General features: G+C 53.0%; 1 protein-coding gene across 1 annotated transcript; it reads left to right on the top strand.

The window, feature by feature from the left end:
• Window positions 1-5,703: 5,703 nt before the first annotated feature.
• LOC141245906 (centrosomal protein of 112 kDa-like) lies at window positions 5,704-47,527 on the top strand (the record flags this gene model as incomplete). Its single annotated transcript, XM_073669099.1, has 10 exons — window positions 5,704-5,859; window positions 7,158-7,265; window positions 8,484-8,666; window positions 26,409-26,639; window positions 30,632-30,694; window positions 38,562-38,711; window positions 41,141-41,230; window positions 42,710-42,811; window positions 46,245-46,309; window positions 47,394-47,527. Coding segments are annotated over 10 exons (1,155 nt in total), but the record flags the coding sequence as incomplete, so codon positions are not given.
• Between the last annotated feature and the right edge of the window lie 18,666 nt (window positions 47,528-66,193).

Raw genomic sequence — 66,193 nt, 5'->3', positions numbered from 1 at the left:
CTCCTGACATCCTCTGTGCTGCTGGATCCTGCTCCCCCCTCCATGTAACTCTCAGCCTGTGATCTCCTCCTCTCCTGACATCCTCTGTGCTGCTGGGGATCCTGCTCCTCCCTCCATGTAACTCTCAGCCTGTGATCTCCTCCTCTCCTGACATCCTCTGTGCTGCTGGGGATCCTGCTCCTCCCTCCATGTAACTCTCAGCCTGTGATCTCCTCCTCTCCTGACATCCTCTGTGCTGCTGGGGATCCTCCTCCTCCCTCCATGTAACTCTCAGCCTGTGATCTCCTCCTCTCCTGACATCCTCTGTGCTGCTGGGGATCCTGCTCCTCCCTCCATGTAACTCTCAGCCCTGTGATCTCCTCCTCTCCTGACATCCTCTGTGCTGCTGGGGATCCTGCTCCCTCCTCCATGTAACTCTCAGCCTGTGATCTCCTCCTCTCCTGACATCCTCTGTGCTGCTGGGATCCTCCTCCTCCCTCCATGTAACTCTCAGCCTGTGATCTCCTCCTCTCCTGACATCCTCTGTGCTGCTGGGGATCCTCCTCCTCCCTCCATGTAACTCTCAGCCTGTGATCTCCTCCTCTCCTGACATCCTCTGTGCTGCTGGGGATCCGTCCCCCCCTCCATGTAACTCTCAGCCTGTGATCTCCTCCTCTCCTGACATCCTCTGTGCTGCTGGGGATCCTCCTCCTCCCCTCCATGTAACTCTCAGCCTGTGATCTCCTCCTCTCCTGACATCCTCTGTGCTGCTGGGGATCCTCCTCCTCCCTCCATGTAACTCTCAGCCTGTGATCTCCTCCTCTCCTGACATCCTCTGTGCTGCTGGGATCCTCCTCCTCCCTCCATGTAACTCTCAGCCTGTTGATCTCCTCCTTTCCTGACATCCTCTGTGCTGCTGGGGATCCCGCTCCATCCTCCATGTAACTCTCAGCCTGTGATCTCCTCCTCTCCTGACATCCTCTGTGCTGCTGGAGATCCTCCTCCTCCCTCCATGTAACTCTCAGCCTGTGATCTCCTCCTCTCCTGACATCCTCTGTGCTGCTGGAGATCCCGCTCCTCCCTCCATGTAACTCTCAGCCTGTGATCTCCTCCTCTCCTGACATCCTCTGTGCTGCTGGAGATCCCGCTCCTCCCTCCATGTAACTCTCAGCCTGTGATCTCCTCCTCTCCTGACATCCTCTGTGCTGCTGGGGATCCTGCTCCTCCCTCCATGTAACTCTCAGCCTGTGATCTCCTCCTCTCCTGACATCCTCTGTGCTGCTGGAGATCCCGCTCCTCCCTCCATGTAACTCTCAGCCTGTGATCTCCTTCTCTCCTGACATCCTCTGTGCTGCTGGGGATCCTGCTCCTCTCTCCATGTAACTCTCAGCCTGTGATCTCCTCCTCTCCTGACATCCTCTGTGCTGCTGGGGATCCTGCTCCTCTCTCCATGTAACTCTCAGCCTGTGATCTCCTCCTCTCCTGACATCCTCTGTGCTGCTGGGGATCCCGCTCCTCCCTCCATGTAACTCTCAGCCTGTGATCTCCTCCTCTCCTGACATCCTCTGTGCTGCTGGAGATCCCGCTCCTCCCTCCATGTAACTCTCAGCCTGTGATCTCCTCCTCTCCTGACATCCTCTGTGCTGCTGGGGATCCTGCTCCTCCCTCCATGTAACTCTCAGCCTGTGATCTCCTCCTCTCCTGACATCCTCTGTGCTGCTGGGGATCCTGCTTCTCCCTCCATGTAACTCTCAGCCTGTGATCTCCTCCTCTCCTGACATCCTCTGTGCTGCTGGGGATCCTCCTCCTCCCTCCATGTAACTCTCAGCCTGTGATCTCCTCCTCTCCTGACATCCTCTGTGCTGCTGGGGATCCTGCTTCTCCCTCCATGTAACTCTCAGCCTGTGATCTCCTCCTCTCCTGACATCCTCTGTGCTGCTGGGGATCCTCCTCCTCCCTCCATGTAACTCTCAGCCTGTGATCTCCTCCTCTCCTGACATCCTCTGTGCTGCTGGGGATCCTGCTCCTCCCTCCATGTAACTCTCAGCCTGTGATCTCCTCCTCTCCTGACATCCTCTGTGCTGCTGGAGATCCTGCTCCTCCCTCCATGTAACTCTCAGCCTGTGATCTCCTCCTCTCCTGACATCCTCTGTGCTGCTGGAGATCCTGCTCCTCCCTCCATGTAACTCTCAGCCTGTGATCTCCTCCTCTCCTGACATCCTCTGTGCTGCTGGGGATCCTGCTCCTCCCTCCATGTAACTCTCAGCCTGTGATCTCCTCCTCTCCTGACATCCTCTGTGCTGCTGGAGATCCTGCTCCTCTCTCCATGTAACTCTCAGCCTGTGATCTCCTTCTCTCCTGACATCCTCTGTGCTGCTGGGGATCCTGCTCCTCCCTACATGTAACTCTCAGCCTGTGATCTCCTCCTCTCCTGACATCCTCTGTGCTGCTGGGGATCCTGCTCCTCCCTCCATGTAACTCTCAGCCTGTGATCTCCTTCTCTCCTGACATCCTCTGTGCTGCTGGGGATCCTGCTCCTCTCTCCATGTAACTCTCAGCCTGTGATCTCCTCCTCTCCTGACATCCTCTGTGCTGCTGGGGATCCTGCTCCCCCCTCCATGTAACTCTCAGCCTGTGATCTCCTCTTCTCCTGACATCCTCTGTGCTGCTGGGGATCCTGCTCCTCTCTCCATGTAACTCTCAGCCTGTGATCTCCTCCTCTCCTGACATCCTCTGTGCTGCTGGGGATCCTCCTCCTCCCTCCATGTAACTCTCAGCCTGTGATCTCCTCCTCTCCTGACATCCTCTGTGCTGCTGGGGATCCTGCTCCTCCCTCCATGTAACTCTCAGCCTGTGATCTCCTTCTCTCCTGACATCCTCTGTGCTGCTGGGGATCCTGCTCCTCTCTCCATGTAACTCTCAGCCTGTGATCTCCTCTAATCCTGACATCCTCTGTGCTGCTGGGGATCCTGCTCCTCTCTCCATGTAACTCTCAGCCTGTGATCTCCTCCTCTCCTGACATCCTCTGTGCTGCTGGGGATCCTGCTCCTCTCTCCATGAAACTCTCAGCCTGTGATCTCCTCCTCTCCTGACATCCTCTGTGCTGCTGGGGATCCTGCTCCTCTCTCCATGTAACTCTCAGCCTGTGATCTGCTCCTCTCCTGACATCTCTGTGCTGCTGGGGATCCTGCTCCTCCCTCCATGTAACTCTCAGCCTGTGATCTCCTCCTCTCCTGACATCCTCTGTGCTGCTGGGGATCCCGCTCCTCCCTCCATGTAACTCTCAGCCTGTGATCTCCTCCTCTCCTGACTTCCTCTGTGCTGCTGGGGATCCCGCTCCTCCCTCCATGTAACTCTCAGCCTGTGATCTCCTCCTCTCCTGACATCCTCTGTGCTGCTGGGGATCCTGCTCCTCCCTCCATGTAACTCTCAGCCTGTGATCTCCTCCTCTCCTGACATCCTCTGTGCTGCTGGAGATCCTGCTCCTCTCTCCATGTAACTCTCAGCCTGTGATCTCCTCCTCTCCTGACATCCTCTGTGCTGCTGGGGATCCTGCTCCTCCCTCCATGTAACTCTCAGCCTGTGATCTCCTCCTCTCCTGACATCCTCTGTGCTGCTGGAGATCCCGCTCCTCCCTCCATGTAACTCTCAGCCTGTGATCTCCTCCTCTCCTGACATCCTCTGTGCTGCTGGAGATCCCGCTCCTCCCTCCATGTAACTCTCAGCCTGTGATCTCCTCCTCTCCTGACATCCTCTGTGCTGCTGGAGATCCCGCTCCTCCCTCCATGTAACTCTCAGCCTGTGATCTCCTCCTCTCCTGACATCCTCTGTGCTGCTGGGGATCCTGCTCCCCCCTCCATGTAACTCTCAGCCTGTGATCTCCTCCTCTCCTGACATCCTCTGTGCTGCTGGGGATCCTGCTCCTCTCTCCATGTAACTCTCAGCCTGTGATCTCCTCCTCTCCTGACATCCTCTGTGCTGCTGGGGATCCTGCTCCTCCCTCCATGTAACTCTCAGCCTGTGATCTCCTCCTCTCCTGACATCCTCTGTGCTGCTGGGGATCCTGCTCCTCCCTCCATGTAACTCTCAGCCTGTGATCTCCTCCTCTCCTGACATCCTCTGTGCTGCTGGGGATCCTCCTCCTCCCTCCATGTAACTCTCAGCCTGTGATCTCCTTCTCTCCTGACATCCTCTGTGCTGCTGGGGATCCTGCTCCTCCCTCCATGTAACTCTCAGCCTGTGATCTCCTCCTCTCCTGACATCCTCTGTGCTGCTGGGATCCCGCTCCTCCCTCCATGTAACTCTCAGCCTGTGATCTCCTCCTCTCCTGACATCCTCTGTGCTGCTGGGGATCCTGCTCCTCCCTCCATGTAACTCTCAGCCTGTGATCTCCTCCTCTCCTGACATCCTCTGTGCTGCTGGGGATCCTGCTCCTCTCTCCATGTAACTCTCAGCCTGTGATCTCCTCCTCTCCTGACATCCTCTGTGCTGCTGGGGATCCTGCTCCTCTCTCCATGTAACTCTCAGCCTGTGATCTCCTCCTCTCCTGACATCCTCTGTGCTGCTGGGGATCCTGCTCCTCCCTCCATGTAACTCTCAGCCTGTGATCTCCTCCTCTCCTGACATCCTCTGTGCTGCTGGGGATCCTGCTCCTCCCTCCATGTAACTCTCAGCCTGTGATCTCCTTCTCTCCTGACATCCTCTGTGCTGCTGGGGATCCCGCTCCTCCCTCCATGTAACTCTCAGCCTGTGATCTCCTCCTCTCCTGACATCCTCTGTGCTGCTGGGGATCCTGCTCCTCTCTCCATGTAACTCTCAGCCGGTGATCTCCTCCTCTCCTGACATCCTCTGTGCTGCTGGGGATCCTGCTCCCCCTCCATGTAACTCTCAGCCTGTGATCTCCTCCTCTCCTGACATCCTCTGTGCTGCTGGGGATCCTGCTCCTCTCTCCATGTAACTCTCAGCCGGTGATCTCCTCCTTCCTGACATCCTCTGTGCTGCTGGAGATCCTGCTCCTCTCTCCATGTAACTCTCAGCCGGTGATCTCCTCCTCTCCTGACATCCTCTGTGCTGCTGGGGATCCTGCTCCCCCCTCCATGTAACTCTCAGCCTGTGATCTCCTCCTCTCCTGACATCCTCTGTGCTGCTGGGGATCCTGCTCCTCTCTCCATGTAACTCTCAGCCTGTGATCTCCTCCTCTCCTGACATCCTCTGTGCTGCTGGGGATCCTGCTCCTCTCTCCATGTAACTCTCATCCTGTGATCTCCTCCTCTCCTGACATCCTCTGTGCTGCTGGGGATCCTGCTCCCCCCTCCATGTAACTCTCAGCCTGTGATCTCCTCCTCTCCTTACATCCTCTGTGCTGCTGGGGATCCTGCTCCCCCCTCCATGTAACTCTCAGCCTGTGATCTCCTCCTCTCCTGACATCCTCTGTGCTGCTGGGGATCCTGCTCCTCCCTCCATGTAACTCTCAGCCTGTGATCTCCTCCTCTCCTGACATCCTCTGTGCTGCTGGGGATCCTGCTCCTCTCTCCATGTAACTCTCACCCTGTGATCTCCTTCTCTCCTGACATCCTCTGTGCTGCTGGGGATCCTGCTCCTCCCTCCATGTAACTCTCAGCCTGTGATCTCCTCCTCTCCTGACATCCTCTGTGCTGCTGGTGTTAGTGTGACCTGTGAGATGGTACTCTGCCCGGGCAGCCTGAGCACGTTCTGTGAGTGCAGCTCCGGAGTATAGTGCAGCCTGTGTCTTGCAGGGAGCGGGAGGAGCAGCTGAGTCGGGTGACGGAGGTGCAGCGGCTGCAGGCGGAGGCCACAGACGAGTTCAAGCGTCAGGTGGAGCGCAACACGGAGAAGGCGTACGGCGAGATGAAGGAGCAGGTAAAGCATGGCGGCTGTGGGGCGGGGCTTAGAGTGTGATCTCATTATCATTGTCCTGGATTCCGCTGATGACATCACTGAGGAGAGGTTCCGGCTCTGCGGAGATCAGTGGCAGGGATCAGCAGCAGCATGCAGCAGACGGCCCCTGTGCCAGAGTCACGCTGGCCCTGCACATGAGATACTCTGCAGACCACCAAGCGATCCGGCCACAACTGGTGAGATCTGGAGATTGTGCAGAACATGCTGCAGACGATCAGCATCTCGTGTCAGCCCCCCAACTAGTCGTGTAGTCCTGTCCCCGTATCAGAAGCCCTGATCGCCGCCCTAGTGGACACAACATGGAATGGTAGTCATCTAATGCATGACTGTCATCTCTCCCGGCCCCCCGTACACGTGCACACTCAGCTCTGCTGTCATCTCTCCCGGCCCCCCGTACACGTGCATGCTCAGCTCTGCTGTCATCTCTCCCGGCCCCCCGTACTCGTGCACGCTCAGCTCTGCTGTTATCTCTCCCGGCCCCCCCGTACTCGTGCAAGCTCAGCTCTGCTGTCATCTCTCCCGGCCCCCCCGTACTCGTGCACGCTCAGCTCTGCTGTCATCTCTCCCGGCCCCCCCCGTACTCGTGCACGCTCAGCTCTGCTGTCATCTCTCCCGGCCCCCCCCGTACTCGTGCACGCTCAGCTCTGCTGTCATCTCTCCCGGCCCCCCCGTACTCGTGCACGCTCAGCTCTGCTGTCATCTCTCCCGGCCCCCCTCGTACACTTGCACGCTCAGCTCTGCTGTCATCTCTCCCGGCCCCCCATACACGTGCACGCTCAGCTCTGCTGTCATCTCTCCCGTCCCCCCGTACACGTGCACGCTCAGCTCTGCTGTCATCTCTCCCGTCCCCCCGTACACGTGCACGCTCAGCTCTGCTGTCATCTCTCCCGGCCCCCCCCGTACAGGTGCACGCTCAGCTCTGCTGTCATCTCTCCTGTCCCCCCGTACACGTGCACGCTCAGCTCTGCTGTCATCTCTCCCGTCCCCCCGTACACGTGCACGCTCAGCTCTGCTGTCATCTCTCCTGGCCCCCCATACTCGTGCACGCTCAGCTCTGCTGTCATCTCCTCCCGTCCCCCCGTACACGTGCACGCTCAGCTCTGCTGTCATCTCTCCTGGCCCCCCTTACTCGTGCACGCTCAGCTCTGCTGTCATCTCTCCTGTCCCCCCGTACACGTGCACTCTCAGCTCTGCTGTCATGAGCAGCCTCCGCCCGCGCTCTGATGACGAGCCTCCGCTGCTCTCTGCTTCCCCTACAGATGGGGAAGGTGGAGGCCGACCTGAACCGCTCCCGGAGCCTCCGCGAGAAGCAGAGCGAGGAGTTCAGCCGCCAGCTGCAGGAGGTGAAGGAGCGCTGCGCGCAGCAGGTAAGTGACTGCGAGGCTCCGCACCCAGCGCCTGTGTGCATCACATCCAGAGCTGCGCTCGCACTTCTGCACTCTGCTAATATCTGGCAGGTCTGGTTGGTATTTTTGGGGTTTCGCTGTAGTCCGGTGATGTCAGGCGGAGCCCCCCGTCCTGAGAGACACAGATGGCTCTTCGTTCCTCGGCCCCCGCTGTGGATCCTGGACGCCGTCCGCCTGTGTAGCCTGTGCAGTCCTATGTAAATGTGCAGTAGCGGAGGTCTGGATCATTCCCACAGCTGTACAGCGCTGATGCCGCCTCGCTCCCTCCGTCCGGTCGTGGCAGCTGCGCCCTCAGGTTTGGCTCCTTTTCTGCATAGACGGAAGGTTGGAGCTGATGTGGCCCCCCGATGCTGCCGCCCCCTGATGCTGCCGCCCCTCGTCCTGAGCATTTGTCCCAAATCCACCGACACTGAAGAGAAGCTCAAGTGACTGGAGGCAGCGGCCGCAGCGCGGAGAGCGACGTCCTGCAGCTCCGCATCAAAGGCGGCCGGGAAGCCTGCGAGCTCCGGCCAGGTAGGGGGCCGCTCCACCCGTCTGCCAGAATTAGCATCAAAGAGGGGGACGACAAGCCGGAGCACCGACCCTGCCCCGCCACTGACAGCCTGCTGGGGGGAGGCCGGCGCTGGGGGGAGGCTGCCACTGATGAGAAAAGGCGCAGCGGACCCCCACAATCAGGCGCATACCATTATGTGGTGACCACGACATAGAGACCCTTTATAACTGCTGGTTACCAGTGACAAGTGGAAAAAGTTCGCCCAGAGCGCCCCCCCCCCCCGCAGCCTAGAGCGCCCCCCGCAGCCCAGTGCATCAGCCCAGAGAGCTCCCTCCCCGCAGCCTAGAGCGCCCCCGCAGCTTAGAGTGCCCCCTGCAGCCCAGTGCATCAGCCCAGAGAGCTCCCTCCCCGCAGCCTAGAGCGCCCCCCGCAGCCCAGTGCATCTGCCCAGAGAGCGCCCCCCGCAGCTTAGAGCGCCCCCTGCAGCCCAGTGCATCCGCCCAGAGAGCGCCCCCCGCAGACGGCCTCCACCTCCAGCCTGTTATTCTTTCTCGCAGCTTTCCCCCCATTACCATACAGCAATGTTTTGGGGTTCATGCCGGCGGTGCAGAGGGAACTTGGCGGTGGCATGTATTGGGGTCAGCCGGGATCAGTTGTCATGGTGACGGGGTCTCTTGACCAATCAGGTGGTGGAGCTGAAGCTGGAGCAGGAGCAGGAGAAGAGCCGCCTCCACCAGCAGCACCGCGCCGAGCAGGAGCGCCACCTGCAGGAGCACCAGCAGGAGATCCAGCGGCTGGAGCGGCAGCTGCAGGGCGCCATGGCGGAGCACGAGCAGAAGGCACAAGGCTGGAGGGAGCGGGACGCACAGGTGAGCCCGCCGTCTTCTGCGGATTAGGATAGTATTGGATGAACCATCTGTGCCGCCCTGCGGGAAGCCGCTGCTCACTGTCGCCCCACGCTGGGGTCTTGTTTGATGCGCGCTGTCAGCCAGGACAATGCCCCTCGCACCCTCCATATGGCTCCTGGCTGTGGAGACGGCGGAGTGGCGTGTACTGCTGCTGTGATCTGTGCTGCATCCGGGGTGTAAGACCCCCGGCACCTCCTCGCTCTTGCACAGAGGGCAGCGTGACGAGGGGCAGGAGCAGGAGATGATAGAACGGACATGGTGCGGGCAGCGTCCTCCATGGGTCATCCCTGCACATTGTACTGTGGAGATCACACCAGTGCGGTGATGGCGCGGTAACCTGGATCCTTTCCGCACCTCACTGTCCTCCTCCTCCTGGATCCTGTCCTCGTCTCACCTCTCCTCCTCCTACAGTGCTGCTCACCATTATTGGCACCCCTTCATTTTTTCATAGACTGGTACATCTCCATTTATCTCTGAAGATATTGTACAAAGTTATGTAGATCTCCAATGGCATCAAGCCATCGCGAGCACACGAACCCAACTGCTCACTAAGAAGCTATCGGCAAGCGACCAGTGAGCGTATGGCGTCACACCTCCGTATTCCAGCGCATGGAATATGTGTATACGCCTCCGTACAGTCACTGTCGGCTTCGATTATTACTATTCGCTGCCACCACCGTCCAGATTTGAACTATGATACTGGCCTGATCGGACACCTGCGTTTTGGTAGCGTATATGGCTTCGGGCGAGGGAACGATTACAGGACAAAAGAAACCGAAATATTAAATTTTATATTTAATCCAAAAGGGAGGCAATGTTTAGGAAAAATATATAAAAGGATGTTACAAAGGGGACATTAAAATACATAGGCAGTTACATAAAATAAGGATTAAAGAAAAAGCTTACTATAAGATCGCAGAGACGACTCAGTATAGCTGGGGGGGGGGGGAGTCAGTATAGCTGGGGGGGGGGGGGCTCCCCAATGATTTGACCGTTATCCAACATGAGCCTTTGCTTATAGACTCTATACCCCCCCCCCCCCCCCCCCCCCCGGCAATGAACGCTGTCCCCCACCCCTGTGTCTTTTATGCTGAAGGGAGAGACCTGCCCCCACCCACTGTAATGACCTCACGTGGGCTCCAGCCTTCATATTTTTATTAGAATCTCTAACTTTTGGGATAACTTATCGCTGGTGTGATCGGGGGTCGGATGGACTGGGATGGGTCTGATCAAGGGCAGAATGTTCAGCGATAGGTCTGATCAAGGGCAGGATGGTCAGCGATAGGTGTGAGCAAGGGCAGGATGGACTGGGATGGGTCTGATCAAGGGCAGGATGGACTGGGATGGGTCTGATCAAGAGCAGGATGGTCAGCGATAGGTCTGAGCAAGGGCAGGATGGACTGGGATGGGTCTGATCAAGGGCAGGATGGTCAGCGATAGGTATGAGCAAGGGCAGGATGGTCAGCGATAGGTGTGAGCAAGGGCAGGATGGACTGGGATGGGTCTGATAAAGGGCAGGATGGTCAGCGATAGGTATGAGCAAGGGCAGGATGGTCAGCGATAGGTGTGAGCAAGGGCAGGATGGACTGGGATGGGTCTGATAAAGGGCAGGATGGTCAGCGATAGGTATGAGCAAGGGCAGGATGGACTGGGATGGGTCTGATAAAGGGCAGGATGGTCAGCGATAGGTATGAGCAAGGGCAGGATGGACTGGGATGGGTCTGATAAAGGGCAGGATGGTCAGCGATAGGTATGAGCAAGGGCAGGATGGTCAGCGATAGGTGTGAGCAAGGGCAGGATGGACTGGGATGGGTCTGATCAAGGGCAGGATGGACCGGGATGGGTCTGATCAAGGGCAGGATGGTCAGCGATAGGTATGAGCAAGGGCAGGATGGTCAGCGATAGGTGTGAGCAAGGGCAGGATGGACTGGGATGGGTCTGATAAAGGGCAGGATGGTCAGCGATAGGTATGAGCAAGGGCAGGATGGTCAGCGATAGGTGTGAGCAAGGGCAGGATGGACTGGGATGGGTCTGATAAAGGGCAGGATGGTCAGCGATAGGTATGAGCAAGGGCAGGATGGACTGGGATGGGTCTGATAAAGGGCAGGATGGTCAGCGATAGGTATGAGCAAGGGCAGGATGGACTGGGATGGGTCTGATAAAGGGCAGGATGGTCAGCGATAGGTATGAGCAAGGGCAGGATGGTCAGCGATAGGTGTGAGCAAGGGCAGGATGGACTGGGATGGGTCTGATCAAGGGCAGGATGGACCGGGATGGGTCTGATCAAGGGCAGGATGGTCAGCGATAGGTAGGAGCAAGGGCAGGATGGACTGGGATGGGTCTGATCAAGGGCAGGATGGACTGGGATGGGTCTGATCAAGAGCAGGATGGTCAGCGATAGGTCTGAGCAAGGGCAGGATGGACTGGGATGGGTCTGATCAAGGGCAGGATGGTCAGCGATAGGTATGAGCAAGGGCAGGATGGTCAGCGATAGGTGTGAGCAAGGGCAGGATGGACTGGGATGGGTCTGATGGGGACAGGATGGACTGGGATGGGTCTGATTGGGGGCAGGATGGACTGGGATGGGTCTGATTGGGGGCAGGATGGACTGGGATGGGTCTGATTGGGGCAGGATGGACTGGGATGGGTCTGATCGGGGCAGGATGGACTGGGATGGGTCTGATCGGGGGCAGGATGGACTGGGATGGGTCTGATCGGGGGCAGGATGGACTGGGATGGGTCTGATCGGGGGCAGGATGGACTGGGATGGGTCTGATCGGGGGCAGGATGGACTGGGATGGGTCTGATTGGGGGCAGGATGGACTGGGATGGGTCTGATGGGGGCAGGATGGACTGGGATGGGTCTGATGGGGGCAGGATGGACTGGGATGGGTCTGATTGGGGGCAGGATGGACTGGGATGGGTCTGATTGGGGGCAGGATGGACTGGGATGGGTCTGATCAAGGGCAGGATGGACTGGGATGGTCTGATCGGGGCAGAATGGACTGGGATGGGTCTGATGGGGACAGGATGGACTGGGATGGGTCTGATTGGGGGCAGGATGGACTGGGATGGGTCTGATTGGGGGCAGGATGGACTGGGATGGGTCTGATTGGGGGCAGGATGGACTGGGATGGGTCTGATCGGGGGCAGGATGGACTGGGATGGCTCTGATTGGGGGCAGGATGGACTGGGATGGCTCTGATTGGGGGCAGGATGGACTGGGATGGCTCTGATTGGGGGCAGGATGGACTGGGATGGCTCTGATTGGGGGCAGGATGGACTGGGATGGGTCTGATCGGGGGTAGGATGGACTGGGATGGGTCTGATCGGGGGTAGGATGGACTGGGATGGGTCTGATCGGGGGTAGGATGGACTGGGGTGGGTCTGATTGGGGGCAGGATGGACTGGGATGGGTCTGATTGGGGGCAGGATGGACTGGGATGGGTCTGATTGGGGGTAGGATGGACTGGGATGGGTCTGATCGGGGGTAGGATGGACTGGGATGGGTCTGATTGGGGGACAGGGTGGACCGGGATGGGTCTGATCGGGGGGCAGGGTGGACCGGGACGGCTCTGATCGGGGGGCAGGGTGGACCGGGACGGCTCTGATCGGGGGGCAGGGTGGACCGGGACGGCTCTGATCGGGGGGCAGGGTGGACCGGGACGGCTCTGATGGGGGCAGGGTGGACTGGGATGGGTCTGATCGGGGGCAGGGTGGTCAGCGATAGGTCTGATGGGGGCAGGATGGACTGGGATGGGTCTGATCGGGGGCAGGGTGGACCGGGACGGCTCTGATCGGGGGCAGGGTGGTCAGCGATAGGTCTGATGGGGGCAGGGTGGACCGGGACGGCTCTGATCGGGGGGCAGGGTGGACCGGGACGGCTCTGATCGGGGGCAGGGTGGTCAGCGATAGGTCTGATGGGGGCAGGATGGACTGGGATGGGTCTGATGGGGGGGCAGGGTGGACCGGGACGGCTCTGATCGGGGGGCAGGGTGGACCGGGACGGCTCTGATCGGGGGGCAGGGTGGACCGGGACGGCTCTGATCGGGGGGCAGGGTGGACCGGGACGGCTCTGATCGGGGGCAGGGTGGACCGGGACGGCTCTGATCGGGGGGCAGGGTGGACCGGGACGGCTCTGATCGGGGGGCAGGGTGGACCGGGACGGCTCTGATGGGGGCAGGGTGGACTGGGATGGGTCTGATCGGGGGCAGGGTGGTCAGCGATAGGTCTGATGGGGGCAGGATGGACTGGGATGGGTTCTGTTCGGGGGCAGGGTGGACCGGGACGGCTCTGATCGGGGGCAGGGTGGTCAGCGATAGGTCTGATGGGGGCAGGGTGGACCGGGACGGCTCTGATCGGGGGGCAGGGTGGACCGGGACGGCTCTGATCGGGGGCAGGGTGGTCAGCGATAGGTCTGATGGGGGCAGGATGGACTGGATGGGTCTGATGGGGGGCAGGGTGGACCGGGCGGCTCTGATCGGGGGGCAGGGTGGACCGGGACGGCTCTGATCGGGGACAGGGTGGACCGGGACGGGTCTGATCGGGGGCAGGGTGGTCAGCGATAGGTCTGATGGGGGGGGCAGGGTGGACCGGGATGGCTCTGATCGGGGGGCAGGGTGGACCGGGACGGCTCTGATCGGGGGGCAGGGTGGACCGGGACGGCTCTGATCGGGGGGCAGGGTGGACCGGGACGGCTCTGATCGGGGGGGGCAGGGTGGACCGGGACGGCTCTGATCGGGGGGCAGGGTGGACCGGGACGGCTCTGATGGGGGCAGGATGGACTGGGATGGGTCTGATCGGGGGCAGGGTGGTCAGCGATAGGTCTGATGGGGGCAGGATGGACTGGGATGGGTCTGATCGGGGGCAGGGTGGACCGGGACGGCTCTGATCGGGGGCAGGGTGGTCAGCGATAGGTCTGATGGGGGCAGGGTGGACCGGGACGGCTCTGATCGGGGGGCAGGGTGGACCGGGACGGCTCTGATCGGGGGCAGGGTGGACCGGGACGGCTCTGATCGGGGACAGGGTGGACCGGGACGGGTCTGATCGGGGGCAGGGTGATCAGCGATAGGTCTGATGGGGGGGGCAGGGTGGACCGGGATGGCTCTGATCGGGGGGCAGGGTGGACCGGGACGGGTCTGATCGGGGGGCAGGGTGGACCGGGACGGGTCTGATCGGGGGCAGGGTGGACGGGGACGGCTCTGATCGGGGGGCAGGGTGGACCGGGACGGCTCTGATCCCGGCAGCTCGTACACATGGACCCCCCACACTCAGCCCTGATATCTCCCCTGCAATGTGTTTCCGCACTTCCATTCCTCGTGTTGTATCCGGGGATCCTGTCACCGCCCGAATCTGTGGTTACCATGGAAACTGCAACTTCACAGAATGGCCGGAACCTTCAAGATTAAAACTTGTCTTTGTCAAAGCGGCTGCGACTCATCATGTGACCAGGAGATTACACCATTAGATTGTCAGCTCTGTGGTGGAGAGAGAGGAGATTACACCATTAGATTGTCAGCTCTGTGGTGGAGAGAGGAGATTCCACCATTAGATTGTCAGCTCTGTGGAGAGAGGAGATTACACCATTAGATTGTCAGCTCTGTGGTGGAGAGAGAGGAGATTACACCATTAGATTGTCAGCTCTGTGGTGGAGAGAGGAGATTACACCATTAGATTGTCAGCTCTGTGGTGGAGAGAGGAGATTACACCATTAGATTGTCAGCTCTGTGGTGGAGGAGAGAGGAGATTACACCATTAGATTGTCAGCTCTGTGGTGGAGGAGAGAGGAGATTACACCATTAGATTGTCAGCTCTGTGGTGGAGAGAGGAGATTACACCATTAGATTCTCAGCTCTGTGGTGGAGGAGAGAGGAGATTCCACCATTAGATTGTCAGCTGTGTGGAGAGAGGAGATTACACCATTAGATTGTCAGCTCTGTGGAGAGAGGAGATTACACCATTAGATTGTCAGCTCTGTGGTGGTGGAGAGAGGAGATTACACCATTAGATTGTCAGCTCTGTGGAGAGAGAGGAGATTACACCATTAGATTGTCAGCTCTGTGGAGGAGAGGAGATTACACCATTAGATTGTCAGCTCTGTGGAGAGAGGAGATTCCACCATTAGATTGTCAGCTCTGTGGAGGAGAGAGGAGATTACACCATTAGATTGTCAGCTCTGTGGTGGAGAGAGGAGATAACACCATTAGATTGTCAGCTCTGTGGTGGTGGAGAGAGGAGATTACACCATTAGATTGTCAGCTCTGTGGAGAGAGGAGATTACACCATTAGATTGTCAGCTCTGTGGTGGTGGAGAGAGGAGATTACACCATTAGATTGTCAGCTCTGTGGTGGAGAGAGGAGATTCCACCATTAGATTGTCAGCTCTGTGGTGGAGAGAGGAGATTCCACCATTAGATTGTCAGCTCTGTGGAGAGAGGAGATTACACCATTAGATTGTCAGCTCTGTGGTGGAGGAGAGAGGAGATTACACCATTAGATTGTCAGCTCTGTGGTGGAGAGAGAGGAGATTCCACCATTAGATTGTCAGCTCTGTGGTGGAGAGAGGAGATTCCACCATTAGATTGTCAGCTCTGTGGTGGTGGGAGAGGAGATTACACCATTAGATTGTCAGCTCTGTGGTGGTGGAGAGAGGAGATTACACCATTAGATTGTCAGCTCTGTGGTGGAGAGAGAGGAGATTCCACCATTAGATTGTCAGCTCTGTGGTGGAGAGAGGAGATTCCACCATTAGATTGTCAGCTCTGTGGTGGTGGAGAGAGGAGATTCCACCATTAGATTGTCAGCTCTGTGGTGGAGAGAGGAGATTACACCATTAGATTGTCAGCTCTGTGGTGGAGAGAGGAGATTACACCATTAGATTGTCAGCTCTGTGGTGGAGAGAGAGGAGATTCCACCATTAGATTGTCAGCTCTGTGGTGGAGGAGAGAGGAGATTACACCATTAGATTGTCAGCTCTGTGGTGGTGGAGAGAGGAGATTCCACCATTAGATTGTCAGCTCTGTGGTGGAGAGAGGAGATTACACCATTAGATTGTCAGCTCTGTGGTGGTGGAGAGAGGAGATTCCACCATTAGATTGTCAGCTCGGTGGAGAGAGGAGATTCCACCATTAGATTGTCAGCTCTGTGGAGGAGAGAGGAGATTACACCATTAGATTGTCAGCTCTGTGGTGGAGAGAGGAGATTCCACCATTAGATTGTCAGCTCTGTGGAGAGAGGAGATTACACCATTAGATTGTCAGCTCTGTGGTGGAGAGAGAGGAGATTACACCATTAGATTGTCAGCTCTGTGGTGGAGAGAGGAGATTACACCATTAGATTGTCAGCTCTGTGGTGGAGAGAGGAGATTCCACCATTAGATTGTCAGCTCTGTGGAGAGAGGAGATTACACCATTAGATTGTCAGCTCTGTGGTGGTGGAGAGAGGAGATTACACCATTAGATTGTCAGCTCTGTGGAGAGAGAGGAGATTACACCATTAGATTGTCAGCTCTGTGGTGGAGAGAGGAGATTACACCATTAGATTGTCAGCTCTGTGGAGAGAGGAGATTCCACCATTAGATTGTCAGCTCTGTGGAGAGAGGAGATTACACCATTAGATTGTGAGCTCTGTGGAGAGAGGAGATTACACCATTAGATTGTCAGCTCTGTGGTGGAGAGAGAGGAGATTACACCATTAGATTGTCAGCTCTGTGGTGGAGAGAGGAGATTCCACCATTAGATTGTCAGCTCTGTGGTGGAGGAGAGAGGAGATTACACCATTAGATTGTCAGCTCTGTGGTGGAGAGAGAGGAGATTACACCATTAGATTGTCAGCTCTGTGGAGAGAGGAGATTACACCATTAGATTGTCAGCTCTGTGGTGGAGAGAGGAGATTACACCATTAGATTGTCAGCTCTGTGGTGGAGAGAGGAGATTACACCATTAGATTGTCAGCTCTGTGGTGGAGAGAGGAGATTACACCATTAGATTGTCAGCTCTGTGGTGGAGAGAGGAGATTACACCATTAGATTGTCAGCTCTGTGGTGGAGAGAGGAGATTCCACCATTAGATTGTCAGCTCTGTGGTGGAGAGAGGAGATTCCACCATTAGATTGTCAGCTCTGTGGTGGAGAGAGGAGATTCCACCATTAGATTGTCAGCTCTGTGGTGGAGAGAGGAGATTCCACCATTAGATTGTCAGCTCTGTGGTGGAGAGGAGATTACACCATTAGATTGTCAGCTCTGTGGTGGAGGAGAGAGGAGATTACACCATTAGATTGTCAGCTCTGTGGTGGTGGAGAGAGGAGATTACACCATTAGATTGTCAGCTCTGTGGTGGTGGAGAGAGGAGATTACACCATTAGATTGTCAGCTCTGTGGTGGAGGAGAGAGGAGATTACACCATTAGATTGTCAGCTCTGTGGTGGAGGAGAGAGGAGATTCCACCATTAGATTGTCAGCTCTGTGGTGGAGAGAGGAGATTCCACCATTAGATTGTCAGCTCTGTGGTGGAGGAGAGAGGAGATTACACCATTAGATTGTCAGCTCTGTGGAGAGAGGAGATTACACCATTAGATTGTCAGCTCTGTGGTGGAGAGAGAGGAGATTCCACCATTAGATTGTCAGCTCTGTGGTGGAGAGAGGAGATTCCACCATTAGATTGTCAGCTCTGTGGTGGAGGAGAGAGGAGATTACACCATTAGATTGTCAGCTCTGTGGTGGAGAGAGAGGAGATTCCACCATTAGATTGTCAGCTCTGTGGTGGAGAGAGGAGATTCCACCATTAGATTGTCAGCTGTGTGGTGGAGGAGAGAGGAGATTACACCATTAGATTGTCAGCTCTGTGGTGGTGGAGAGAGGAGATTACACCATTAGATTGTCAGCTCTGTGGAGAGAGGAGATTACACCATTAGATTGTCAGCTCTGTGGTGGAGGAGAGAGGAGATTCCACCATTAGATTGTCAGCTCTGTGGAGGAGAGAGGAGATTACACCATTAGATTGTCAGCTCTGTGGTGGAGAGAGGAGATTCCACCATTAGATTGTCAGCTCTGTGGTGGAGAGAGGAGATTCCACCATTAGATTGTCAGCTCTGTGGAGAGAGGAGATTACACCATTAGATTGTGAGCTCTGTGGAGAGAGGAGATTACACCATTAGATTGTCAGCTCTGTGGTGGAGAGAGAGGAGATTACACCATTAGATTGTCAGCTCTGTGGTGGAGAGAGAGGAGATTACACCATTAGATTGTCAGCTCTGTGGTGGAGGAGAGAGGAGATTACACCATTAGATTGTCAGCTCTGTGGAGAGAGGAGATTACACCATTAGATTGTCAGCTCTGTGGTGGTGGAGAGAGGAGATTACACCATTAGTTTGTCAGCTCTGTGGTGGAGAGAGGACATTACACCATTAGATTGTCAGCTCTGTGGAGAGAGGACATTACACCATTAGATTGTCAGCTCTGTGGAGAGAGGAGATTCCACCATTAGATTGTCAGCTCTGTGGAGAGAGGAGATTACACCATTAGATTGTCAGCTCTGTGGAGAGAGGAGATTACACCATTAGATTGTCAGCTCTGTGGTGGAGAGAGAGGAGATTACACCATTAGATTGTCAGCTCTGTGGAGAGAGGAGATTACACCATTAGATTGTCAGCTCTGTGGTGGAGAGAGAGGAGATTACACCATTAGATTGTCAGCTCTGTGGTGGAGAGAGGAGATTACACCATTAGATTGTCAGCTCTGTGGTGGAGGAGAGAGGAGATTACACCATTAGATTGTCAGCTCTGTGGTGGAGAGAGGAGATTACACCATTAGATTGTCAGCTCTGTGGAGAGAGGAGATTACACCATTAGATTGTCAGCTCTGTGGTGGAGAGAGAGGAGATTACACCATTAGATTGTCAGCTCTGTGGAGAGAGGAGATTACACCATTAGATTGTCAGCTCTGTGGTGGAGAGAGAGGAGATTACACCATTAGATTGTCAGCTCTGTGGTGGAGAGAGAGGAGATTACACCATTAGATTGTCAGCTCTGTGGAGAGAGGAGATTACACCATTAGATTGTCAGCTCTGTGGTGGAGAGAGAGGAGATTACACCATTAGATTGTCAGCTCTGTGGTGGAGAGAGGAGATTACACCATTAGATTGTCAGCTCTGTGGTGGAGGAGAGAGGAGATTACACCATTAGATTGTCAGCTCTGTGGTGGAGAGAGGAGATTACACCATTAGATTGTCAGCTCTGTGGAGAGAGGAGATTACACCATTAGATTGTCAGCTCTGTGGTGGAGAGAGAGGAGATTACACCATTAGATTGTCAGCTCTGTGGAGAGAGGAGATTACACCATTAGATTGTCAGCTCTGTGGTGGAGAGAGAGGAGATTACACCATTAGATTGTCAGCTCTGTGGTGGAGAGAGGAGATTACACCATTAGATTGTCAGCTCTGTGGTGGAGGAGAGAGGAGATTACACCATTAGATTGTCAGCTCTGTGGTGGAGAGAGGAGATTACACCATTAGATTGTCAGCTCTGTGGAGAGAGGAGATTCCACCATTAGATTGTCAGCTCTGTGGTGGAGAGAGGAGATTACACCATTAGATTGTCAGCTCTGTGGAGAGAGGAGATTACACCATTAGATTGTCAGCTCTGTGGTGGAGAGAGGAGATTCCACCATTAGATTGTCAGCTCTGTGGTGGAGAGAGGAGATTACACCATTAGATTGTCAGCTCTGTGGTGGAGGAGAGAGGAGATTACACCATTAGATTGTCAGCTCTGTGGTGGAGAGAGGAGATTACACCATTAGATTGTCAGCTCTGTGGTGGAGAGAGGAGATTCCACCATTAGATTGTCAGCTCTGTGGTGGTGGAGAGAGGAGATTACACCATTAGATTGTCAGCTCTGTGGTGGAGGAGAGAGGAGATTACACCATTAGATTGTCAGCTCTGTGGTGGAGAGAGGAGATTACACCATTAGATTGTCAGCTCTGTGGAGAGAGAAGATTCCACCATTAGATTGTCAGCTCTGTGGTAGAGGAGATTACACCATTAGATTGTCAGCTCTGTGGAGAGAGGAGATTACACCATTAGATTGTCAGCTCTGTGGTGGAGAGAGAGGAGATTACACCATTAGATTGTCAGCTCTGTGGTGGAGAGAGGAGATTACACCATTAGATTGTCAGCTCTGTGGTGGAGGAGAGAGGAGATTACACCATTAGATTGTCAGCTCTGTGGTGGAGAGAGGAGATTACACCATTAGATTGTCAGCTCTGTGGAGAGAGAGGAGATTCCACCATTAGATTGTCAGCTCTGTGGTGGAGAGAGGAGATTACACCATTAGATTGTCAGCTCTGTGGTGGAGGAGAGAGGAGATTACACCATTAGATTGTCAGCTCTGTGGAGAGAGGAGATTACACCATTAGATTGTCAGCTCTGTGGTGGAGAGAGGAGATTACACCATTAGATTGTCAGCTCTGTGGTGGAGAGAGGAGATTCCACCATTAGATTGTCAGCTCTGTGGTGGAGAGAGGAGATTACACCATTAGATTGTCAGCTCTGTGGTGGAGGAGATTCCACCATTAGATTGTCAGCTCTGTGGTGGAGAGAGGAGATTACACCATTAGATTGTCAGCTCTGTGGTGGAGAGAGGAGATTCCACCATTAGATTGTCAGCTCTGTGGTGGAGAGAGGAGATTCCACCATTAGATTGTCAGCTCTGTGGTGGAGAGGAGATTCCACCATTAGATTGTCAGCTCTGTGGTGGAGAGAGGAGATTACACCATTAGATTGTCAGCTCTGTGGTGGTGGAGAGAGGAGATTACACCATTAGATTGTCAGCTCTGTGGTGGAGGAGAGAGGAGATTACACCATTAGATTGTCAGCTCTGTGGTGGAGAGAGGAGATTACACCATTAGATTGTCAGCTCTGTGGAGAGAGGAGATTCCACCATTAGATTGTCAGCTCTGTGGAGAGAGGAGATTCCACCATTAGATTGTCAGCTCTGTGGTGGAGGAGAGAGGAGATTACACCATTAGATTGTCAGCTCTGTGGTGGAGGAGAGAGGAGATTACACCATTAGATTGTCAGCTCTGTGGTGGAGAGAGGAGATTCCACCATTAGATTGTCAGCTCTGTGGTGGAGGAGAGAGGAGATTACACCATTAGATTGTCAGCTCTGTGGTGGAGGAGAGAGGAGATTACACCATTAGATTGTCAGCTCTGTGGTGGAGGAGAGAGGAGATTACACCATTAGATTGTCAGCTCTGTGGTGGAGGAGAGAGGAGATTACACCATTAGATTGTCAGCTCTGTGGAGAGAGGAGATTACACCATTAGATTGTCAGCTCTGTGGTGGAGAGAGAGGAGATTCCACCATTAGATTGTCAGCTCTGTGGTGGTGGAGAGAGGAGATTACACCATTAGATTGTCAGCTCTGTGGTGGTGGAGAGAGGAGATTACACCATTAGATTGTCAGCTCTGTGGTGGAGAGAGGAGATTACACCATTAGATTGTCAGCTCTGTGGAGAGAGGAGATTCCACCATTAGATTGTCAGCTCGGTGGAGAGAGGAGATTCCACCATTAGATTGTCAGCTCTGTGGAGAGAGGAGATTCCACCATTAGATTGTCAGCTCTGTGGTGGAGAGAGGAGATTACACCATTAGATTGTCAGCTCTGTGGTGGAGAGAGAGGAGATTACACCATTAGATTGTCAGCTCTGTGGTGGAGAGAGGAGATTACACCATTAGATTGTCAGCTCTGTGGTGGTGGAGAGAGGAGATTACACCATTAGATTGTCAGCTCTGTGGTGGAGGAGAGAGGAGATTACACCATTAGATTGTCAGCTCTGTGGTGGTGGAGAGAGGAGATTACACCATTAGATTGTCAGCTCTGTGGAGAGAGGAGATTCCACCATTAGATTGTCAGCTCTGTGGTGGAGAGAGAGGAGATTACACCATTAGATTGTCAGCTCTGTGGTGGTGGAGAGAGGAGATTCCACCATTAGATTGTCAGCTCTGTGGTGGTGGAGAGAGGAGATTACACCATTAGATTGTCAGCTCTGTGGTGGTGGAGAGAGGAGATTACACCATTAGATTGTCAGCTCTGTGGTGGAGGAGAGAGGAGATTCCACCATTAGATTGTCAGCTCTGTGGTGGTGGAGAGAGGAGATTACACCATTAGATTGTCAGCTCTGTGGTGGTGGAGAGAGGAGATTCCACCATTAGATTGTCAGCTCTGTGGTGGAGGAGAGAGGAGATTCCACCATTAGATTGTCAGCTCTGTGGTGGAGGAGAGAGGAGATTCCACCATTAGATTGTCAGCTCTGTGGTGGAGGAGAGAGGAGATTACACCATTAGATTGTCAGCTCTGTGGTGGTGGAGAGAGGAGATTCCACCATTAGATTGTCAGCTCTGTGGTGGAGGAGAGAGGAGATTCCACCATTAGATTGTCAGCTCTGTGGTGGAGGAGAGAGGAGATTACACCATTAGATTGTCAGCTCTGTGGTGGAGGAGAGAGGAGATTCCACCATTAGATTGTCAGCTCTGTGGTGGAGGAGAGAGGAGATTACACCATTAGATTGTCAGCTCTGTGGTGGAGGAGAGAGGAGATTACACCATTAGATTGTCAGCTCTGTGGTGGAGGAGAGAGGAGATTCCACCATTAGATTGTCAGCTCTGTGGTGGAGGAGAGAGGAGATTACACCATTAGATTGTCAGCTCTGTGGTGGAGGAGAGAGGAGATTACACCATTAGATTGTCAGCTCTGTGGTGGAGGAGAGAGGAGATTACACCATTAGATTGTCAGCTCTGTGGTGGAGGAGAGAGGAGATTACACCATTAGATTGTCAGCTCTGTGGTGGAGGAGAGAGGAGATTCCACCATTAGATTGTCAGCTCTGTGGTGGAGGAGAGAGGAGATTCCACCATTAGATTGTCAGCTCTGTGGTGGAGGAGAGAGGAGATTCCACCATTAGATTGTCAGCTCTGTGGTGGAGGAGAGAGGAGATTACACCATTAGATTGTCAGCTCTGTGGTGGAGGAGAGAGGAGATTACACCATTAGATTGTCAGCTCTGTGGAGAGAGAGGAGATTACACCATTAGATTGTCAGCTCTGTGGAGAGAGGAGATTCCACCATTAGATTGTCAGCTCTGTGGTGGAGGAGAGAGGAGATTACACCATTAGATTGTCAGCTCTGTGGTGGAGGAGAGAGGAGATTACACCATTAGATTGTCAGCTCTGTGGTGGTGGAGAGAGGAGATTCCACCATTAGATTGTCAGCTCTGTGGTGGAGAGAGGAGATTACACCATTAGATTGTCAGCTCTGTGGTGGAGAGAGGAGATTACACCATTAGATTGTCAGCTCTGTGGTGGAGGAGAGAGGAGATTACACCATTAGATTGTCAGCTCTGTGGTGGTGGAGAGAGGAGATTACACCATTAGATTGTCAGCTCTGTGGTGGAGGAGAGAGGAGATTACACCATTAGATTGTCAGCTCTGTGGTGGTGGAGAGAGGAGATTACACCATTAGATTGTCAGCTCTGTGGTGGTGGAGAGAGGAGATTACACCATTAGATTGTCAGCTCTGTGGAGAGAGGAGATTACACCATTAGATTGTCAGCTCTGCGGAGAGAGGAGATTCCACCATTAGATTGTCAGCTCTGTGGAGAGAGGAGATTACACCATTAGATTGTCAGCTCTGTGGTGGTGGAGAGAGGAGATTCCACCATTAGATTGTCAGCTCTGTGGTGGTGGAGAGAGGAGATTACACCATTAGATTGTCAGCTCTGTGGTGGAGAGAGGAGATTACACCATTAGATTGTCAGCTCTGTGGTGGAGGAGATTACACCATTAGATTGTCAGCTCTGTGGTGGAGAGAGAGGAGATTACACCATTAGATTGTCAGCTCTGTGGTGGAGGAGAGAGGAGATTACACCATTAGATTGTCAGCTCTGTGGTGGAGGAGAGAGGAGATTACACCATTAGATTGTCAGCTCGGTGGAGAGAGGAGATTCCACCATTAGATTGTCAGCTCTGTGGTGGAGAGAGAGGAGATTACACCATTAGATTGTCAGCTCTGTGGTGGAGGAGAGAGGAGATTACACCATTAGATTGTCAGCTCTGTGGAGAGAGGAGATTACACCATTAGATTGTCAGCTCTGTGGTGGAGGAGAGAGGAGATTACACCATTAGATTGTCAGCTCTGTGGTGGTGGAGAGAGGAGATTACACCATTAGATTGTCAGCTCTGTGGTGGTGGAGAGAGGAGATTACACCATTAGATTGTCAGCTCTGTGGAGAGAGGAGATTACACCATTAGATTGTCAGCTCTGTGGTGGAGGAGAGAGGAGATTACACCATTAGATTGTCAGCTCTGTGGTGGAGGAGAGAGGAGATTACACCATTAGATTGTCAGCTCTGTGGTGGTGGAGAGAGGAGATTACACCATTAGATTGTCAGCTCTGTGGTGGAGAGAGGAGATTACACCATTAGATTGTCAGCTCTGTGGAGAGAGGAGATTACACCATTAGATTGTCAGCTCTGTGGTGGAGGAGAGAGGAGATTACACCATTAGATTGTCAGCTCTGTGGTGGAGGAGAGAGGAGATTACACCATTAGATTGTCAGCTCTGTGGAGAGAGGAGATTACACCATTAGATTGTCAGCTCTGTGGAGGAGAGAGGAGATTCCACCATTAGATTGTCAGCTCTGTGGTGGAGAGAGAGGAGATTACACCATTAGATTGTCAGCTCTGTGGAGAGAGGAGATTACACCATTAGATTGTCAGCTCTGTGGTGGAGAGAGGAGATTACACCATTAGATTGTCAGCTCTGTGGTGGAGGAGAGAGGAGATTACACCATTAGATTGTCAGCTCTGTGGTGGTGGAGAGAGGAGATTACACCATTAGATTGTCAGCTCTGTGGAGAGAGGAGATTACACCATTAGATTGTCAGCTCTGTGGTGGTGGAGAGAGGAGATTACACCATTAGATTGTCAGCTCTGTGGTGGAGGAGAGAGGAGATTCCACCATTAGATTGTCAGCTCTGTGGTGGAGAGGAGATTACACAATTAGATTGTCAGCTCTGTGGTGGAGGAGAGAGGAGATTCCACCATTAGATTGTCAGCTCTGTGGTGGAGAGAGGAGATTACACCATTAGATTGTCAGCTCTGTGGTGGAGAGAGGAGATTCCACCATTAGATTGTCAGCTCTGTGGTGGAGAGAGGAGATTACACCATTAGATTGTCAGCTCTGTGGTGGTGGAGAGAGGAGATTACACCATTAGATTGTCAGCTCTGTGGTGGAGAGAGAGGAGATTCCACCATTAGATTGTCAGCTCTGTGGTGGTGGAGAGAGGAGATTCCACCATTAGATTGTCAGCTCTGTGGTGGAGGAGAGAGGAGATTACACCATTAGATTGTCAGCTCTGTGGAGAGAGGAGATTCCACCATTAGATTGTCAGCTCTGTGGAGAGAGGAGATTCCACCATTAGATTGTCAGCTCTGTGGTGGAGGAGAGAGGAGATTACACCATTAGATTGTCAGCTCTGTGGAGAGAGGAGATTACACCATTAGATTGTCAGCTCTGTGGTGGAGAGAGGAGATTACACCATTAGATTGTCAGCTCTGTGGTGGAGAGAGGAGATTCCACCATTAGATTGTCAGCTCTGTGGTGGAGAGAGGAGATTACACCATTAGATTGTCAGCTCTGTGGAGAGAGGAGATTACACCATTAGATTGTCAGCTCTGTGGAGAGAGGAGATTACACCATTAGATTGTCAGCTCTGTGGAGAGAGGAGATTACACCATTAGATTGTCAGCTCTGTGGTGGTGGAGAGAGGAGATTACACCATTAGATTGTCAGCTCTGTGGTGGAGGATAGAGGAGATTACACCATTAGATTGTCAGCTCTGTGGTGGAGGAGAGGAGATTACACCATTAGATTGTCAGCTCTGTGGTGGAGAGAGGAGATTACACCATTAGATTGTCAGCTCTGTGGTGGAGAGAGGAGATTACACCATTAGATTGTCAGCTCTGTGGAGAGAGAGGAGATTACACCATTAGATTGTCAGCTCTGTGGTGGAGGAGAGAGGAGATTACACCATTAGATTGTCAGCTCTGTGGTGGAGGAGAGAGGAGATTACACCATTAGATTGTCAGCTCTGTGGTGGAGAGAGGAGATTCCACCATTAGATTGTCAGCTCTGTGGTGGAGGAGAGAGGAGATTCCACCATTAGATTGTCAGCTCTGTGGTGGAGGAGAGAGGAGATTACACCATTAGATTGTCAGCTCTGTGGTGGAGAGAGGAGATTACACCATTAGATTGTCAGCTCTGTGGTGGAGAGAGGAGATTCCACCTTTAGATTGTCAGCTCTGTGGTGGAGAGAGAGGAGATTACACCATTAGATTGTCAGCTCTGTGGTGGAGAGAGGAGATTACACCATTAGATTGTCAGCTCTGTGGTGGAGAGAGGAGATTACACCATTAGATTGTCAGCTCTGTGGTGGAGAGAGGAGATTACACCATTAGATTGTCAGCTCTGTGGTGGAGAGAGGAGATTCCACCTTTAGATTGTCAGCTCTGTGGTGGAGAGAGAGGAGATTACACCATTAGATTGTCAGCTCTGTGGTGGAGAGAGGAGATTACACCATTAGATTGTCAGCTCTGTGGTGGTTGCCTTTGCCTTTGTCTATCACTGACCGGTCCGTCTTGTCCTCGTCTCCACAGACCATCTCAGATCTGGAGAACCAGTTGTACAAGGTGAAGGAAGAACTCATCCAAGTCAACGCTCAGCGCAAGCAGCAGATCCTGGAGCTCGGACACCTGCGGGAGGAGGAGAAGCACAAGACTGCTCAGGAGCACCAGAAGACCATGAGCAAAGTGCGGGCCGAGATGGAGAGCATGAGGCTGGGCCTGCAGAAGAGTCATGCTGCCCAGAGCCAAGAAGCCCTGGAGAAGGTGAGCTGTCCTCCTATGTAGCATGATGACTCCAGTCAGATGTTGGCTGCTGGCCTCGCTTCCTGTGCACATTGCGGACCTTCACCCTCGGCTTAGTCTTTATTTTGCCGCTGTTAGGTTTTTTTTCCATAGTTTCCTCCTTCACTATTTAGGTCTTCCATAGCCACCTCCCTTGTAGTCTCTCTTCTCCGACACCTTCTAACTGCTCTCCATCCTTAGTGTCTTCTCTTGGACGTCTTCTAACTGGTCTCCAACATTGGTCATGTTCCTTGTATCTCCTCCTCTTAGACATCTGACTGGTCTCCAGACAGAAGATATACAAGAGTAGAAGGCACTGACAACCTGATCAGCGATGGTCTCCATCACTTGTCAGGTTTCCAGTGCTTCTTGTTTTGGATGTCTTCTGGTTGGTCCCATCACTGGTCAAGTTGTTAATGTCTTCTCCTTTTGAACATCTGACTGGTCTTTGTCACTGGTCAGGTTCTCAGTGTCTTCTCATCTTGGACATCTGGCTGGTCTTCATCACTGGTCATGTAGTTCTCAGTGTCTTTTCGTCTTGGACGTCTTCTAGCCAGTCTCCATCACTGGTCAATTTCTCAGTATCTTCTTCTTTTGGACATTATCTGGCTGGTATCCTTCACTGGTCATGTTCTCAATGTCTCCTCCTCTTGGATATCTGGCTGGTATCAGTCACTGGTCATGTTCAGTGTGTCCTCCTCTTGGACATCTGACTGGTTTCTATCACTGGTCAGGTTCTCGGTATCCTCTTCTCACAGACATCTTCTGGCTGGTCTCCTTCACTGGTCAGATTTCCAGTGTCTTCTCTTGGACATCTGTTTGTTCTCCATCACTGGTCAGGTTTTCAGTGTCTTCTTCTCTTGGACATCTTCTGGCTTGTCTCTGTCACTTGTCATGTTCCCAGTGTCTTCTCTTGGACATCTGTTTGTTCTCCATCACTGGTCAGGTTCTCAGTGTCTTCTTCTCTTGGACATCTTCTAGCTGGTCTCTGTCACTTGTCATGTTCCCAGTGTCTTCTCCTCTTGTATGTCTTGCTGGTCTCCATCACTAGTCAAGTTGTCAATGTATTTTAGTCTTGGATGTCTTCTGGCTGGTCTCCTTCACTGGTCAGATTTCCAGTGTCTTCTCCTTTTGGACATCTGTTTGGTCTCTGTCACTGGTCAGATTTCCAGTGTCTTCTCCTCTTGGACATCTGTTTGGTCTCCATCACTGGTCAGGTTCTCAGTGTCTTCTCTTGGACATCTTCTGGCTGGTCTCCATCACTGGTCAGGTGTCCAGCGTCTTCTCCTCGTGGACATCTGATTGGTCTCTGTCACTGGTCAGGTTCTCAGTGTCTTCTCTTGGACATGTTCTCTCTGGTCTCCATCACTGGTCAGGTTCTCAGTGTCTTCTCTTGGACATGTTCTCTCTGGTCTCCTTCACTGGTCAGGTTCTCAGTGTCTTCTCCTCTTGGACATCTTCTGACTGGCCTCCATCACTGGTCAGGTTCTCAGTGTCTTCTCCTCTTGGACATGTTCTCTCTGGTCTCCATCACTGGTCAGGTTCTCAGTGTCTTCTCTTGGACATCTTCTGGCTGGTCTCCATCACTGGTCAGGTGTCCAGCGTCTTCTCCTCGTGGACATCTGATTGGTCTCTGTCACTGGTCAGGTTCTCAGTGTCTTCTCTTGGACATGTTCTCTCTGGTCTCCATCACTGGTCAGGTTCTCAGTGTCTTCTCTTGGACATCTCTCTGGTCTCCTTCACTGGTCAGGTTCTCAGTGTCTTCTCCTCTTGGACATCTTCTGACTGGCCTCCATCACTGGTCAGGTTCTCAGTGTCTTCTCCTCTTGGACATGTTCTCTCTGGTCTCCATCACTGGTCAGGTTCTCAGTGTCTTCTCTTGGACATCTTCTGACTGGCCTCCATCACTTTTCAGGTGTCCAGCGTCTTCTCCTCGTGGACATCTGATTGGTCTCTGTCACTGGTCAGGTTCTCAGTGTCTTCTCTTGGACATGTTCTCTCTGGTCTCCATCACTGGTCAGGTTCTCAGTGTCTTCTCTTGGACATCTCTCTGGTCTCCTTCACTGGTCAGGTTCTCAGTGTCTTCTCCTCTTGGACATCTTCTGACTGGCCTCCATCACTGGTCAGGTTCTCAGTGTCTTCTCCTCTTGGACATGTTCTCTCTGGTCTCAATCACTGGTCAGGTTCCCAGTGTCTTCTCTTGGACATCTTCTGGCTGGTCTCCTTCACTGGTCTGATTTCCAGTGTCTTCTCCTTTTGGACATCTGTTTGGTCTCTGTCACTGGTCAGATTTCCAGTGTCTTCTCCTCTTGGACATCTGTTTGGTCTCCATCACTGGTCAGGTTCTCAGTGTCTTCTCTTGGACATCTTCTGGCTGGTCTCCATCACTGGTCAGGTGTCCAGCGTCTTCTCCTCGTGGACATCTGATTGGTCTCTGTCACTGGTCAGGTTCTCAGTGTCTTCTCTTGGACATGTTCTCTCTGGTCTCCATCACTGGTCAGGTTCTCAGTGTCTTCTCTTGGACATGTTCTCTCTGGTCTCCTTCACTGGTCAGGTTCTCAGTGTCTTCTCCTCTTGGACATCTTCTGACTGGCCTCCATCACTGCTCAGGTTCTCAGTGTCTTCTCCTCTTGGACATGTTCTCTCTGGTCTCCATCACTGGTCAGGTTCTCAGTGTCTTCTCTTGGACATCTTCTGACTGGCCTCCATCACTTTTCAGGTGTCCAGCGTCTTCTCCTCGTGGACATCTGATTGGTCTCTGTCACTGGTCAGGTTCTCAGTGTCTTCTCTTGGACATCTCTCTGGTCTCCATCACTGGTCAGGTTCTCAGTGTCTTCTCTTGGACATGTTCTCTCTGGTCTCCATCACTGATCAGGTGTCCAGCGTCTTCTCCTCTTGGACATCGGATTGGTCTCTGTCACTGGTCAGGTTCTCAGTGTCTTCTCTTGGACATCTCTCTGGTCTCCATCACTGGTCAGGTTCTCAGTGTCTTCTCTTGGACATGTTCTCTCTGGTGTCCATCACTGGTCAGGTTCTCAGTGTCTACTCCTCTTGAAAATCTGATTGGTCTCCATCACTGGTCAGGTTCTCAGTGTCTTATCTTGGACATGTTCTCTCTGGTCTCCATCACTGGTCAGGTTCTCAGTGTCTTCTCGTCTTGGACATGTTCTCTCTGGTCTCCATCACTGGTCAGGTTCTCAGTGTCTTCTCATCTTGGACATGTTCTCTCTGGTCTCCATCACTGGTCAGGTTCTCAGTATCTTCTCGTCTTGGACATGTTCTCTCTGGTCTCCATCACTGGTCAGGTTCTCAGTGTCTTCTCGTCTTGGACATGTTCTCTCTGGTCTCCATCACTGGTCAGGTTCTCAGTGTCTTCTCGTCTTGGACATGTTCTCTCTGGTCTCCATCACTGGTCAGGTTCTCAGTGTCTTCTCGTCTTGGACATGTTCTCTCTGGTCTCCATCACTGGTCAGGTTCTCAGTGTCTTCTCGTCTTGGACATGTTCTCTCTGGTCTCCATCACTGGTCAGGTTCTCAGTGTCTTCTCGTCTTGGACATGTTCTCTCTGGTCTCCATCACTGGTCAGGTTCTCAGTGTCTTCTCGTCTTGGACATGTTCTCTCTGGTCTCCATCACTGGTCAGGTTCTCAGTGTCTTCTCGTCTTGGACATGTTCTCTCTGGTCTCCATCACTGGTCAGGTTCTCAGTGTCTTCTCGTCTTGGACATGTTCTCTCTGGTCTCCATCACTGGTCAGGTTCTCACTGTCTTCTTCTCGTCTTGGACATGTTCTCTCTGGTCTCCATCACTGGTCAGGTTCTCACTGTCTTCTTCTCGTCTTGGACATCTTCTGACTGGCCTCCATCACTGGTCAGGTTCTCTGTAACCTCCGCTCCTGGGCAGGTTTTCCGTAGCCTCTGTTCCTTGGTCACCCCTCGCTTGTTGTCCGATTTCTGATCTCTGCACTTTCTCTTTCAGGCCGGAAGCCGATTACTCCAAATCGAGAAGGAATACAGCGAGAAGCTGAAGAAAAGCGCACAGGTACGGCCCCGCGAGTCACTGCCGCAGACGCGGCCATCAGCGCACAGGTACGGCCCCGCGAGTCACTGCCGCAGACGCGGCCATCAGCGCACAGGTACGGCCCCGCGAGTCACTGCCGCAGACGCGGCCATCAGCGCACAGGTACGGCCCCGCGAGTCACTGCCGCAGACGCGGCCATCAGCGCACAGGTACGGCCCCGCGAGTCACTGCCGCAGACGCGGCCATCAGCGCACAGGTACGGCCCCGCGAGTCACTGCCGCAGACGCGGCCATCAGCGCACAGGTACGGCCCCGCGAGTCACTGCCGCAGACGCGGCCATCAGCGCACAGGTACGGCCCCGCGAGTCACTGCCGCAGACGCGGCCATCAGCGCACAGGTACGGCCCCGCGAGTCACTGCCGCAGACGCGGCCATCAGCGCACAGGTACGGCCCCGCGAGTCACTGCCGCAGACGCGGCCATCAGCGCACAGGTACGGCCCCGCGAGTCACTGCCGCAGACGCGGCCATCAGCGCACAGGTACGGCCCCGCGAGTCACTGCCGCAGACGCGGCCATCAGCGCACAGGTACGGCCCCGCGAGTCACTGCCGCAGACGCGGCCATCAGCGCACAGGTACGGCCCCGCGAGTCTCTGCTGTCTGTCAGTGAATGGAAACCTTCCTGTGTACATCAACCAGCAGGAATACCTGTCCTCACCAGATACAGCTCACAGCTGAAGACTTGTTACAGTGTGTCAGTGAGATAATCCTCTATGAGGGAAGCTCAGCACAAACCTCCATCCTGTGCTGATGGGTTGTTACAGTGTATCGGGTTATCAGTGTGAGGGTCCTGTACATTGTGCTGCCCGCCGTCCAGCGACCATACTGCCTGCGTACCATCTGTAACGGGGACCCCCTGCCTCCGTATCAACTGTTACAGACCCCCGCACACCCTCTGGTTGTGGAGGATGAGACGATGTAACGGCAGAATAGTGACTGCAGCTCTGGAGGTGACTGGAGGATAAGATACGATGTAACAGCAGAATAGTGACTGCAGCTCTGGGGGTGGCTGGAGGATTAGACATGATGTAACAGCAGACTAGTGACTGCAGCTCTGGAGGTGACTGGAGGATAAGACACAATGTAACAGCAGAATAGTGACTGCAGCTCTGGAGGTGACTGGAGGATAAGACACAATGTAACAGCAGAATAGTGACTGCAGCTCTGGAGGTGACTGGAGGATAAGACACAATGTAACAGCAGAATAGTGACTGCAGCTCTGGAGGATAAGACACGATGTAACAGCAGAATAGTGACTGCAGCTCTGGAGGTGACTGGAGGATAAGACACTATGTAGCAGCAGAATAGTGACTGCAGCTCTGGAGGTGGCTGGAGGATAAGACACGATGTAACAGCAGAATAGTGACTGCAGCTTTGGAGGTGAATGGAGGGTAAGACACGATGTAACAGCAGAATAGTGACTGCAGCTCTGGAGGTGACTGGAGGATAAGACACAATGTAACAGCAGAATAGTGAGTGCAGCTTTGGAGGTGAATGGAGGGTAAGACACGATGTAACAGCAGAATAGTGACTGCAGCTCTGGAGGTGACTGGAGGATAAGACACAATGTAACAGCAGAATAGTAACTGCAGCTCTGGAGGTGACTGGAGGATAAGACACAATGTAACAGCAGAATAGTGACTGCAGCTCTGGAGGTGACTGGAGGATAAGACACAATGTAACAGCAGAATAGTGACTGCAGCTCTGGAGGTGGCTGGAGGATAAGACACGATGTAACAGCAGAATAGTGACTGCAGCTCTGGAGGTGACTGGAGGATAAGACACAATGTAACAGCAGAATAGTGACTGCAGCTCTGGAGGTGGCTGGAGGATAAGACACGATGTAGCAGCAGAATAGTGACTGCAGCTCTGGAGGAGACAGGAGGATAAGACACAATGTAACAGCAGAATAGTGAGTGCAGCTCTGGAGGTGAATGGAAGATAAGACACAATGTAACAGCAGAATAGTGAGTGCAGCTCTGGAGGTGACTGGAGGGTAAGACACGATGTAACAGCAGAATACTGACTGCAGCTCTGGAGGTGACTGGAGGATAAGACACAATGTAACAGCAGAATAGTGACTGCAGCTCTGGAGGTGACTGGAGGATAAGACACAATGTAACAGCAGAATAGTGACTGCAGCTCTGGAGGTGACTGGAGCATAAGACATGATGCAACAGAAGAATAGTGACTGCAGCTCTGGAGGTGACTGGAGCATAAGACATGATGTAACAGAAGAATAGTGACTGCAGCTCTGGAGGTGAATGGAAGATAAGACACAATGTAACAGCAGAATAGTGAGTGCAGCTCTGGAGGTGACTGGAGGGTAAGACACGATGTAACAGCAGAATAGTGACTGCAGCTCTGGAGGTGACTGGAGGATAAGACACAATGTAACAGCAGAATAGTGACTGCAGCTCTGGAGGTGACTGGAAGATAAGACACAATGTAACAGCAGAATAGTGACTGCAGCTCTGGAGGTTACTGGAGGATAAGACACAATGTAACAGCAGAATAGTGACTGCAGCTCTGGAGGATAAGACACGATGTAACAGCAGAATAGTGACTGCAGCTCTGGAGGTGACTGGAGGATAAGACACAATGTAACAGCAGAATAGTGACTGCAGCTCTGGAGGTGGCTGGAGGATAAGACACGATGTAGCAGCAGAATAGTGACTGCAGCTCTGGAGGTGGCTGGAGGATAAGACACGATGTAACAGCAGAATAGTGACTGCAGCTTTGGAGGTGAATGGAGGGTAAGACACGATGTAACAGCAGAATAGTGACTGCAGCTCTGGAGGTGACTGGAGGATAAGACACAATGTAACAGCAGAATAGTGAGTGCAGCTTTGGAGGTGAATGGAGGGTAAGACACGATGTAACAGCAGAATAGTGACTGCAGCTCTGGAGGTGACTGGAGGATAAGACACAATGTAACAGCAGAATAGTGACTGCAGCTCTGGAGGTGACTGGAGCATAAGACATGATGTAACAGCAGAATAGTGACTGGAGCATAAGACATGATGTAACAGCAGAATAGTGAGTGCAGCTTTGGAGGTGAATGGAAGATAAGACACAATGTAACAGCAGAATAGTGAGTGCAGCTCTGGAGGTGACTGGAGGGTAAGACACGATGTAACAGCAGAATAGTGACTGCAGCTCTGGAGGTGACTGGAGGATAAGACACAATGTAACAGCAGAATAGTGACTGCAGCTCTGGAGGTGACTGGAGGATAAGACACAATGTAACAGCAGAATAGTGACTGCAGCTCTGGAGGTGACTGGAGGATAAGACACAATGTAACAGCAGAATAGTGACTGCAGCTCTGGAGGCTAAGACACGATGTAACAGCAGAATAGTGACTGCAGCTCTGGAGGTGACTGGAGGATAAGACACAATGTAACAGCAGAATAGTGACTGCAGCTCTGGAGGTGGCTGGAGGATAAGACACGATGTAGCAGCAGAATAGTGACTGCAGCTCTGGAGGTGGCTGGAGGATAAGACACGATGTAACAGCAGAATAGTGACTGCAGCTTTGGAGGTGAATGGAGGGTAAGACACGATGTAACAGCAGAATAGTAACTGCAGCTCTGGAGGTGACTGGAGGATAAGACACAATGTAACAGCAGAATAGTGACTGCAGCTCTGGAGGTGACTGGAGGATAAGACACAATGTAACAGCAGAATAGTGACTGCAGCTCTGGAGGTGACTGGAGGATAAGACACAATGTAACAGCAGAATAGTGACTGCAGCTCTGGAGGTGGCTGGAGGATAAGACACGATGTAACAGCAGAATAGTGACTGCAGCTCTGGAGGTGACTGGAGGATAAGACACAATGTAACAGCAGAATAGTGACTGCAGCTCTGGAGGTGGCTGGAGGATAAGACACGATGTAACAGCAGAATAGTGACTGCAGCTCTGGAGGTGACTGGAGGATAAGACACAATGTAACAGCAGAATAGTGACTGCAGCTCTGGAGGTGACTGGAGGATAAGACACAATGTAACAGCAGAATAGTAACTGCAGCTCTGGAGGTGACTGGAGGATAAGACCTGATGTAACAGCAGAATAGTGAGTGCAGCTCTGGAGGATAAGACACGATGTAACAGCAGAATAGTGACTGCAGCTCTGGAGGTGACTGGAGGATAAGACACAATGTAACAGCAGAATAGTGACTGCAGCTCTGGAGGTGGCTGGAGGATAAGACACGATGTAGCAGCAGAATAGTGACTGCAGCTCTGGAGGTGGCTGGAGGATAAGACACGATGTAACAGCAGAATAGTGACTGCAGCTTTGGAGGTGAATGGAGGGTAAGACACGATGTAACAGCAGAATAGTGACTGCAGCTCTGGAGGTGACTGGAGGATAAGACACAATGTAACAGCAGAATAGTGAGTGCAGCTTTGGAGGTGAATGGAGGGTAAGACACGATGTAACAGCAGAATAGTGTCTGCAGCTCTGGAGGTGACTGGAAGATAAGACAATGTAACAGCAGAATAGTGACTGCAGCTCTGGAGGTGACTGGAGGATAAGACACAATGTAACAGCAGAATAGTAACTGCAGCTCTGGAGGTGACTGGAGGATAAGACCTGATGTAACAGCAGAATAGTGACTGCAGCTCTGGAGGTGACTGGAGGATAAGACACAATGTAACAGCAGAATAGTGACTGCAGCTCTGGAGGTGACTGGAGGATAAGACACAATGTAACAGCAGAATAGTGACTGCAGCTCTGGAGGTGGCTGGAGGATAAGACACGATGTAACAGCAGAATAGTGACTGCAGCTCTGGAGGTGACTGGAGGATAAGACACAATGTAACAGCAGAATAGTGAGTGCAGCTCTGGAGGTGACTGGAGGATAAGACACGATGTAACAGCAGAATAGTAAGTGCAGTTCTGGAAGTGACTGGAGGATAAGACGTGATGTAACAGCAGAATAGTGACTGCAGCTCTGGAGGTGACTGGAGGATAAGACACGATGTAACAGCAGAATAGTGACTGCAGCTCTGGAGGTGACTGGAGGATAAGACACGATGTAACAGCAGAATAGTGACTGCAGCTCTGGAGGTGACTGGAGGATAAGACGTGATGTAACAGCAGAATAGTGAGTGCAGCTCTGGAGGTGACTGGAGGATAAGACACGATGTAACGGCAGAATAGTGAGTGCAGCTCTGGAGGTGACTGGAGGATAAGACACGATGTAACGGCAGAATAGTGACTGCAGCTCTGGAGGTGACTGGACGATAAGACATGATGTAACGGCATTACTGTGACTGCAGCTCTGGAGGTGACTGGAGGATAAGACACGATGTAACGGCAGAATAGTGACTGCAGCTCTGGAGGTGACTGGAGGATAAGACATGATGTAACGACATTACTGTGACTGCAGCTCTGGAGGTGACTGGAGAAGTTTGTGTGTTTCACATTAGACTCTTTACATTTAATTGATAATGAACTGTTGTGTGTCCATTGTCCTACCTCGTTCAGTACTCCCACAATGCCCTGCTCCTCTCCTGTGACTGGGCGGGCCTTGTCGCCCTGTTCATCCTGAGCCTTCTGGTTCATGAACCTGATGCCAGATCAGCAGGGAGGACTGATACTGCTGGGGCAGGCGGTTCTGTAGCTTAGTTCATGGTTGATCTGAGGTGTCGCCTTCACTTCTGGACATGGGGCAAAGATCTCAGCCCGGGAAGGTCACACAGAACGACCCGCAGCTCTCTGCTGCCCCCTATCATCCGGACTATTACACGATTGGCCGATGATTAACTGTGGAGGCCGCGGCTGCTTCCATTACTAGGCCAGTTATCGAGAAACTAACAGTGAACGTATAGTATATACACCTCCGATTCCAGCACATAAAATATATATATATACCCCGGTACGGTCACTGCGAATTCCACGATAACCCAAGAAAGGTTATTAGCTGCCACCACCGGCCGGCTGGGTGGACGCCTGGTTCTTGTTCTGGTAGCGGATGACTTTGGGGTGCGGGGAACAGAACTATAAATGTTATATTTAATCCAGAACGATGGGCAGCGTTTATAACAAATATACAAAAGATTTTACAATGGGGACAAAACAATACAGAATATACAGTTACATAAAATAAAAGGGATAAAACAATACAGAATATACAGTTACATAAAATAAAAGGGATAAAACAATACAGAATATACAGTTACATAAAATAAAAGGGATAAAACAATACAGAATATACAGTTACATAAAATTAAAAGGGATAAAACAGAAGAAACTTCCTACACAGATCGCAGAGACGAGTCAGCAGCGGATGGAAGCACTCCGATGGAAAACCTCCAGTTATCGGGATCTGCACCTCAAAAACATCTCCAGAATCCCACCTTTTCTTACCTTTGACTCTGTAATAACTGTTTACTGATTCCTTCTCATCTGGACTATTACAACTCTCTACTAATCGGTCTCCCTCTTACTAAACTTTCCTCTCTAAAGTCCATCTTGAATGCGGCAGCCAGGATCATATTCCTCTCCAGCCGCTACACCGGCGCCTCCACCCTGTGCCAGTCATTACACTGGTTACCCATCCACTACAGAGTCCAATATAAACTTATCACTCACACCCACATAGCGTTCCATGCTTCACTACCGCCCTACATCTCCTCCTTCGTCAGTCTACCACCCTACCCGTGCTAATAGCCTAAGAGTAACATCCTCAATAATCCGAACCTCCCACTCCCGTCTCCAAGACTTCTCACGTGCTGCACCAATTCTTTGGAATGCACTACCCAGGAGACTTCGATTAATCCCCAATACCCACAGTGTTAGCTTGCCCTAAAAGCGCATTTCTTTCGACTGGCCTATCGCCTCACCTCTAACTATCCATTTTTTTCCCCCATACAACACTTCCTTCCAAATCCAGTCCCTCGTATCGTCTGGTCACACACCCCCATGTCTGTCCTGTACACATACTGGTTGACGATTGCTGCATTAGGTGATTACCCTATTTATTACATTGATGGCTAACCGTACAACGCAAGCAATTGCTACCATCCACCTTTCTTGTCTCCCCATTTCCTCATAGATTGTAGCTTGCAGGCAGGGTCCTCACTCCTCCTGGTATCTGTAGATTTATGTGATTATAGAATAACAATAATGTCTTTTATTGTCTGTACAAATCCCCTCTAAAATGTAAAGTGCTGCGGAATATGTTGGCGCTATAGAAATAGAATAATTATTATTACCCACATGACCTGGCTGTTGTCAGTTATCTGGTCACTGTTGATTTGTGGCTTATTGACTAGGGGTTACAGTTATGAGAAAATATGCATCTTCGTCCCTGATTCGCCCTGCAGCTGAAAATGTATGTCCCATCAGTATCGGATTTATACAAACTTTGATATTCAACATTTTCTTTCAGAGTCCTTAAGTCTAGGCTGGCTATTGTAAATATAACCACAGTGTCACTTGAATCCAACATGCATCTCCTGTGGACAAAAGGGTTTTCACTGCTGTGTTTATGTGTAAACACCTGTACCCTATTGTTGTCCAACCTTTTGAAAAGGCTTCCCCTTGTCTCAATACCTGTTCGAACTATAACTCTTTGTGTTTGCACAATAGACATCCTCGTTAGTACTGCTGGGGTCTTTTGTCCTAAAAGGAGCTCTTGCATGTTAATTAAGATGGTTCACATCCAATTTGCTACTTGTATTAGTCTATTCCAAGAGTGTCACACAGATTAGCAGTAGGAGAAGAGCTTGCAATCTGAGCTGACAGAGGAGGGAGGGGGGTGAATATGGCTACAGAGATTTTAATATTTCCTATGACAACGTGGCTCACATTCCTCGCCTTCCAGGTGGTCAGTGACCTCCAGACGACCATCGCCTCCCTGCGAGAGGAGAGCGGCCACCAGCAGCTCAACGCCGAGAGGAGACTGCAGGAGGCCGCACAGAACTACGAGGACGACAAGAAGCAAATGACCAGAGAGTACGAGAAGGCGATAAAGGTGCGGGTCACATTGCACTGATGAGATGGTGCGTGTCACATTGCACTGATGACGTGGTGCTGGTCACATTGCACTGATGAGATGGTGCAGGTCACATTGCACTGGTGACGTGGTGCAGGTCACATTGCACTGATGACGTGGTGCAGGTCACATTGCACTGATGAGATGGTGCAGGTCACATTGCACTGATGACGTGGTGCAGGTCACATTGCACTGATGAGATGGTGCAGGTCACGTTGCACTGATCACACGGTGCGGGTCACATTGCACTGATGAGATGGTGCGTGTCACATTGCACTGATGACGTGGTGCGTGTCACATTGCACTGATGACGTGGTGCGTGTCACATTGCGCTGATGACGTGGTGCGTGTCACATTGCGCTGATGACGTGGTGCGTGTCACATTGCGCTGATGACGTGGTGCAGGTCACATTGCGCTGATGACGTGGTGCAGGTCACATTGCGCTGATGACGTGGTGCAGGTCACGTTGCACTGATCACACGGTGCGGGTCACATTGCCCTGATGAGATGGTGCGGGTTCACGTTGCGCTGGTGACGCGGTGCGGGTCACGTTGCGCTGGTGACGCGGTGCGGGGTCCCGTTGCGCTGGTGACGCGGTGCGGGGTCCCGTTGCGCTGGTGACGCGGTGCGGGGTCCCGTTGCGCTGATGACGCGGTGCGGGGTCCCGTTGCGCTGATGACGCGGTGCGGAGTCCCGTTGCGCTGATGACGCGGTGCGGGGTCCCGTTGCGCTGATGACGCGGTGCGGGGTCCCGTTGCGCTGATGACGCGGTGCGGGGTCCCGTTGCGCTGATGACGCGGTGCGGGGTCCCGTTGCGCTGATGACGCGGTGCGGGGTGCCGTTGCGCTGATGACGCGGTGCGGGGTGCCGTTGCGCTGATGACGCGGTGCGGGGTGCCGTTGCGCTGATGACGCGGTGCGGGGTGCCGTTGCGCTGATGACGCGGTGCGGGGTGCCGTTGCGCTGATGACGCGGTGCGGGGTGCCGTTGCGCTGATGACGCGGTGCGGGGTGCCGTTGCGCTGATGACGCGGTGCGGGGTGCCGTTGCGCTGATGACGCGGTGCGGGGTGCCGTTGCGCTGATGACGCGGTGCGGGGTGCCGTTGCGCTGATGACGCGGTGCGGGGTGCCGTTGCGCTGATGACGCGGTGCGGGGTGCCGTTGCGCTGATGACGCGGTGCGGGGTGCCGTTGCGCTGATGACGCGGTGCGGGTCAGATTGCACAGACTAGATTGTACAGATCAGAAGGTCCGCCGGCTGCTAAGTACAATCTTACCCGTCCTCTGCTGATTGTTTTGTGCTCGGGTGCCGAGCCCGTGTCATATCCGCAGCTGTAATCTTTAGAGCGATGACATCACAGTTCAGTCCTTGGGATAAGTTTGTGCCCCCCTCAGCGCTTCCTGACCTGGCGGGCAGCCGTCCTCCTCCTGTCAGGGCTCAGAATGGCTGTCCATAACGCCGGACCCCTGAGGGCGGTGGGAAGCTGCCTGGCAGAGCTTGTGGAAGAGATTGGGGGCAGCAGGGTCTGCGGTGTCTGCTCCGCACTCCACACACTGATGATGATCACAGGTTTTATGTCACCATGGGAGGGACCCTGCGCTCCACTCATCCTGAGCCTCCTGCTTCATGTATACACACCACGAAAGGAAAGATTCCCGGCAGCAGGAATGTGGCCGCCGCGTGCGAGGGGCCGCCGCATGGATCAGCTTATACCAGGCGGTGCAGGACGCTCTCACACTGTGGGGTCCTCTGCATGAACCCCCAGGAGGGGCCCGCGGACTCCTAGAGTCTTATATGGTGACATTAGGGGTGTACTTTTATGTGACCGCACGGATTTGTGCAAGTCCTAGGGCTGAGAACCCAGCACGTGGTGATTGCTGGCCAGCCGAGACCCCGGACCGCAGAGTCGCTTGTTGGGCGTCTGGCCGCCCGCTTGTTGGGCGTCTGGCCGCCCGCTTGTTGGGCGTCTGGCCGCCCGCTTGTTGGGCGTCTGGCCGCCCGCTTGTTGGGCGTCTGGCCGCCCGCTTGTTGGGCGTCTGGCCGCCCGCTTGTTGGGCGTCTCGTGTGTTGTGTTGCAGCTCCTGCGAGATGTGGTTACCGGTTCCCGTCCCCCTAGGGTCAACCAGCAGAGTTGGTTGTTAGTGCGTGTCTCGCCGTCTGTTGTTGCCTGTCTCGCGATCACTTGTTGCACATCTCGCAGTCGATTGTTACATGTCTCGTGTGTTGTGTTGCGCTTCTCACAGTTGGTTGTTACAGGGCTCACGGTCCGTTGTTGCGCGTCTCGCCGTCAGTTGTTGCGTTTCTCGTAGGCCGTTTATTCTGCATCTCGCAGTTGGTTGTTGCGCATGTCACGGATGGTTGGTGCATGTCTCACAGTCGGTTGTTATGTCTCATGTGCTGTGTTGCAGCTCCTGCAGGACGAGGGCAGCGGTTACTGCACGCGGCTGCGGTTCTTGGAGAAGAATCTTCAGGACAAGGAGCTGGAGCTGCAGGAGCAGGTGAGACCCCCGCCGCCATCTCCCACCCGCAGGAGGACCACAGCCACTGACGCATCCTATCATCCCTGGCTGCGGCCACCGTGCGCCAATCATCACCGGGGTGTAGTCAGGAACATTCCCAGGGTTGTCAGCTTAGGGCCGCCCCCGCCTAGTCAGCGCGCACCGCCCCCGCCTAGTCAGCGTCCTTCTCCCCCCCCGCCAAATCAGCGCCCGCCGCTGTTCTCTCCAATCGTCTTTGATTGGAGACATTCAGTGATGGGATTCCTGCTTACACCTGATGTGCATCTCACTACAGTAACCAAGATCATAATTCGGATTGATGTTTTAATCAGGATTTTACCTTTCCCCAGAGACCAAACATGACATGTCTGGTGTCAGTTATCTGGGCACTATGGATTTGGGGCTTATAGGCATCTGTTACATTTTCATCTTCAGGATGAATCAGGGAAGAAGATGCATGCTTTCACATAATTGTATGTCTATCGGATCTATACAAACTCCTATAATCATAATTTTCTTTGACCCCAGACGTATGTCTACCAATGTATCCTGTGACTGAAGGGGCTTTTCCACGTCTGTCTCTATGTGTAACCACATGTCTCTCTTGTTGTCCAACCCTCTGAAAAGGCTTTTCCTGTTTCAATTACCAGTCCAATCTATAACTCTTTGTCTACACGCAAGCCTCGTTGACAGCCTCGTTGATACTGCGGGGGTCTTTCACTTCCAAAAGGAGCTGCTTGCATTTTAAGTAGGGTTGCCACTTCCCAATTTCCTACTGCTTTACGTCCGTTATACCAGGCAGCTCAGATTGCAAGCTCTTGTCCTGCTGCACCAGAGCGAAGAGGGGGGTGAATGCCTCCGTCACTGGGGGCTTCAGAGATCAGTCACATCCAGGTCTCAGGCCGCGAATATCCGATATTACAGCACAGACCGCGAGCGCTGGAAACTACACATCTGTACCAGGGAGCTCTGCATCTCTGCTCATCCTCCAGAGCTGTACTCACTATTCTGCTGTTACATCACGGTTCATCCTCCAGAGCTGTACTCTCTATTCTGCTTTTACATCACGGTTCATCCTCCAGAGCTGCACTCACTATTCTGCTGTTACATCAAGGCTCACCCTCCAGTCACCTCCAGAGCTGCATGGCACATGGATATGATGGTAGCCGCAGCGATTCCTTTCCCTGCGCTCTGTGGGTGTGTATCCCCGTCTGTCTTCGGATCATCCCCCCCATCATTTGCCGTGGGGTGAGAGGATCTTCGTGCTCCGCTCGCTCCTGGCCGCTCTCATCCTCTGGACATCTGCCGACCAGATGACCCCCCCACATTCTGCTCCGTTGTAGTCCTATATGAAGGGGTCTTCATTTTCCTACCTTGGTCTCGGAGTGGTCCATGACCGGGGGAGGGGCTGATACGACAATGACTGCCATGCTGACTGTTTCCTCGCAGTGAACTCACCCTCCACCATTTCTCTCACAGATCACTCACATCCGTCAGGAGTACGAGCTGAAGATCTGTGGCCTGATGCCGGCCGCCCTGCGCCACGAGCTGGAGGACACCATCAGCTCTCTGAAGTCCCAGGTAACGGGTCATAGATCCCTGCGATCCGCGAGGCCGACGCCTGCGCTCCCTCCGAGAGGGAAGACAGGGGCCGACGCCTGCGCTCCCTCCGAGAAGGAAGGGGCCGACGCCTGCGCTCCCTCCGAGAGGGAAGGAAGGGGCCGACGCCTGCGCTCCCTCCGAGAGGGAAGGAAGGGGCCGACGCCGGCGCTCCCTCCGAGAGGGAAGAAAGGGGCCGACGCCGGCGCTCCCTCCGAGAGGGAAGAAAGGGGCCGACGCCGGCGCTCCCTCCGAGAGGGAAGGAAGGGGCCGACGCCTGCGCTCCCTCCGAGAGGGAAGGAAGGGGCCGACGCCTGCGCTCCCTCCGAGAAAGAAGGGGCCGACGCCTGCGCTCCCTCCGAGAGGGAAGACAGGGGCCGACGCCGGCGCTCCCTCCGAGAAAGAAGGGGCCGACGCCTGCGCTCCCTTCGAGAGGGAAGGAAGGGGCCGACGCCTGCGCTCCCTCCGAGAGGGAAGGAAGGGGCCGACGCCTGCGCTCCCTCCGAGAAAGAAGGGGCCGACGCCTGCGCTCCCTCCGAGAGGGAAGGAAGGGGCCGACGCCTGCGCTCCCTCCGAGAGGGAAGGAAGGGGCCGGCGCTACCTCCGAGAGGGAAGAAAGGGGCCGACGCCTGCGCTACCTCCGAGAGGGAAGAAAGGGGCCGACGCCTGCGCTACCTCCGAGAGGGAAGAAAGGGGCCGACGCCTGCGCTCCCTCCGAGAGGGAAGGAAGGGGCCGACGCCTGCGCTCCCTCCGAGAGGGAAGAAAGGGGCCGACGCCGGCGCTCCCTCCGAGAGGGAAGGAAGGGGCCGACGCCTGCGCTCCCTCCGAGAGGGAAGGAAGGGGCCGACGCCTGCGCTCCCTCCGAGAGGGAAGGAAGGGGCCGACGCCTGCGCTCCCTCCGAGTGGGAAGAAAGGGGCCGGCGCTCCCTCCGAGAAAGAAGGGGCCGACGCCTGCGCTCCCTCCGAGAGGGAAGACAGGGGCCGACGCCGGCGCTCCCTCCGAGAAAGAAGGGGCCGACGCCTGCGCTCCCTTCGAGAGGGAAGGAAGGGGCCGACGCCTGCGCTCCCTCCGAGAGGGAAGGAAGGGGCCGACGCCTGCGCTCCCTCCGAGAGGGAAGGAAGGGGCCGACGCCTGCGCTCCCTCCGAGAGGGAAGGAAGGGGCCGACGCCTGCGCTCCCTCCGAGAGGGAAGGAAGGGGCCGACGCCGGCGCTACCTCCGAGAGGGAAGGAAGGGGCCGACGCCTGCGCTACCTCCGAGAGGGAAGAAAGGGGCCGACGCCTGCGCTCCCTCCGAGAGGGAAGGAAGGGGCCGACGCCTGCGCTCCCTCCGAGAGGGAAGGAAGGGGCCGACGCCCGCGCTCCCTCCGAGAGGGAAGAAAGGGGCCGACGCCGGCGCTCCCTCCGAGAGGGAAGGAAGGGGCCGACGCCGGCGCTCCCTCCGAGAGGGAAGGAAGGGGCCGACGCCTGCGCTCCCTCCGAGAGGGAAGGAAGGGGCCGACGCCTGCGCTCCCTCCGAGAGGGAAGGAAGGGGCCGGCGCTCCCTCCGAGAAAGAAGGGGCCGACGCCTGCGCACCCTCCGAGAGGGAAGGAAGGGGCCGACGCCTGCGCTCCCTCCGAGAGGGAAGGAAGGGGCCGACGCCCGCGCTCCCTCCGAGAGGGAAGGAAGGGGCCGACGCCCGCGCTCCCTCCGAGAGGGAAGGAAGGGGCCGACGCCCGCGCTCCCTCCGAGAGGGAAGGAAGGGGCCGACGCCCGCGCTCCCTCCGAGAGGGAAGGAAGGGGCCGACGCCCGCGCTCCCTCCGAGAGGGAAGGAAGGGGCCGACGCCCGCGCTCCCTCCGAGAGGGAAGGAAGGGGCCGACGCCCGCGCTCCCTCCGAGAGGGAAGGAAGGGGCCGACGCCCGCGCTCCCTCCGAGAGGGAAGGAAGGGGCCGACGCCCGCGCTCCCTCCGAGAGGGAAGGAAGGGGCCGACGCCCGCGCTCCCTCCGAGAGGGAAGGAAGGGGCCGACGCCCGCGCTCCCTCCGAGAGGGAAGGAAGGGGCCGACGCCCGCGCTCCCTCCGAGAGGGAAGGAAGGGGCCGACGCCCGCGCTCCCTCCGAGAGGGAAGGAAGGGGCCGACGCCCGCGCTCCCTCCGAGAGGGAAGGAAGGGGCCGACGCCCGCGCTCCCTCCGAGAGGGAAGGAAGGGGCCGACGCCCGCGCTCCCTCCGAGAGGGAAGGAAGGGGCCGACGCCCGCGCTCCCTCCGAGAGGGAAGGAAGGGGCCGACGCCCGCGCTCCCTCCGAGAGGGAAGGAAGGGGCCGACGCCCGCGCACCCTCCGAGAGGGAAGGAAGGGGCCGACGCCCGCGCACCCTCCGAGAGGGAAGGAAGGGGCCGACGCCCGCGCTCCCTCCGAGAGGGAAGGAAGGGGCCGACGCCGGCGCTCCCTCCGAGAAAGAAGGGGCCGACGCCTGCGCTCCCTCCGAGAGGGAAGGAAGGGGCCGACGCCTGCGCTCCCTCCGAGAGGGAAGGAAGGGGCCGACGCCTGCGCTCCCTCCGAGAGGGAAGGAAGGGGCCGACGCCTGCGCTCCCTCCGAGAGGGAAGGAAGGGGCCGACGCCTGCGCTCCCTCCGAGAGGGAAGGAAGGGGCCGACGCCTGCGCTCCCTCCGAGAGGGAAGGAAGGGGCCGACGCCTGCGCTCCCTCCGAGAGGGAAGGAAGGGGCCGACGCCTGCGCTCCCTCCGAGAGGGAAGGAAGGGGCCGACGCCTGCGCTCCCTCCGAGAGGGAAGGAAGGGGCCGACGCCTGCGCTCCCTCCGAGAGGGAAGGAAGGGGCCGACGCCTGCGCTCCCTCCGAGAGGGAAGGAAGGGGCCGACGCCTGCGCTCCCTCCGAGAGGGAAGGAAGGGGCCGACGCCTGCGCTCCCTCCGAGAGGGAAGGAAGGGGCCGACGCCTGCGCTCCCTCCGAGAGGGAAGGAAGGGGCCGACGCCTGCGCTCCCTCCGAGAGGGAAGGAAGGGGCCGACGCCTGCGCTCCCTCCGAGAGGGAAGGAAGGGGCCGACGCCCGCGCTCCCTCCGAGAGGGAAGGAAGGGGCCGACGCCTGCGCTCCCTCCGTGGAGTACCCCATAAGAAATTTCCCCTCCAACCACTAGATTTACAGGCTGCTTACCATTTGTGCTGCTGCTGGAAACGGTCAACGAGCTGATGCGCGGACCCCACAGCTCAGCGGAGCCCCTGTAATGTAGGTCTGCAGAATGAGCACTGTACAGACACTGGACAAGCAGGGGCGGCTGGGGGACATACGATGTGAACGGACCCCTCCTGAATCTGATCAGAGATCGGCATTGTGTGGCACCTCCTCCCTGCTGGCCCTCGTGCGGACCCCCTCCTCCTCCCTGCTGGCCCCTCCGATCATTAATATGGTTTTCCGCACAGGTGATCTTCCTCCAGAAGAGGGCGCAGGTGCTGCAGGGCGACCTCTCCTTCCATCAGGGTAGACGGTGAGCAGAGGAGCTGGGTGGCATCGGGCTCCGCCGGGGTGGGGGGTGGCGCCGGCACACATTGCGCTCCGCCGGGGTGGGGGGGTGGCGCCGGCACACATCGGGCTCCGCCGGGGTGGGGGGGTGGCGCCGGCACACATCGGGCTCCGCCGGGGGGGGCGTGGCGCCGGCACATATCGGGCTCCGCCGGGGTGGGGGGTGGCGCCGGTACACATCGGGCTCCGCCGGGGGGGCGTGGTGCCGGCACATATCGGGCTCCGCCGGGGTGGGGGGTGGCGCCGGCACACATCGGGCTCCGCCGGGGTGGGGGGGTGGCGCCGGCACACATCGGGCTCCGCCGGGGTGGGGGGTGGCGCCGGCACACATCGGGCTCCGCCGGGGTGGGGGGTGGCGCCGGCACACATCGGGCTCCGCCGGGGGGGCGTGGCGCCGGCACATATCGGGCTCCGCCGGGGTGGGGGGTGGCGCCGGCACACATCGGGCTCCGCCGGGGTGGGGGGGTGGCGCCGGCACACATCGGGCTCCGCCGGGGTGGGGGGTGGCGCCGGCACACATCGGGCTCCGCCGGGGTGGGGGGTGGCGCCGGCACACATCGGGCTCCGCCGGGGGGGCGTGGCGCCGGCACATATCGGGCTCCGCCGGGGTGGGGGGTGGCGCCGGTACACCCTCTGGCCAGTCGTCCCCTCTCTTATGGGCTTTGATCCTCTCCGCGCTCAGGATCTGTTTGCTGTCAGTGAATGGAAATGTTCAGAGGTCTGTGCACTGACACATTGTGACGGACCCTCAGCTCCGTGAGCAGGACAAGGACAGTCACAAAATGTGACGCATATGTCTAGTCACTGACAGCATTCAGAAGACCATGGGGGTCCTGGCTCCAACAGACCCCCAAGAGATGGAAGCCATAACAGAGGTAGCAAAGGGCCCCAAGACCCCTGTAAGCATGACCACGTCTAATGGAAGGTGTCAGCGCCCCCCTGGTAGTCCGCGCCCCTCCCCTACACTCCCAGTAAGCCGTCTTCGGGGCCCAGTCCTCTGGGGGAGGGGAAGATGATGGCTGTGCTAACAGTCCTCTCACTCTTTGCAGGTTGTGATTCCCGCGGCCTGGAGGAGGCGGCGGCACCCGAAGTGGACTCCGCCCACACGCAGTGAGCGCCACCCAGCTGTAATAAAGTGTACCGCCATCAGGAGTTGTGTTTATTGGTGACATCAGTGTGTGCCCCCCGCCCCGGCCAGCGACCCCCTCCTCCGCCCCCGGGCTGTGCCCCTCCCCCATATTTTCTATATTTATATGTTTAATCTGAGATATAAAAAAAAAAAAAACAAAACTTTTTTTATTTTATACATTTTTTGTTTCTCAATTCTTCATTCTAGAATTTCAGATCACGTGATTGCACCCCTCCCTGGGGGGGGTACGGGCCCTCCCCTGCAGTAGTCGCCCCTCCCCGGCAGTAGTCGCCCCTCCCCAGCAGTAGTCGCCCCTCCCCAGCAGTAGTCGCCCCTCTCCGGCAGTAGTCGCCCCTCTCCGGGGCAGCAGTTGCCCCGCCCTGGGGGGGTACCGCCCCTCCCTGGCAGTAGTCGCCCCTCTCCGGCAGTAGTCGCCCCTCCCTGGCAGTAGTCGCCCCTCCCTGGCAGTAGTCGCCCCTCTCCGGCAGTAGTCGCCCCTCTCCGGGGCAGCAGTTGCCCCGCCCTGGGGGGGTACCGCCCCTCCCTGGCAGTAGTCGCCCCTCCCTGGCAGTAGTCGCCCCTCCGGGGCAGCAGTCGCCCCGCCCTGAGGGGGTACGGACCCTCCCTGGCAGTAGTCGCCCCTCCCCAGCAGTAGTCGCCCCTCCCTGGGGGGGGTACGGGCCCTCCCCAGCAGTAGTCGCCCCTCCCTGGGGGGGGTACAGGCCCTCCCCGGCAGTAGTCGCCCCTCCCTGGGGGGGTACGGGCCCTCCCCGGCAGTAGTCGCCCCTCCCTGGGGGGGTACGGGCCCTCTCCGGCAGTAGTCGCCCCTCTCCGGCAGTAGTCGCCCCTCTCCGGCAGTAGTCGCCCCTCTCCGGCAGTAGTCGCCCCTCTCCGGGGCAGCAGTCGCCCCTCCCTGGGGGGGTACCGCCCCTCCCTGGCAGTAGTCGCCCCTCCCTGGCAGTAGTCGCCCCTCCGGGGCAGCAGTCGCCCCGCCCTGAGGTGGTACGGGCCCTCCCCGGCAGTAGTCGCCCCTCCCTGGGGGGGGTACGGGCCCTCCCCGGCAGTAGTCGCCCCTCCCTGGGGGGGGTACGGGCCCTCCCCGGCAGTAGTCGCCCCTCCCTGGGGGGGTACGGGCCCTCCCCGGCAGTAGTCGCCCCTCCCTGGGGGGGTACGGGCCCTCCCCGGCAGTAGTCGCCCCTCCCTGGGGGGGTACGGGCCCTCCCCGGCAGTAGTCGCCTCTCCCTGGGGGGGTACCGGCCCACCCCCGGCAGTAGTCTCACTCACCGGCTCTGCATTTTCTCATTACCGTCTCATGATTTCCAGGCATCGGCTTCACTTTTGCCGACGGCAGCAGAACCTGCGCTAATTCAGACGTGGAGGAAGCAGCACATATTACGGGGGGAGGCGGCGGTGCTGCTGCTGCGGGGTCACCCATCTAAAAAGACCACTCTTCTCCACTTTGATATCTCCCACAGCAGGTCAGCTATTTCCCGTCATTAGGCGGCACCGGATCCCTAACGCTTCGAATCAAAGGATTTCTGAGATTTCTTTTTTTTTTTTTTATGAAATTGCAAGGTGTTGAAATTGTGGGAACGGAGGAGTGGACGGCGTGGGGAAGACAAGAGGCGTGAAGAGCCACGGGAAGCGTGGATAAGAGTGGAGGAGTGGACGGTGCGGGGGAGGAGTGGACGGCGTGGGGAAGACAAGAGGCGTGAAGAGCCACGGGAAGCGTGGATATGAGTGGAGGAGTGGACGGTGCGGGGGAGGAGTGGACGGCGTGGGGAAGACAAGAGGCGTGAAGAGCCACGGGAAGCGTGGATATGAGTGGAGGAGTGGACGGTGCGGGGGAGGAGTGGACGGCGTGGGGAAGACAAGAGGCGTGAAGAGCCACGGGAAGCGTGGATAAGAGTGGAGGAGTGGACGGCGCTGGGGAGGAGTGGACGGCGTGGGGAAGACGAGAGGCGTGAAGAGCCACGGGAAGCGTGGATATGAGTGGAGGAGTGGACGGTGCGGGGGAGGAGTGGACGGCGTGGGGAAGACGAGAGGCGTGAAGAGCCACGGGAAGCGTGGATAAGAGTGGAGGAGTGGACGGCGTGGGGAAGACAAGAGGCGTGAAGCGACACGGGAAGCGTGGATAAGAGTGGAGGAGTGGACGGCGCGGGGGAGGAGTGGACGGCGTGGGGAAGACGAGAGGCGTGAAGAGCCACGGGAAGCGTGGATAAGAGTGGAGGAGTGGACGGCGTGGGGAAGACGAGAGGCGTGAAGAGCCACGGGAAGCGTGGATAAGAGTGGAGGAGTGGACGGTGCGGGGGAGGAGTGGACGGCGTGGGGAAGACGAGAGGCGTGAAGAGCCACGGGAAGCGTGGATAAGAGTGGAGGAGTGGACGGCGCGGGGGAGGAGTGGACGGCGTGGGGAAGACGAGAGGCGTGAAGAGCCACGGGAAGCGTGGATAAGAGTGGAGGAGTGGACGGTGCGGGGGAGGAGTGGACGGCGTGGGGAAGACGAGAGGCGTGAAGAGCCACGGGAAGCGTGGATAAGAGTGGAGGAGTGGACGGCGCGGGGTTGGAGTGGACGGCGTGGGGAAGACAAGAGGCGTGAAGAGCCACGGAAAGCGTGGATAAGAGTGGAGGAGTGGACGGGGTGGGGAAGACAAGAGGCGTGAACAGCCACGGGAAGCGTGGATAATAGTGGAGGAGTGGCCCCATGGAAGACTGGAGGAGTGGACGGCGTGGGGGAGGAGTGGACGGCGTGGGGAAGACAAGAGGCGTGAAGCGCCACGGGAAGCGTGGATAAGAGTGGAGGAGTGGACGGCGTGGGGAAGACGAGAGGCGTGAAGAGCCACGGGAAGCGTGGATAAGAGTGGAGGAGTGGACGGTGCGGGGGAGGAGTGGACGGCGTGGGGAAGACGAGAGGCGTGAAGAGCCACGGGAAGCGTGGATAAGAGTGGAGGAGTGGACGGCGCGGGGGAGGAGTGGACGGCGTGGGGAAGACGAGAGGCGTGAAGAGCCACGGGAAGCGTGGATAAGACTGGAGGAGTGGCCCCATGGAAGACTGGAGGAGTGGACGGCGTGGGGGAGGAGTGGACGGCGTGGGGAAGACGAGAGGCGTGAAGAGCCACGGGAAGCGTGGATAAGAGTGGAGGAGTGGCCCCATGGAAGACTGGAGGAGTGGACGGCGTGGGGGAGGAGTGGACGGCGTGGGGAAGACAAGAGGCGTGAAGCGCCACGGGAAGCGTGGATAAGAGTGGAGGAGTGGACGGCGCGGGGGAGGAGTGGACGGCGTGGGGAAGACGAGAGGCGTGAAGAGCCACGGGAAGCGTGGATAAGAGTGGAGGAGTGGACGGTGCGGGGGAGGAGTGGACGGCGTGGGGAAGACGAGAGGCGTGAAGAGCCACGGGAAGCGTGGATAAGAGTGGAGGAGTGGACGGCGCGGGGGAGGAGTGGACGGCGTGGGGAAGACGAGAGGCGTGAAGAGCCACGGGAAGCGTGGATAAGAGTGGAGGAGTGGCCCCACGGAAGACTGGAGGAGTGGATAAGAGTGGAGGAGTGGACGGCGCGGGGTTGGAGTGGACGGCGTGGGGAAGACAAGAGGCGTGAAGAGCCACGGGAAGCGTGGATAAGAGTGGAGGAGTGGCCCCACGGAAGACTGGAGGAGTGGATAAGAGTGGAGGAGTAGACGGCGTGGGGAAGACGAGAGGCGTGAACAGCCACGGGAAGCGTGGATAAGAGTGGAGGAGTGGCCCCACGGAAGACTGGAGGAGTGGATAAGAGTGGAGGAGTAGACGGCGTGGGGAAGACGAGAGGCGTGAACAGCCACGGGAAGCGTGGATAAGAGTGGAGGAGTGGACGGCGTGGGGGAGGAGTGGACGCCACTGGATAGATGGGAGGAGTGGACGGCATGGGGGAGGAGTGGAGGGCACGGGGAGGAGTGGATAAGAGTGGAGGAGTGGACGCCACTGGGAAGACTGGAGGAGTGGACGGGTCGGGGAGGAGTGGATAAGAGTGGAGGAGTGGATGCCACAGGGAAGACAGGAGGAGTGGATGGCATGGGAGAGGAGTGGACGGCGTGGGGGAGGAGTGGATAAGAGTGGAGGAGTGGACGCCACAGGGAAGACAGGAGGAGTGGAGGGCACAGGGAGGAGTGGATAGGAGTGGATGCCACAGGGAAGACAGGAGGAGTGGATGGCATGGGAGAGGAGTGGACGGCGTGGGGGAGGAGTGGATAAGAGTGGAGGAGTGGATGCCACAGGGAAGACAGGAGGAGTGGACGGCGTGGGGGAGGAGTGGATAAGAGTGGAGGAGTGGACGGCATGGAGGAGGAGTGGAGGGCACGGGGAGGAGTGGATGCCACAGGGAAGACGAGAGGAATGGACGGCGCGGGGAGGAGTGGATAAGAGTGGAGGAGTGGACGCCACAGGGAAGACAGGAGGAGTGGACAGCGTGGGGAAGACTAGGCGTGAACAGCCACGGGAAGCGTGGACGGCGCGGGGAGGAGTGGACAGCGTGGGGGAGGAGTGGATAAGGGTGGTGGAGTGGACGCCACAGGGAAGACAGGAGGAGTGGAGGGCTCGGGGAGGAGTGGATAAGAGTGGAGGAGTGGATGCCACGGCGAAGACACGAGTAATAGATGGCGCGGGGAGGAGTGGACAGCGACGGGAAGTGTGGATAAAAGTGGAGGAGTGGACGCCACAGGGAAGACAGGAGGAGTGGACGGCGCAGGGAGGAGTGGATAAGAGTGGAAGAGTGGACGCCACGGTGAGGAGTGGGGGAGGAGGACACAGCGCGGAGAGGAGTGGATGGTGCGGGGAAGTGTGGATAAGAGTAGAGGAGTGGACGGCGTGGGGGGGGGGGGGGGGGAAGTATCAGGAATTCCAACACACACAGACGGACGACACCAGGGAGATAATGCAATATCTCGCCATTGCGGTCACGCCGTCCGCCTTTCGTCCGGAGTCACGAGCACGCGATCCAGACTACTCTCTACGTAGGTATCGGTGAGCGTATGGCGTCACACCTCGGCGATTCCAAAGCCTGGAATCCGTGTTTAACGCCCTCCGTACGGTCACTGTCAGCTTCACGATAGCACAATTATTAATACTCTCTGCCACCACCGGCCAAGTTTAAAATATAATACAGGCCTGGCTGGACGCCTATGGCTTCGGGAAAGGGAACGATTACAGAACAAAAGAAACAGAACTATTAAACTTTATATTTAATCCAAAAGGGAGGCAGTGTCTAGGAAAAATATATACAAGGATGTTACAAAGGGGACATTAAAATACATAGGCAGTTACACAAATAAAACAGGATAAAAGAAGACAACTTGCACTATACGATCGCGGAGACTATTCAATATAGTTGGAGGAGGGGCTCCCCAGATTATGCTGTTATTGAACAGGACCTGTTGCTTATAATCCTTATACCCCCCTGGCAATGAGTGAGTCTGTACTGTCCATGGGTGAGATCTGGCCACACGCCCCTTGTGGTGACATCATGTGGGCTGGTCTCCAGCCTGTACATTTTTATTAAAACCGCTAACTTCTGTCATTGCTCGTTGATCGCAGAAGCTTGCTAACTACGCCATTATTTCCCTTATGATTTTATCTTTATTTAGATATCACACATCACATAGCTGCAGTCTGCCATAATGGTGTTTTTGCGCTACAGCTCCCTGATTTTGGTTCCAGCCCTGGAAAACTACCTATACGTTCCTGGGCTGATTTGGTCACTACACATATGGCTCCCGTTACTGTCGGACGTATGGAACTCACAATATTTCATAGTTCACATTGGAGTCAGCGCGTCTGCAAATTTCCCTTTGAGGCTCGGGAAGCAGCCTCACGGTTACACGCAAATTAGTGCAAGCCTGCGTTTTAATTACCTCCTCTGTCTTTCAGAGACAAGATGCTTGCTTCCTAACGAAGTTATAACACTCCTTGGCTGGCATTGTTTGCATAAGCTATTTCTCAGGCGTGTGCTAATTGGGGCTTTTGTGCTGAGCAGAGTGGGACAGCTCGGTGGTGATAATTTGCATTAAGACACTGTATAATTGTCATCTCTGGACAAACACTACAGCAGAGGGCATGGGAGAGGGGGCTAATATTCTGTTAATATGTCCCTGACATTAATATGTTCCTGACAGGGAGGAGTGGCCGTCCCTCCAGTCACATCCAGAGCTGCAGTCAGACTTTGTGTCTGGCACCTCTGACTGCAGTGCATTGTGGGAGATGTTGTGATTTCCCCAGTATACAGCATCTCCATCCCCCACAATGCACTGCTTCTTAAGTCTCCTCACACACTGCGGACACCTGACATCTCCACACTTAATGTAATGTTATGAAAGGCGGCTGTGGGGAGGGGGCGCTACCTGCTGCTCGGGGCCTGGGAATCGGTGGTCTCCGGCAGTCCCAGCACCAGTGGGGGGCACGAAATCCCCCTCATTGCTGCCGCCCTGGAATGTCTGCGGAGGCTTCATGGAGCGTCGAGCCGCAGCGATCTCAGGCTTTATGTGGCTGCCGAAAGCAGCGGGGTCTTCTGTCCCCCATAATCCCTCAGACAATGGCTGCCAGGATATCACTGGTTAATAAGCTACGAACACCGAAAGATGTGTACAACCTGGGGTCCTACAGCGGGGGGCCACAGGGCCGACACAAGCTGCAACGCAGGACTACATCCCCAATAGTCAGAAATAAGGGACGCGGAGGGGATGATGGGTGTTATGTACTTGGTGTAAGTCTGATCTACTGTATGTGTGTGGATATGGGTGTATATCCTGTATTATACTCCAGAGCTGCACTCACTATTCTGCTGGTGCAGTCACTGTGTACATACATTACATTACTGATCCTGAGTTACCTCCTGTATTATACTCCAGAGCTGCACTCACTATTCTGCTGGTGCAGTCACTGTGTACATACATTACATTACTGATCCTGAGTTACCTCCTGTATTATACTCCAGAGCTGCACTCACTATTCTGCTGGTGCAGTCACTGTGTACATACATTACATTACTGATCCTGAATTACATCCTGTATTATACTCCAGAGCTGCACTCACTATTCTGCTGGTGCAGTCACTGTGTACATACATTACATTACTGATCCTGAGTTACATCCTGTATTATACTCCAGAGCTGCACTCACTATTCTGCTGGTGTAGTCACTGTGTACATACATTACATTACTGATCCTGAGTTACATCCTGTATTATACTCCAGAGCTGCACTCACTATTCTGCTGGTGCAGTCACTGTGTACATACATTACATTACTGATCCTGAGTTACATCCTGTATTATACTCCAGAGCTGCACTCACTATTCTGCTGGTGCAGTCACTGTGTACATACATTACATTACTGATCCTGAGTTACCTCCTGTATTATACCCCAGAGCTGCACTCACTATTCTGCTGGTGCAGTCACTGGGTACATACATTACATTACTGATCCTGAGTTATATCCTGTATTATACCCCAGAGCTGCACTCACTATTCTGCTGGTGCAGTCACTGTGTACATACATTACATTACTGATCCTGAGTTACATCCTGTATTATACCCCAGAGCTGCACTCACTATTCTACTTGTGCAGTCACTGGGTACATACATTACATTACTGATCCTGAGTTACCTCCTGTATTATACTCCAGAGCTGCACTCACTATTCTGCTGGAGCAGTCACTGTATACATACATTACATTACTGATCCTGAGTTACATCCTGTATTATACTCCAGAGCTGCACTCACTATTCTGCTGGTTCAGTCATTATGTACATACATTACATTACTGATCCTGAGTTACATCCTGTATTATACTCCAGAGCTGAACTCACTATTCTGCTGGTGCAGTCATTATGTACATACATTACATTACTGATCCTGAGTTACATCCTGTATTATACTCCAGAGTTGCACTCACTATTCTGCTGGTGCAGTCACTGTGTACATACATTACATTACTGATCCTGAGTTACATCCTGTATTATACTCCAGAGCTGCACTCACTATTCTGCTGGTGCAGTCACTGTGTACATACATTACATTACTGATCCTGAGTTACATCCTGTATTATACTCCAGAGCTGCACTCACTATTCTGCTGGTGCAGTCACTGTGTACATACATTACATTACTGATCCTGAGTTACATCCTGTATTATACTCCAGAGCTGCACTCACTATTCTACTTGTGCAGTCACTGGGTACATACATTACATTACTGATCCTGAGTTACCTCCTGTATTATACTCCAGAGCTGCACTCACTATTCTGCTGGTGAGTCACTGTGTACATACATTACATTACTGATCCTGAGTTACATCCTGTATTATACTCCAGAGCTGCACTCACTATTCTGCTGGTGCAGTCACTGTGTACATACATTACATTACTGATCCTGAGTTACATCCTGTATTATACTCCAGAGCTGCACTCACTATTCTGCTGGTGCAGTCACTGTGTACATACATTACATTACTGATCCTGAGTTACATCCTGTATTATACTCCAGAGCTGCACTCACTATTCTGCTGGTGCAGTCACTGTGTACATACATTACATTACTGATCCTGAGTTACATCCTGTATTATACCCCAGAGCTGCACTCACTATTCTGCTGGTGCAGTCACTGGGTACATACATTACATTACTGATCCTGAGTTACATCCTGTATTATACTCCAGAGCTGCACTCACTATTCTTCTGGTGCAGTCACTGTGTACATACATTACATTACTGATCCTGAGTTACATCCTGTATTATACTCCAGAGCTGCACTCACTATTCTGCTGGTGAGTCACTGTGTACATACATTACATTACTGATCCTGAGTTACATCCTGTATTATACTCCAGAGCTGCATTCACTATTCTGCTGGTGCAGTCACTGTGTACATACATTACTGATCCTGAGTTACATCCTGTATTATACTCCAGAGCTGCACTCGCTATTCTGCTGGTGCAGTCACTGTGTACATACATTACATTACTGATCCTGAGTTACATCCTGTATTATACCCCAGAGCTGCACTCGCTATTCTGCTGGTGCAGTCACTGTGTACATACATTACATTACTGATCCTGAGTTACATCCTGTATTATACTCCAGAGCTGCACTCACTATTCTGCTGGTGCAGTCACTGTGTACATACATTACTGATCCTGAGTTACATCCTGTATTATACTCCAGAGCTGGACTCACTATTCTGCTGGTGCAGTCACTGTGTACATACATTACATTACTGATCCTGAGTTACATCCTGTATTATACTCCAGAGCTGCACTCACTATTCTGCTGGTGCAGTCACTGTGTACATACATTACATTACTGATCCTGAGTTACATCCTGTATTATACTCCAGAGCTGGACTCACTATTCTGCTGGTGCAGTCACTGTGTACATACATTACATTACTGATCCTGAGTTATATCCTGTATTATACTCCAGAGCTTCACTCACTATTCTGCTGGTGCAGTCACTGTGTACATACATTACATTACTGATCCTGAGTTACATCCTGTATTATACTCCAGAGCTGCACTCACTATTCTGCTGGTGCAGTCACTGTGTACATACATTACATTACTGATCCTGAGTTACCTCCTGTATTATACTCCAGAGCTGCACTCACTATTCTGCTGGTGAGTCACTGTGTACATACATTACATTACTGATCCTGAGTTACCTCCTGTATTATACTCCAGAGCTGCACTCACTATTCTGCTGGTGCAGTCACTGTGTACATACATTACATTACTGATCCTGAGTTACCTCCTGTATTATACTCCAGAGCTGCACTCACTATTCTGCTGGTGAGTCACTGTGTACATACATTACATTACTGATCCTGAGTTACCTCCTGTATTATACTCCAGAGCTGCACTCACTATTCTGCTGGTGCAGTCACTGTGTACATACATTACATTACTGATCCTGAGTTACCTCCTGTATTATACTCCAGAGCTGCACTCACTATTCTGCTAGTGAGTCACTGTGTACATACATTACATTACTGATCCTGAGTTACATCCTGTATTATACTCCAGAGCTGCACTCACTATTCTGCTGGTGAGTCACTGTGTACATACATTACATTACTGATCCTGAGTTACCTCCTGTATTATACTCCAGAGCTGCACTCACTATTCTGCTGGTGAGTCACTGTGTACATACATTACATTACTGATCCTGAGTTACATCCTGTATTATACTCCAGAGCTGCACTCACTATTCTGCTGGTGAGTCACTGTGTACATACATTACATTACTGATCCTGAGTTACATCCTGTATTATACTCCAGAGCTGCACTCACTATTCTGCTGGTGGAGTCACTGTGTACATACATTACATTACTGATCCTGAGTTACATCCTGTATTATACCCCAGAGCTGCACTCACTATTCTGCTGGTGCAGTCACTGGGTACATACATTACATTACTGATCCTGAGTTGCCTCCTGTATTATACCCCAGAGCTGTACTCACTATTCTGCTGGTGCAGTCACTGTGTACATACATTACATTACTGATCCTGAGTTATATCCTGTATTATACCCCAGAGCTGCACTCACTATTCTGCTGGTGCAGTCACTGTGTACATACATTACATTACTGATCCTGAGTTACATCCTGTATTATACCCCAGAGCTGCACTCACTATTCTGCTGGTGAGTCACTGTGTACATACATTACATCCTGTATTATACTCCAGAGCTGCACTCACTATTCTGCTGGAGCAGTCATTATGTACATAAATTACATTACTGATCCTGAGTTACATCCTGTATTATACTCCAGAGCTGGACTCACTATTCTGCTGGTTCAGTCATTATGTACATAAATTACATTACTGATCCTGAGTTACATCCTGTATTATACTCCAGAGCTGAACTCACTATTCTGCTGGTGCAGTCATTATGTACATACATTACATTACTGATCCTGAGTTACATCCTGTATTATACTCCAGAGCTGGACTCACTATTCTGCTGGTGCAGTCACTGTGTACATACATTACATTACTGATCCTGAGTTACATCCTGTATTATACTCCAGAGCTGCACTCACTATTCTGCTGGTGCAGACACTGTGTACATACATTACATTACTGATCCTGAGTTACCTCCTGTATTATACTCCAGAGCTGGACTCACTATTCTGCTGGTGTAGTCACTGTGTACATACATTACATTACTGATCCTGAGTTACCTCCTGTATTATACCCCAGAGCTGCACTCACTATTCTGCTGGTGCAGTCATTATGTACATACATTACATTACTGATCCTGAGTTACATCCTGTATTATACCCCAGAGCTGCACTCACTATTCTACTTGTGCAGTCACTGGGTACATACATTACATTACTGATCCTGAGTTACCTCCTGTATTATACTCCAGAGCTGCACTCACTATTCTGCTGGTGCAGTCACTGTGTACATACATTACATTGCTGATCCTGAGTTACATCCTATATTATACTCCAGAGCTGAACTCACTATTCTGCTGGTGCAGTCACTGTGTACATACATTACATTACTGATCCTGAGTTACCTCCAGTATTATACCCCAGAGCTGCACTCACTATTCTGCTGGAGCAGTCACTGTGTATATACATTACATTACTGATCCTGAGTTACATCCTGTATTATACTCCAGAGCTGCACTCACTATTCTGCTGGTGAGTCACTGTGTACATACATTACATTACTGATCCTGAGTTACATCCTGTATTATACTCCAGAGCTGCACTCACTATTGTGCTGGTGCAGTCACTGTGTACATACATTACATTACTGATCCTGAGTTACATCCTGTATTATACTCCAGAGCTGCACTCACTATTCTGCTGGTGCAGTCACTGTGTACATACATTACATTACTGATCCTGAGTTACATCCTGTACTATACTCCAGAGCTGCACTCGCTATTCTGCTGGTGCAGTCACTGTGTACATACATTACATTACTGATCCTGAGTTACATCCTGTATAATACCCCAGAGCTGCACTCACTATTCTACTGGTGCAGTCACTGGGTACATACATTACATTACTGATCCTGAGTTACCTCCTGTATTATACTCCAGAGCTGCACTCACTATTCTGCTGGTGCAGTCACTGGGTACATACATTACATTACTGATCCTGAGTTATATCCTGTATTATACCCCAGAGCTGCACTCACTATTCTGCTGGTGCAGTCACTGTGTACATACATTACATTACTGATCCTGAGTTACATCCTGTATTATACCCCAGAGCTGTACTCACTATTCTGCTGGTGCAGTCACTGGGTACATACATTACATTACTGATCCTGAGTTATATCCTGTATTATACCCCAGAGCTGCACTCACTATTCTGCTGGTGCAGTCACTGTGTACATACATTACATTACTGATCCTGAGTTACATCCTGTATTATACCCCAGAGCTGCACTCACTATTCTGCTGGTGAGTCACTGTGTACATACATTACATCCTGTATTATACTCCAGAGCTGCACTCACTATTCTGCTGGAGCAGTCATTATGTACATAAATTACATTACTGATCCTGAGTTACATCCTGTATTATACTCCAGAGCTGGACTCACTATTCTGCTGGTTCAGTCATTATGTACATAAATTACATTACTGATCCTGAGTTACATCCTGTATTATACTCCAGAGCTGAACTCACTATTCTGCTGGTGCAGTCATTATGTACATACATTACATTACTGATCCTGAGTTACATCCTGTATTATACTCCAGAGCTGGACTCACTATTCTGCTGGTGCAGTCACTGTGTACATACATTACATTACTGATCCTGAGTTACCTCCTGTATTATACTCCAGAGCTGCACTCACTATTCTGCTGGTGCAGTCACTGTGTACATACATTACATTACTGATCCTGAGTTACATCCTGTATTATACTCCAGAGCTGCACTCACTATTCTGCTGGTGCAGTCACTGTGTACATACATTACATTACTGATCCTGAGTTACATCCTGTATTATACTCCAGAGCTGCACTCACTATTCTGCTGGTGCAGACACTGTGTACATACATTACATTACTGATCCTGAGTTACCTCCTGTATTATACTCCAGAGCTGGACTCACTATTCTGCTGGTGTAGTCACTGTGTACATACATTACATTACTGATCCTGAGTTACCTCCTGTATTATACCCCAGAGCTGCACTCACTATTCTGCTGGTGCAGTCATTATGTACATACATTACATTACTGATCCTGAGTTACATCCTGTATTATACCCCAGAGCTGCACTCACTATTCTACTTGTGCAGTCACTGGGTACATACATTACATTACTGATCCTGAGTTACCTCCTGTATTATACTCCAGAGCTGCACTCACTATTCTGCTGGTGAGTCACTGTGTACATACATTACATTGCTGATCCTGAGTTACATCCTATATTATACTCCAGAGCTGAACTCACTATTCTGCTGGTGCAGTCACTGTGTACATACATTACATTACTGATCCTGAGTTACCTCCAGTATTATACCCCAGAGCTGCACTCACTATTCTGCTGGAGCAGTCACTGTGTATATACATTACATTACTGATCCTGAGTTACATCCTGTATTATACTCCAGAGCTGCACTCACTATTCTGCTGGTGAGTCACTGTGTACATACATTACATTACTGATCCTGAGTTACATCCTGTATTATACTCCAGAGCTGCACTCACTATTGTGCTGGTGCAGTCACTGTGTACATACATTACATTACTGATCCTGAGTTACATCCTGTATTATACTCCAGAGCTGCACTCACTATTCTGCTGGTGCAGTCACTGTGTACATACATTACATTACTGATCCTGAGTTACATCCTGTACTATACTCCAGAGCTGCACTCGCTATTCTGCTGGTGCAGTCACTGTGTGCATACATTACATTACTGATCCGGAGTTACATCCTGTATTATACCCCAGAGCTGCACTCACTATTCTGCTGGTGCAGTCACTGTGTATATACATTACATTACTGATCCTGAGTTACATCCTGTATTATACTCCAGAGCTGCACTCACTATTCTGCTGGTGCAGTCACTGTGTACATACATTACATTACTGATCCTGAGTTACATCCTGTATTATACTCCAGAGCTGCACTCACTATTCTGCTGGTGCAGTCACTGGGTACATAAATTACATTACTGATCCTGAGTTACATCCTGTATTATACCCCAGAGCTGCACTCACTATTCTGCTGGTGCAGTCACTGTGTACATACATTACATTACTGATCCTGAGTTACATCCTGTATTATACTCCAGAGCTGGACTCACTATTCTGCTGGTGCAGTCTTTATGTACATACATTACATTACTGATCCTGAGTTACATCCTGTATTATACTCCAGAGCTGCACTCACTATTCTGCTGGTGAGTCACTGTGTACATACATTACATTACTGATCCTGAGTTACCTCCTGTATTATACTCCAGAGCTGCACTCACTATTCTGCTGGAGCAGTCACTGTATACATACATTACATTACTGATCCTGAGTTACATCCTGTATTATACTCCAGAGCTGCACTCACTATTCTGCTGGTGCAGTCACTGTGTACATACATTACTGATCCTGAGTTACCTCCTGTATTATACTCCAGAGCTGCACTCACTATTCTGCTGGTGCAGTCACTGTGTACATACATTACATTACTGATCCGGAGTTACCTCCTGTATTATACTCCAGAGCTGCACTCACTATTCTGCTGGTGCAGTCACTGTGTACATACATTACATTACTGATCCTGAGTTACATCCTGTATTATACTACAGAGCTGCACTCCCTATTCTGCTGGTGCAGTCACTGTGTACATACATTACATTACTGATCCTGAGTTACCTCCTGTATTATACTCCAGAGCTGCACTCACTATTCTGCTGGTGCAGTCACTGGGTACATACATTACATTACTGATCCTGAGTTATATCCTGTATTATACCCCAAAGCTGCACTCACTATTCTGCTGGTGCAGTCACTGTGTACATACATTACATTACTGATCCTGAGTTACCTCCTGTATTATACCCCAGAGCTGCACTCACTATTCTGCTGGTGCAGTCACTATGTACATACATTACATTACTGATCCTGAGTTACCTCCTGTATTATACTCCAGAGCTGCACTCACTATTCTGCTGGTGCAGTCACTGTGTACATACATTACATTACTGATCCTGAGTTACCTCCTGTATTATACCCCAGAGCTGCACTCACTATTCTGCTGGTGCAGTCACTGTGTACATACATTACATTACTGATCCTGAGTTACCTCCTGTATTATACTCCAGAGCTGCACTCACTATTCTACTTGTGCAGTCACTGGGTACATACATTACATTACTGATCCTGAGTTACCTCCTGTATTATACTCCAGAGCTGCACTCACTATTCTGCTGGTGAGTCACTGTGTACATACATTACATCCTGTATTATACTCCAGAGCTGCACTCACTATTCTGCTGGAGCAGTCACTGTATACATACATTACATTACTGATCCTGAGTTACATCCTGTATTATACTCCAGAGCTGGACTCACTATTCTGCTGGTTCAGTCATTATGTACATACATTACATTACTGATCCTGAGTTACATCCTGTATTATACTCCAGAGCTGAACTCACTATTCTGCTGGTGCAGTCATTATGTACATACATTACATTACTGATCCTGAGTTACATCCTGTATTATACTCCAGAGCTGCACTCACTATTCTGCTGGTGGAGTCACTGTGTACATACATTACATTACTGATCCTGAGTTAGCTCCTGTATTATACTCCAGAGCTGCACTCACTATTCTGCTGGTGCCGTCACTGTGTACATACATTACATTACTGATCCTGAGATACATCCTGTATTATACTCCAGAGCTGCACTCACTATTCTGCTGGTGCAGTCACTGTGTACATACATTACATTACTGATCCTGAGTTACCTCCTTTTTTATACTCCAGAGCTGCACTCACTATTCTGCTGGTGCAGTCACTGTGTACATACATTACTGATCCTGAGTTACATCCTGTACTATACTCCAGAGCTGCACTCGCTATTCTGCTGGTGCAGTCACTGTGTACATACATTACATTACTGATCCGGAGTTACATCCTGTATTATACCCCAGAGCTGCACTCACTATTCTGCTGGTGCAGTCACTGTGTATATACATTACATTACTGATCCTGAGTTACATCCTGTATTATACTCCAGAGCTGGACTCACTATTCTGCTGGTGCAGTCTTTATGTACATACATTACATTACTGATCCTGAGTTACATCCTGTATTATACTCCAGAGCTGCACTCACTATTCTGCTGGTGCAGTCACTGTGTACATACATTACATTACTGATCCTGAGTTACATCCTGTATTATACTCCAGAGCTGCACTCACTATTCTGCTGGTGGAGTCACTGTGTACATAAATTACATTACTGATCCTGAGTTACATCCTGTATTATACCCCAGAGCTGCACTCACTATTCTGCTGGTGCAGTCACTGTGTACATACATTACATTACTGATCCTGAGTTACATCCTGTATTATACTCCAGAGCTGGACTCACTATTCTGCTGGTGCAGTCACTGTGTATATACATTACATTACTGATCCTGAGTTACCTCCTGTATTATACTCCAGAGCTGCACTCACTATTCTGCTGGTGCAGTCACTGTGTACATACATTACATTACTGATCCTGAGTTACATCCTGTATTATACTCCAGAGCTGCACTCACTATTCTGCTGGTGAGTCACTGTGTACATACATTACATTACTGATCCTGAGTTACATCCTGTATTGTACTCCAGAGCTGCACTCACTATTCTGCTGGTGAGTCACTGTGTACATACATTACATTACTGATCCTGAGTTACATCCTGTATTATACTCCAGAGCTGCACTCACTATTCTGCTGGAGCAGTCACTGTGTACATACATTACTGATCCTGAGTTACATCCTGTATTATACTCCAGAGCTGCACTCACTATTCTGCTGGTGCAGTCACTGTGTACATACATTACATTACTGATCCTGAGTTACATCCTGTATTATACTACAGAGCTGCACTCACTATTCTGCTGGTGCAGTCACTGTGTACATACATTACATTACTGATCCTGAGTTACCTCCTGTATTATACTCCAGAGCTGCACTCACTATTCTGCTGGTGCAGTCACTGTGTACATACATTACATTACTAATCCTGAGTTACATCCTGTATTATACTACAGAGCTGCACTCCCTATTCTGCTGGTGCAGTCACTGTGTACATACATTACATTACTGATCCTGAGTTACATCCTGTATTATACTACAGAGCTGCACTCACTATTCTGCTGGTGCAGTCACTGTGTACATACATTACATTACTGATCCTGAGTTACCTCCTGTATTATACCCCAGAGCTGCACTCACTATTCTGCTGGTGCAGTCACTATGTACATACATTACATTACTGATCCTGAGTTACCTCCTGTATTATACTCCAGAGCTGCACTCACTATTCTGCTGGTGCAGTCACTGTGTACATACATTACATTACTGATCCTGAGTTACCTCCTGTATTATACCCCAGAGCTGCACTCACTATTCTGCTGGTGCAGTCACTGGGTACATACATTACATTACTGATCCTGAGTTACATCCTGTATTATACTCCAGAGCTGCACTCACTATTCTGCTGGTGCAGTCACTGTGTACATACATCACATTACTGATCCTGAGTTACATCCTGTATTATACTCCAGAGCTGCACTCACTATTCTGCTGGTGCAGTCACTGTGTACATACATTACATTACTGATCCTGAGTTACCTCCTGTATTATACCCCAGAGCTGCACTCACTATTCTGCTGGTGCAGTCACTGTGTACATACATTACATTACTGATCCTGAGTTACATCCTGTATTATACTCCAGAGCTGCACTCACTATTCTGCTGGTGAGTCACTGTGTACATACATTACATTACTGATCCTGAGTTACATCCTGTATTGTACTCCAGAGCTGCACTCACTATTCTGCTGGTGAGTCACTGTGTACATACATTACATTACTGATCCTGAGTTACATCCTGTATTATACTCCAGAGCTGCACTCACTATTCTGCTGGAGCAGTCACTGTGTACATACATTACTGATCCTGAGTTACATCCTGTATTATACTCCAGAGCTGCACTCACTATTCTGCTGGTGCAGTCACTGTGTACATACATTACATTACTGATCCTGAGTTACATCCTGTATTATACTACAGAGCTGCACTCACTATTCTGCTGGTGCAGTCACTGTGTACATACATTACATTACTGATCCTGAGTTACCTCCTGTATTATACTCCAGAGCTGCACTCACTATTCTGCTGGTGCAGTCACTGTGTACATACATTACATTACTAATCCTGAGTTACATCCTGTATTATACTACAGAGCTGCACTCCCTATTCTGCTGGTGCAGTCACTGTGTACATACATTACATTACTGATCCTGAGTTACATCCTGTATTATACTCCAGAGCTGCACTCACTATTCTGCTGGTGAGTCATTGTGTACATACATTACATTACTGATCCTGAGTTACATCCTGTATTATACTCGAGAGCTGCACTCACTATTCTGCTGGAGCAGTCACTGTATACATACATTACATTACTGATCCTGAGTTACATCCTGTATTATACTCCA

The sequence above is a fragment of the Phyllobates terribilis genome, unplaced genomic scaffold, assembly GCF_046119375.1.
Source record: "Phyllobates terribilis strain yellow unplaced genomic scaffold, ASM4611937v1 Scaffold_2312__1_contigs__length_143223, whole genome shotgun sequence".
NCBI classification, from domain to species: Eukaryota; Metazoa; Chordata; class Amphibia; order Anura; family Dendrobatidae; genus Phyllobates; species Phyllobates terribilis.
Note: the sequence above shows the minus strand (reverse complement) of the source record. Positions and strands in the feature narration are given on the sequence as shown.